The following is a 71,397-nucleotide window of genomic DNA, read 5'->3' as shown; positions in this document are numbered from 1 at the left end:
AATCTAAGGGTCGAAAACTTATGAGTATAAAGGAGCCAATACTTATAAAAGTATAGTAGCCGGACTCTATATATATATATATATATATATAATATTTATAAATATAATGTATTTTAATTATAGATAGGCTTTAATTTAATTTGGGCCATTATTGTTGGCCCATAAAATAAACCCAATAAGTACAACCGTGCAATTAAGCCTAACTCTAAATTTACATAACGCACTCTCTCTTTCAGACTTTCACTATTGCACATAATCCTAAAACATGATAACATTCAAATTACCCTTATCTAGTCAGGAAGTCACCCTAGCTCACATTTCTTATAATTATTTTGTATTTTGAACTATTGGACATGTTGCATCAAATTGTAGGTAATGTTCTATAAAAATTAAACTATTGATTATATAATGTCGAGAATTTCAATCGGCTCGTTTAGAGCTCGAGCTCGGCTCGACTCGAAATTAGGCTCGCTCGAGCTCGCTCGAATTAATTTCAAGCCGAGCTTGAGCCTAGATTTAGGCTCGAAATTAATTTCAAGCTGAATTTGAGCTGACATAAGCTCGCTCGAGCTCGGCTCGTTTCCACCCCTAATCCTATTCCAACTTGGGCTTCACATGAACCCTAAAAAAAGTTGTAGGCCAATACAAAATTTTGTGGGCTTTGAGTAGCAAGGGCTGGGCTTCAAGCCGAACCCAATTCGCCGGAAAGAGTCGCACAATTGTTTAGCACATTTTTTACTTTATCGTCCCGCAGCTGAAAAAGTTATACTCAACTATTCTATAGTTTATTTTTGTTTCACCGTAAGCTTCTACAGTAAAAAAAAAAAAAACAGTAAATTAGAGGGGGACAAATTGAAGTTTATCTTTGTTTAACTATTAATTTTATTGAAGTTCTTCATAAGCCTATCACTTCGATTAGTATACTTTCATCAGCACAAAAGTTCAAACTCCAGACCTCTTAAATAGTATCTATGATATGGAACTTGAATTCGGCCAAAAATCTGAAATGGAATCTGAATCCGTTGGATTTTGAAAATCTATTTCCAAAACTGAACCCAACCAAAAACTTGAAATTCGAACCCCCAAAATAATCATTTATCTTTACCATAATTCAATAATATATTATATTAAAATCTAAAATTTTAAAATATAATTTAAACATAACATCCAATATTCATATATTATATAATACAAAATATACTCAGCTTTCGGCTGGGTTCAAATTCGGATCTGATATTGTCAAAATTCATAGCCAAATTCGAATCCATTCTATTTTCATTTTTTTATACATATATCTGAAACCATATTCATTCACCATCAGATAAACCTACTTAGCTCCGATTTGGATTCAAATAAAATTTCATGTAACCATTTCCATTGACATCCCTAGTTATTAATGAGATGAAGTTTCGTGTTAAAAATAAAAAATATTAATAGAGAAATTTCGGTTTTTTTTTTTTTATTAATGATGCTTCCGAGAACATGAAAGAGAAATGGTCGAGCCCCGGTGATATTAAAATGAACACCTGATTTAATAATAAAAAAGTATTAAATATGATCTGAAGTATTTGAATATTGTAAATCAAATTTTTATAACTTTTAAATTAAAAGTATTTTCTAAATCATCAACTCAACAAAAAAAATTAATGGTCAAAACTAAACAATCTTCTAAGAAGAGAGAATAAGAACTTTAAATTTAAGATTTAGTTAAAAAAAATACTATCCAAAATTCAATCGATTTGAATTATTTTACACCATTAAATAAAAAAATACTTCATATAGACGATTAAAATTGTCACTTTTAAGGCCACATGATTTTCTTAGTGGATAGAATCGAAAAATTATAAAAATTTAATATATAAAAAGTTCAAATATTATAAATCATGCTTAACGATATTGATCGCTAAAAACAAATTTCCAAATATCAAAAATGAGGCTAACATTTAAAGGGCCAATTTTGATATGAAGGATAGATACAATGCATCTTGGAGAAGCTATATTTACTACTACATATTAATTTGTTACCTAAAGTATAGTATTTAATTATTTAATTAATTAGGAAAGGAAAACATATGCATGTAATAGCTATTAATAACATTAAATATAAGATAGGAAAAATATAAACATGTAAAACTGAAGCAATTATTCTTGGGCAATAATTAGACAGTTTTTTTCTCTTTATAATTAATGCCTTAAATATTTCACTATTAAAATGTTTATAGGGGATATAAATGAAATTAAAGAGTAATTAAGAGGTGAGTATTAATAGAGTTGTAACTATTAAGAACATTAAATGTAAGAATAAAGGAGAATGAAATGAAAATAAATGAAATTTAGTGCTATTTCATAAAAAAAAATTTAAAAATAAAATAAAAGAAATCTCATCTTCAACATTAGTTGGTGGCTAAAATGCAGATAAACCCCTTAAAGATATGGTGGTTTACTTCCTCAATATTGAAAACCTAGTCATTGTATTGTATTGTTATTGCTTAATCCTTTTTCTTAATTTTATTATCCATAAAATAAAGCTAAAATATAATTTTAAATATGTATCAATCATATGCATTGTGGTGGAAAAATTGTATCCTCTTTGTCAAACCATAAAATTTTTTTAAAAAACCAATAGCTGGTATTTTTTTTTTATTTTTTAACATTTTATGAATGCGAAATTTATTAAAGAGACTGAGGCAAAAAAGAGCACAAAGATTTAAATTGAAGCAAAATGAGAATATTTTCATTATGGAAATAAAAATTAAGAACTCGATTACGGTTTTGATAATGGCTTTTGCTCGAATATGAACTCCAATAAAATCTGAAACTAAGATCATATAATAATTATATATATAATATATATAGGCTAAATTATAGAAAATTGTTCTGTAAATATCAGCTTTTTTTACTTTCTCTTTCTAACTTTTAAAAATCTATATTTTATTTTCTTAAAATTTCAAAAATATTTTCATAGTGTACAGCGTTAACGGTGACCAAATTACCTTTATTTCTTTTATAAAAAAATAATATTTTAATATATTTTTGTTATTTTGAAGGATATTTTTAGTATAGATAATAAGAAATTGACGGAATAGTGATTGAAAATTAAGAAAGAAAAGTGAAAAAGCAGATATTTATAAGAAAATTTTCTATAATTTAGTCGAATATATATAATATATAATTGTTTAGATATTTATTTATATGACTAATTTAGTTTATATTTAATATATTAGATAGTCAGGTTCGATATTTTTCTCTGGATAAGGGAAATTAGATTTTTTTAAAAAAATTATTTTAGTAGCGCAATTTCGATTTGAGTTTTTATGTGTGGATCTGTTTGGGTACGATTCAAATTTTAATTTTTTATTCAGATACGGTTTTGGATTTTAAAAAAATTATTCGAAAACGATCTACATGTCGTGTATCTGGAATCAAGTTAGATTTACTGTGAGATGTGTGATATTAAAAATTCATAAAATCTGGATTATTAATGCGTGGCATCTAAGTAATTCCAAAAAATATAAAATTGTATGGAGACCCCCACAACTATGGGCCATTTCAAACGAGACCCCTTACCTTTATTTATTTATTTATTTGATTGAGGGCCTCTCAATTTCTAATTTTTTTTTTAAAAAAAAGTTTAAGCTTGTTTACTAAGCCACATTCCAAAATATATATATATATATATACTTTTGAAACTAATATTTCTTTTGCTTAAAATATAAAATTATAAAATTTAATACATAGGTTCTAGATATTATAATTCAGTTGGATTTAAAATAAACAGTCTATAATGGATTGGATTTGTAAAATAGTTTATACGGGAAATAGTTCCGAACTATAGGTGAAATTTTATAAAATAATCATTTTTTTATTTTTAAATTTATTCTTTTTTGTAATTTATTACTACTACTTAATCACAGTATCTAGAAAGTAAAAGTACGAATAAATTTAATTTGTAAAAATTAAATAATTAAAGTTTACGTTTGTCCGTTCAATAAATATATTCCCAAAAGAGCACGAAAATCAAAAGACAATTTATAATGTATTAAATATGTATTGCTGATACGGCGTTTCAACTAATAAAATTGAATTGATGTAATGAAAAAATATTTTTATTATATTTTTCTCATAAAAAAAAATATGATTGATTTCGTGGTGCCTACCGCAGCGTCCGCATGGGACACGCTCTCGCACAAGTGACGCGCTCCACCTCTATCGGATCCGCTACAATTCCCGAACGGGCGTACATACTACAACCGCCAATAGACAAGCGCCACGATATCATCGTTTTTCACAAAGCCTGCCACGTGTCACCTCGTCATCCGACCCAACTGGCACTCTACATCCGACCCAAACGACCAAACCAGCTGGGCAGTTGCCACGTGGCAACCAGTCCGAGGTAACGCTCGTCGCAATGCAACGTGGCACTCAACCGTTGCCATATAAATAGCACCTAGCATTGGTGCAAAAAAAGGGAGAAAAATTAAAGCAAAAAAAAAAGAAAGAAAAACACTTGTGTGATCATAACACTAAACACAAGTAAACATGGGTGTGTTGAACTACTCTGTTTCCTCTGCTTCTTTGTTCCTCTTTTTCGTCTTCGCGACAATTCCGAGCCCTCTCTTCGCTCAGATTTTTAAGGAATTGAGCCATCACCACCACCACCACCGCCACCGCGGAGGTGTGCACGTGGCGCTGCCGGAGTCGGATGTTGAATTGCTCGAATTCCCGTTGAACTTGGAGTACCTGGAGGCGGAGTTCTTCCTCTGGGGCGCCCTCGGCCACGGCCTCGATGTGGTGGCGCCCAACCTCACCGAAGGCGGCCCCTCACCCGTCGGGGCCAGGAAGGCCGCCCTCGACCCCCTCATTCTTGACGTCGTCACTCAGTTTGCGTACCAAGAAGTCGGCCATATCAGGTTAATTTCATTCGTTCTTTTATACTATTCTTTCTTCTGTGTAGAAAATGATTTAGAAATCGCCTTGATATATGTTCTTCTTCATAAACATTATGCCGCATTTGTATCCTAGGCTTAACTTTGCGCACGTACTTTTGTGCAGAGCAATAAAGAAGAGGGTGAAGGGGTTTCCGCGACCGTTGCTGGACCTGAGTGCGACCAACTTCGCCAAGACGGTGAACAATGCGCTCAACCGCGAGCTCAACCCGCCGTTCGATCCCTACGCCAATGGGCTCAACTTCCTGCTCGCCTCCTATCTTATCCCCTATGTCGGGCTCACCGGTTACGTCGGAGCGAACCCGAAGCTCAAGAGTGCTCGCGCCAAGAGGGTAATTTCTTTGCGCTCATCATATTCCAAGTAGAAATACATTTTTTAATTTCATTCCGATCCAAACGAGAAGGGAGGGTGTGAAGCGTCGAATTGAAAGATAGGACTGTTCACACCACTTGCCCTTTTTAAATGAGATGATTCAATGCATCTGTTCAGTAATATTTTTTCATTCTTCTGCATATAAACGTTACTCATTAGTAATCGTATAACCATTTATGGATCTGACAATCGATTAAACTAGTGGTTGAGATGAGCTCTGCCTTTAGATAAATTCACCAGTTGAATCAGTGCATAAAATTTTTCTGTACACAATAGCCACAAAAAATCTAGACCCTTCGATCTTTAGGCATGAACCATGTGACACAAGAACATGAATTCTGTTTCACTCCACAAGGGTTAACTAATAAGCACGAAACTTGCGCGTGTTACCAAAGTCCACTTTCATTAATGAAATAAAATGTTTAGAAGAAAACAATATTTAGTATGGTAAATGCCAAGAGAGTGATGATAACCGTGGCATCTCACACTTTCTGCGTGTGACGCTTCGAAGGGTTTGGATAATTAACTTTATTTCAAGTGAAAGACGCACTGACAAATTATTTTTATATACGCAGCTTGTCGCAGGATTACTGGCGGTAGAGTCGGCCCAAGACGCGGTGATCCGGACGCTGCTGTACGAGCGCTTGCTGACGAAAGTGTATCCGTACGACTTCACCGTTGCGGAGTTCACGAATCGCGCCTCTCATCTACGGAACAAGTTGGGCAAGTCGGGGGTGAAGGACGAGGGGCTCGTCGTGCCGCCCGTCCTGGGGGCGGAGGGCAAGATCCAGGGGAACATCATTGCCGGCGATAGGTACTCGACTGCCTACGACCGGACCCCCGAGGATATTCTCAGGATTGTGTACGCCAGCGGAAACGCCAGCGTGCCGGGCGGATTTTATCCAAACGGCGCGCGCGGCCAGATCGCCGAGTCTTACATAAAAAGAGCTTAGATGCATCTGCAGTTGTATGCTGGGGGGTTTTATATAGTACATGCATACTTGAATTCTGGTAATAATAGTGGAGCCCATGATTTTTTTTTTTCTTTTTTCCTTTTTTGGGTGCAGAGTTATGGAGTCCAAGGTCTTAGGTAGGTGCGTTGGATTTTGTTTTCTTTTTTTTTTTTTTGTTTTCTTTTTTTGATCATGGAGTGTTGAAGTGAAGTGGTAATAATGTATGTGGCCGGGCTCTGTTTGTGAGCTTAGTTGTGAGCTTAGTTGAGGGGTACTTAAATGCAATCTTTTTCCTTTTTTAGCAAAATTTGTGATGTTCATTAATTATCTTGAGCTGGTGAAAAGGATCTGGCTAGAATGGTAGCTTATGCACTAACAAAAGTTTTTATGAAAAACATTTTATAAATGAAAAGCTGAAGATCTGTTTTTCAATTCGGAAAATAAAACATTTTAGTTCTAAATTGAAAATATCAAAAAAAAAAATAAAAAATTTAAAAAAATAGTTCAGAAACTCTAGTTGGCTTAAATAGGGTGAGACAAGGTTTTGGGCTTATGTGGGCCGGATATATATATATAGGCTATGGCTACTATACTATTATGAGTATTAGAGCCCTCGTACTCATAACTTGTTTTCAATAATGGAGTTTCTGAATCGACGATCCACTCCGTTAAATATGATCTAGAGTATTTGAAACTTCTAGAAATTTAAATATGATCTAAAGTATTCGAAACTTCTAGAAAATAAATTTCGTAAATTTTCAAAATCATAATAAAATCCATCAAGTTGGCATAAAATGAACGGTGAAAATCGAACGATATTCTAAAAAAGGATGATCGGATCCTTCAATTCAAGATCGGAGTTATTGATCTTTATCTATGTAGTGAATAGAATTTTCTATCAAAAATTTAACAAATTTCGATTCTTTTACACCATTAAACTAGCAAGTATCCCATATCAGCCGTTAAAAATTGTCAATTTTGTAACTTCTTGATCGTAAGGTAAATGATGTCGAAAAATTATAAAATTTTATTTCTAAAAATTTTAAATGCTGTAAATAATGTTTAATGATATGGATCGTCAATTCAGAAGCTCTATTATTGAAAACGATAACGTTTAATGATATGGATCGTCAATTCAGAAGCTCTATCATCGAAAACGATTTATGAGTACGAGAGCGATTGTACTCATAATAGTATAGTAGCCGGATCCTATATATATATATATATATATATATATAGAGCAGGGCTGCTGTGCTCTCAGGAGTACGGAGGCCTCCGTGCTCCTGAGCCGTTTTCGATGATGGAGTTTTCGAATCGACGATCAGCTCCGTTAAACTTGATCTAGCGTATTTAAAGTTTCTAGAAAATAATTTTTGCGATTTTTCGATATTATTTACCTAGCAATCGAAATGATTCAAAATCAATAATTTTTAACGGCTGAAAATAAAAATCCTATAAAAAGTGGGTGATATAGCACTAAAATTTCGATCAGAAATATAGGTCTTGTTGTGTAGATTAGTATAAGATTTTCTATCAAAATTTCATCTGATTGAATCTTCTACACCGTTAAACTTGAAAACGGCAGATATCAACCTTTAAAAATTATAGATTTTGAATCCTTTCGATCACTAGGTAAATGATATTGAAAAATCGCAAAAATTATTTTCTAGAAACTTCAAATGCGCTAGATCAAGTCTAACGGAGCGATCGTCGATTCGAAATTCATCATCATCGAAAACGGCTCAGGAGCACGGAGGCTCTCGCTCTCTGAGAGCACAGCAGCCCTGCTATATATATTATATATAATATATATATATATATATATATATATATATAATATATATATATATATACTAATATATATATATGGAATAACGAATCATTCAAAAATATTTGATTCATTATTATTGAATGAAAATGGGAATGGCAATTTAAAATTGTTTGAGAGAGAATTTTGATTAAAAGAGAGGAAAGTGACGAAGAAGGAAGAGAAGGTGGATGTTGGTGAAAGAGAATTTTGAATAGTTTATTTTGGAATAAGCTAATCCAGAATTCAAAATCAGATTGGATTATAAATAGATTTGGCCATTTCCATTCCAGAGTGGAATGGGAATAGGAATGCGATTCCCATAAAACAAACGGCAACTATGAATTTCATTTCGATTCCATAGTCTAAAATAGGTGAAACAAATATGCCCTAAATGTTGAGTTTGACTGCTATACTCTTATTAGTATGATCGCCCTTGCACTCATAAGTCGTTTTCAATAATAGAAGTTTCGAATCGATGATCCATACCATTAAACATTATTTAGAGTATTTAAAACTTCTAAAAATAAAATTTTATGATTTTTCGACATCGTTTATCTTACAATCAAAAGGTCACAAAATTAACAATTTTTAATAGCCGGTATGAAATACTTGCTAGTTTAACGGTGTAAAAGAATTGAAATAAGCTGAATTTTTTATGAAAAATTTTATTAACTATCTAGATAAAGATTAGCAACTCCGATCTTAAATTGAAGGATTTGATTATCCATTTTTAGGACGTCGTTCGAATTTAACTGTTTATTTTATGCATGTTTGATAGACGTTATTAAGTTTTTGAAAAATTTTGAAATTTATTTTCTAAAAGTTCCAAATATTTTATATTATATTTAATAGAGTGGATCGTCGATTCAAAAGCTCCATCATCAAAAATAATTTATAACTACGAAGGGCTCTATACTCATAAGAGTATAGTAGCCCTATTATTTAAATGCTTAGATTAGAATTAGTGGAATCTCCAATTTTCCAGAACAAAAAGTTTATATGTTTTTTTTTTTTTTTTTTGAGAGATAGGTAGCATGCTATCCGCTTCGTTTATTTCATTTAGAAATAAACTTAGCTGAAAGTTTGAATCAATTAGGATTCGAACTTGGGTCTCAGGTACCAACCACCAAGCCCTTTGCCACTTACTCTAGAGACAATCGGTAAAAAAATTTATATGTTATTTGAACACTATAAACTTAGCTGAAAAAGTTTATATGTTATTTGAACACTCTAAGCTTAGCTACATTTTCTTACCAATGTGTAGTATCCTTATACTTATATATATATATATATATGATTATATTGTATGGATGTCACGTTGCCTTTGCATGCATGGCATGCTTATCCATTTCCTTAATTAAGAGATGCACCCGCACCTCCTTAATTAATTTTTCCTTCCTCTCTTTTCTCTGGAGCCGTACGCAAGGACGAGGAGAACCCGGTTGAAGCTTGGAGCAACGTTGACGTCGCGTCGCGGAGCCGTTCGAGCACGCGCGTGTTACCGTAGCATCGCGAGGAGGCCGGGCGAGGGTGTGATTCTGTCGTTCTCGACGTCTCGCCGTTGTCGGACCCGCTTTCGAGGTGGGTTTATCATCGAATTTCTACTCCTATAGCCTTGTTAGTCAACATGTATAGTTAGAATATCTGCGTTGGTACTGTTTAGCTCAGATTCATGTTTATGCATTGTTCTAGGCCTATATATTGAATTGGAAGCATGTTACTGTTTGTTATTAATTATACATGTTGGACTTGGATAAAACATAGGAGAAAACCAGTGTTCGGAACCTGTCATATATTAAACTACCTGATTTAGCCTTAGGGGCCGTTGTACTTTTTATACTGTTGCAGTATCCTCATAGTGAGTATTCCAGATAGTTCAGATTTCAGTTACGCTCGTGCTGGGATGCCGAGCCGATTTTTACAGTAGTGTTTACAGTGTTCCGGACTAGTGGGTGCCGTAGTGGTTGACGGCTAGGGGTGGAAACGAGTCGAGCTCGAGCGAGCTTACCTCGGCTCAAATTCGGCTTGAAATTAATTTCGAGCCTAAATTTAAGCTCAAGCTTGGATTGAAATTAATTCGAGCTGAGCTCGAGCGAGCTAATTTCGAGTCAAGCGAGCTCGAGCCCTAAACGAGCCGCTTGAAATTCTCAACATCATACGATCAATAGTTTTAATTTGTTATAGAACATTATCTATAATTTGATACAAAAATATGTCTAATAGTTCAAAGTACAAAATAATATAAAAATATATATTATAATATGAAAAAAAATTATGAGTTGAATATCTAATTCTTTTAAGTCTCACATGTCTTTTCTTCCGCCTTCAATCTCCATATATATTTATTTTCATTTATGCAGTCAAAAATAATAAATTATATAGATAAATATTAGATTAAACTATCCAATCATTATAACTAAAATTAAATTTTATATGAATAATAATTTTTTACTTTAAAAATATTCTGTATATTATTCTCAAGCAATACAATTAATAGCAAAAGATAGGCAACGGCAGGCATATGCTGCTATGGTAACTTGGAGGGCTTCTGGCTTGGCATATAGGATGAGAGACAGAAAAGAGAAAGAGAGAAATATATTGAAAATTTAGAGCTATATGAAAGAAAGAAAGAAAAAAAGAAAAATGTATAAATTTAGTAAAATTTTGCTCTTTTATTTGCCTATCGTTTGTTTTTATGGGCCAACAATATTGGCCAATTTTAACTAAACTCAGATTATTCATTCAACCTATATATAATTAAAATATATTATATTTATATATTTTTTAATCTCTCTCTTCTCTCTCTCTCTTCTCTCTCTCTCTCTCTCTCTCTCTCTCTTCTTCTCTCTATATATATATATATATATATATATATATATATATATATATATATATAAGCACGTATATTCAAATTTAGGTCTTCGGCGGGAAAATTAGCGCCCATTTTTCTCTTCTTTACGAAAAATTTAAATACAAGAATAAAATAGAAATAGAAACAGCAATGAATACGTAAGTTCTCTATAACAGATTACTGATATGAAAATCCTAAAATATAAATTTTTCTATTTAATTTCAAAAGTATAGTTTTCTAAAACAATTACGGTGTGAAAACCTATAATAGAATATTTTCTATTTTATTTTAAATATCTTTTTAGATATTATCTATTTAATTTCAAAATATATTTTTTTTAAGATAACGGATTTTATTTTTTATTTAATTTCAAAATTTTATTTCCTAACAGATTTTATTTTTCTATTTAATTTCAAAAGTAATTTTTGTGTTAGAGATTATTGTTAATTATTTATCATTTAAAGCATATCTTTCTTAATAGCGTGATTTATTATTTTAAATTTTTTAGTTAATATTTGGCAATCATATAAAATATGGCCTAAAATTAAAAAATATTTATAAAAAATTATAACTTTTTCTAATAATTATTACGTGCATTTGAACGTACATTTTACTGTATATATATATATATATATATATTAGAATGTATGGTTGGGATGATTGCGGTCCCCCTACGATTAATAATATCCCTAAGATTGAGTGGTCCCTACAAGTTAATAATAGTATTAATTCAAAGAAATGATTATGTTGATATAAATCAAAAAATCGAAAGCACCAAATCCTCTATACTTTCGATAGCATAATATATATATATTATATATGAATTAGGTAGCAATACTATTAATAGTAAAACGCTTTTTTTGCTATCAAATTTTTAACCCTTGGATGAAAAATTGTAGGGTCAGGATGATATTAGTCGGTTAGAGTTGAGCGGTCCCCCTAGGTTGAGTGGTCCCCACTGGGTTATAGTATTTAATCCAATGGTTAGAAATAATGAAAAGAGTTGATCCAAGGCTAAAAAATAGGTGAGCAACGATGGGATTTTGCTAATAATAGTAGCCCAGTCCAACTTTATATATATATATATATATATATTATATATATAGAGAGAGAGAGAGAGAGAGAGAGAGGAGAGTCCGGCTATGCTATCGGTGGCACGGAGCGCTCCGTGCCACCGATAGCATAGTAGCCGGACTCTCTCTCTCTCTCTCTCTTCTCTCTCTCTCTCTCTCTCTCCTCTCTCTCTCTCTCTCTCTATATATATATATATATATATAATATATATATATATATATATTCGAGCTTTTCGAGCCTAATTCGAACGAGCTGAGTAATACTCAAGCTCGGCTTGAAATGAATTTCGAGCCTTTTTTTTTGTTCAAGCTCGGCTCATTTAATTTCGAGTCGAGCTCGAGCGAGCCAAATATCGAGTCGAACGCGAGTCGAACGCGAGCCGGCTCGCTCATTTGCCAGCCCTATTGACGGCGGACTCGGAATTGATTGTTTCAGTATCAGATTGTGCCGAGAGCATGTGACCAGTGGTTGGTAGTACTGTTAGACCTGTTTTTTGACTTTAGCCTGTGAGAGCCTGATTGAGCTCGATAGAGATGCGCTTGCATACTCGGGTGGGTTGCGCCCACGAGTGCCGCTCCGGAGTCTGGCTCTGTGCTTTCACGTTGATGTCGCTGATTAGTTGCTATCCACGGACTGTTTAGCGTGGAGGTAGCGCGGCTTAGACAGGCGGGACGGGTGCGTACACAGTCCCTATTGAGATTGGGTCAGAATTGATAATAAACACAGTTGAATAGTGTAGTCGCATGTAGCTGTAAATTTCTTTCGAGCTTTACCTACCAGTTTCGTTTCCTACTGTAGTCTTAGTGGGTGAGTCGATGATTTTGAGGGCGGTACCCACTGAGGACTACTTGTTTTTACAGTAGTTCTCACGCCCAGTTGTTACTTTGTGTTTTGCAGAGCCTGCTGTTCCGGCTACTGCGTCTTCCGAGACTGATCGAGGCAAGGGCGTCGTGAGTTAGAGCCCTACCCGACGAGTTGCTGAGATAGAGGATCCACCTCTGCAGGTAGTTCCGGTTTATTTTGTTAAGTTCATATACATACAGTTGTTATAACTCGCTGGAACGAGTACCTTTGTATAGCGTTTTGTTGTATGTATGTGAAACTTATTTTATTCTACCTGTTTGGGTTTCTTTACAGCTCTATACTACTGGTTGTACTATTGTATATTTTCAGTTACCGATACGCTTCGTATACAGGAAAAATTCTTTGTATACGGCGGATTTGTCGACGTGCCCGGAAAATTGTGTAATCCGGGGCGTGACACAATGTCTTATACTATAATTTTGGATAATTTTTATTTACTATATCTTTGTTTTTTCTACTTCTTACTTTATCTTTTTTTAAGCAAAAGCACCACTATATTATTATTGTTCCTCATCAAACTCTATATTATTGTGAAAAAATTTACTGTTTCAAACAAAATCGTAACTCTATCAAGAAACACTTATTAGTTGGTAAGAAAAAAAAATTCAAAATAGCCTCCAAGATTTCCTCTTAGCAACTTATTTTCTCCTCCAACCTGAGAGAACTTGAATATTGATGGCTCTTTTACTAGTGGGGAAGAAGTGGCTGAAAAATTTTAATGAAGAGCTCCTCAACAAAGTCTCGTTGAGAACCCTGTTTTGTCCGTATCTAAAAGTTATAATCCTCTCCTATAGCATTTAATAATTTTTCTTATGGATTTTAAAATACAAAAAAACTAAATAAATTTTTAAACAGAGGCAAAAGTTACACATGACAGCAGATTGGGAGACTCCCTTAAGAGGCATCGTTGAGAAGCTCCCTGCTGAAGTTTTATTTAGAAGCGGTAGAATATCTAGTTCGGGATCTGTCCACTGAAGTTTTATTCGAAAGTGACTAGGGCCGATTTGGCCTAACTTTTGAAAAAGTGATTTCTGAAAAAGTGATTTTAGTTTGGATAAATGATTTTGGTTAAAAGCTGTAGAGCGTTTGACTGATTTTAGATAAAAATAATTTTTCTGAATGATTTTGAAAAACTGTTTGGCAAAATTTTTTTATATTTGCATAAAATAATATTTTTATTAACTTTTATTTTAAAAAATTTAAAATCTAAATTTAAGTTTCAATTAAAATTAAAATTTTTAAAATTCAAAATTATACAAAATTTAAATTTTGATATTTTAATTCAAAAAATAATTTAAAATTTTAAAATTTAGAATAATTATGAAAGAAAAAATATAAAATATAAAATATAAAATTATAAATTATAAATTTAAATTCAAAAATATAAATGTTTATGAATTTAAAATATAAATTTTAATAATTTAAAAATATAAATTTAAATTTTAAATTTCAAACTTTAAATTTAAAATGTAAAATTTAAAAATATAAAAATTATGAAATCTACAATATAAAATTTTAATATTTAAAAATATAAATTTAAATTTTATAGATAAAATTTAAAATTTTGATATTTTGAAATTTTAAATTTTAAATTTTAAATTTGAATTTTAAACTTTGAAATTTGAAATTTAAAATGTGAAATGTTAAATTGAAATTTGAAATAATTGTTAAATACAAATTTCAAAATACCAAAAATTATTAAATTGAAATTTCAAAATTCAAAATTAAAATTATTATTAAGTACAAAATATAAATTTTTAAAATTTGAATGTTTAAAATTTAAAATTTAAAACTAAAAATTTAAAATTTAAAATTTAAATTTGAAAAATTTATAAGTTGAAGATTAAAACTTGTAATTTAAAATTTAAAAATTTCAAATTTCAAATTTAAATTTTAAAATCTAAAATGTCAAATTTTAAACTTTATCTTAAATTTAAAATTTGAAATTTTTAAATTTGAAATTTTAAAATCTAAAATTTGAGATTTGAAATTTAAAATTAAAATTTAATATTTAAAGTTTAAAATCTCTTTTTCAAATTTTAAATTTTAAAAGTTAAAATTTAAAAATTCAAAAATTAATCTAAAAATTAAAAATTAAAAATTAAATTTAAATTTAAACATTGAATTTAAAATTAAAATAAAAATTTGAAGTTTGAGTTTAAAATCAGAATTAGATTTCAAGAAGTAGCTTTTTTCTGTTTATGAATCTGGGGCCTTCAAAATCAGTTTTCTAATTCTAAAAAGCTGAAGCAGATTTTAAAACTGAGGTTGCCAAACGTTCTATTGGGCCGAAAATCACTTTTTAACCCAAAAACGCTTTTTAAAAATTAGGCCAAACACCCCCTAGGATAGATTACGTCGCTTGCGCTGGCTATGGATACTTATTAATTGTCTTAGGTGTTTCTGTGAACGCTCGTACTTCCCTTGAAGTAGGGGTGTAAAACGGGTCGGGCGGCACGTGGGCCGCCTAGCCCAGCATGGCCTCAGGCCGTGCTACAGCACGGCATGGGTACTGTAGCACTCGTGTCGGGCCGGCCCGGCCCGAATTTTCGGGCCGTGCTGGGCCGGTTCTCTGTGGCTCGATTGCCCGGCCTGGCACGGCACGATCCGTTTGGGCTGTGCTAGTCAGGCCAGCCTGGAGCTCCTTGGGAGGAGCAAATCTCCTCCTCAGGAGCTCTCCTCACAAGGTTAGACCTTGGGAGGAGAGGCACCTATGGCGCCTCCCACAGCGACGTCGCCCGCAGTCCCGGCGCTAGTCACCTAGTTCCCCACGCCGCCCCACGTAGCCCTCGTATCGCCCTCTGTGGCCTTCGCGCTGCCCCCCGTGGCCCCCGCACCTACACCCAAGGCCCCGACCCAGGACCCCACCCCGATCTCCTCCCCTGGTGTCCCCTACTTTCTCCTTGGGCCCCTCCTCCGAGACCCCTCCTCCGTGGAAACCCCCATCTCCTCCGAAAAACTTCGCGCCTTTGAAATTTATTTTTTTTCAAAAAAATAATACAAATTTATTTATTTTTTTAAAAAAATTAAATATTTACTATATTATAATTATTTTTATAAATTTTTAAATGATTTAATCAAATTTAAACTAAATTTTTTAAAAAAATTAAAAATAAATATTTTAGGAGGCGGTCCCGAAGCACGGCCTGGCCCGGCTCGGCTCGTGTCTTCCCGGCCAGAACGGCCGTGCCGGGCCTGAAGCTACGCAGCTCGGGCCCGGCCCGGCATGGCATGAAATTGAATCAGGCCGGGCCGGGCCAGCCACTAGCCCATTTCGGAAGAAAAAATGTGGACCGGGCCGGCCCGGAATGGCCAACATTACACCCCCTATCTTGAGAAGCTTGAGATTAAAAGCCACATTGACTGCTCTCAATGCAGTGAAACTCAAAAGCATTTGTACGGTGGGTGTTTGGCTTAGATTTTGAGAAGTGATTTTAGCATCAAAAAGTTTTTTTTTTTAAATAGAAGATTTATTAGTAACTTTTTTAAAAAAAAGTTTGATTTTGATTTTTAGAATGATTTTTAATTTTCGAGTCCCAAAATCAAAAGCAAGTAAAGCTCGTTTTCTTAAAATCTGATTATTGATTTTAGACTCAAATTTTAATTTTAATTTTAATTTTAATTTCAATTTTAGATTTAAATTTTAAATTTAAATCTCAAATTTTAAATTTTAAATTTCAATTCTTAAATTGTAAATTCTAAAATTAAATTATTTTAAAATAAAATATACCAAAAAATTATTATTTGAAAATAGTAAAATTATTTTGCTAAACAACTTTAAAAATTAATTCGGGAGAATCACTTTACACCAAGGCTCAGCAAAACACTCTCAATTTTTAATCAAAATCAACTCTTCAAATTAAAATTAATTTCGTTGGAATAATAATCCAAACTTAATTTATAAATTAGTTAGAGACAAGTTTAAGTCTTTATTTGATTATGGTTAAGATTTGTAATTATCCAAAGTAAAGTTGGATTTATCATCTGTTATGATTTGATGGCTATATCTAGTTAGGTATGAATTAATTAGAGAAGAAGATATAGTAGACATTACAGCATAGGTTAGGTGTTGCCCATAATGTAATTAATTGTCTTTTATTAATAAAGTATTAGTTTAGTTATCTGTTTCCTCCTCCAATATTTCTTCTCTATATTATTTTGTTCTATTTTAGATCTTGAGTTATATAATTGGTATCAGCATAAATACCACTTCCAACAATTGATATCAGAGAAAATCATGCTTCAAGAAGTGGTATCAGAGCAAATCACGTTTCCAACAAATTTTATAAAATTTATATATTTTTTTTTAAAATTTAGGCAAAACAGGCTGTGATATATGGTTGGAATTAGCAGGCAGCTAGTGGAGATGAGCTGCGAAGGCTTGGAACTGCTGTGGACCCTCTAAAATTTTATTCAAAATAAATATAGGCCGCCCGCTTTGAAATTTCTCATGCACCTAGAACTGTAAATTTTTGTCTCTGAGCCACCGTTTGGTTGGGGATTAAGAGGTGGAATAACCCCTTAACTCCCAATTTATACCCAAACACCACTCTTTTGGGGTGGGGTTTACTAACCCCACCCCAAACTGGGTTAGTGAGGTTTACTAATCCCACTCCCCCTCCCAACTTTAACCCTGCACGCATCCCGAGCCCTCACATTTTTCTTCTTTATCAATCATTAACCCCACTCCCCCTCCCAACTTTAACCCCGCACGCATCCCGAGCTCTCACCTTTTTCTTCTTTATCAATCATTATCTTCTTATCCCACCTACTCCAACCAAACACTTTTTTTCACTATCCTAGACTAACTCCAACCTCCAACCAAACACAAAAAAATTTTAACACAATTTTAACCCTGAACTTAACCCTATCCCTGAAATAGCTACTTTTTCTTAACCCCGAACCAAACGGTGGCTGATTGGTTGGCCTCGAAAGAATTACATTTAATAACATTTATCTCTAATTTATCGAGACATGCATATGTTTCAAAAAAATCGACTTGTGCAAGCAGCCATCCAAAACTGTATATATATCATTCATCACGTGTCCAAACAAAATAAATATATTGCTATTCTTGATCATCACTTATATGCATCTCATAAATAACAAGCATAATAATAACGAGTCGAAAAATAGCAGGTGGATCAAATCATAAAGATGGACCGATCTTATCGATCGTTTATATTAACAGATCAATTAATTCAAATTATTTTGATAAAAAATTTAATCTATAAAAATATATACCGGATCTCATCGATAGCGTTTGGTTCAGGAACAGGGGGATAATAATTTGGTTTTCGGGGAGCAGTGGTTTCCGGATTTTTAGAATAAGCTGTTATAAGGCTGGAATTACTTTTCCACCATTTTTCTGGAATAAGCTTGTTGACGAGAACAAGGTTAATTAAAGTTTAAATTTAATTTTAATGGAAGTAAATTATTAAGTAATCTAATTACTATATTTAAATTATTATTTATTACTTTAATAATTAAATAATTAAATAATTTATTATTTATAATTAATTACTAATACTAACAATAATTATTATTTATTAATAATTATTATTTTAATAATTAGATAATCGATATTATTATTTATTTATTATTTATAATTAATTAATAATAATTATTAATTAGACAATCGATATTATTATTAATATATTATTTATAATTAATTACTAATAATTAGATAATAATAATTATTAATTTATGTAGTATCTCTGGAATACAACATCTGAGACTTGTCGACACGTCGGGAGAGTGTCGGGACAAGTCCGAGTCGCGTNTCAACACGTCGGGAGAGTGTCGGGACAAGTTAGAGTCGCGTTGGCGCGAAATAGACGCAAAACGGACTTAGTGGGGACGCGAGAGTAGGAAATAGTATTAGAATCAGCAAATTGCAGATTTTTCTGCTTGTGTACCGGTACAACATTAGAGGTGTACCGATACCTGTACGTGTATCGGTACAACATCAGCAGTGTACCGGTACACTTCGGTTGATTCTGCGCAGCTGCTCTCGAGTTGCCATTTGTACCGGTACAACATGTATGTATACAGGTACACCTGGGTAGGTGAGAAGTTGTATGGTCTTTTGGCTATCTCGTTGTCTTCACCCTTACCCTTTCTCTTTATATATGTGTAGAGGAGCTGAGGGGGAGGGGGAGTGGGAGGGGGGGAGTGGGGTTTGCATGCTGTGCTCTCTCTCTCTCTCTCTTATATCTGGCCGTACGCAAGGAGGAGGAGGAGGAGAACCCAGTTGGAGCTCGGATCGTCGTCGACGTCGCGCCGCGGTGCCGTTCGAGCGTGCGTTCGTCGTCATAGCGTCGCAGGAAGGCCAGGCGAGGTTGTGATTTCGCCGTTCTCGACGTCGCCCCGGATTGGGAGTAGCGTTTGAGGTGGGTTATTCATCGGTTTATCTTTTAAGCGCCTATAGAGTCGACATGTGTTGTGATATTGCTTCGTGTATAGAACTTACTCGATTCTTGAATTTGGCATATTTACTTCTTAAAACCTGAATTGGAACTTGTACGGTGAATAGATATTTACATATTTTGGACTTGGATATAACTTAGGAGAAAACTCGCGAATATGACCTGTCATATACTTAAACTATCAAATTTAGCTCTAGGAGCCGTTATTATTTTATATCATCGCAGTTTCAGAGCGACGGATATCTTAGATAGTTTGGAGTGCAGTTATGCTCGTGCCGGGATACTGAGCCTATTTTTATAGTAGTGTTCAGACTGTTCCGGACTGTTGGGTGCCGTTGGGATTGACCGTGGAACCGGATTAGTGATATAGCATTAGATTGTGCCGAGGGCACGTGCGTTTTGGTTGTTAAACTGGTTCGATCCTGTTTACTTGACTTTAGCTCGTGAGAGATTGGTTGAGCTTGACAGAGATACGCTTGCATACTTGGTTGGGTCGCGCCTACGAGTGTCACTCCGGAGTTAGACTTAGTGCTTCTGTTTTGATGTCGAGGTGTCCTGTTTGTACTTACTATTCACGGACTGGTTAGTGTGAAGGTAGATTCAGCTTTGACAGGCGGGACGGGTGTGTTCACAGTCCCTGAGACGGGTATACTTACAGTCCCTAATGAGATTGGGTCAGGATTGACATTTTTTTCTACAGATGGTTGGTGTTAGAGCATGATAGAATAGTAGCATTTAGCTGTAGATTTTTCCAACTTTCTTACTATCCCAGCTCCTTTCTGTAGACTTGGTGAGTGAACCGATGATTTTGAGGACGGTACCCATTGAGAACTACTAATTTTTACACTAGTTCTCACGCCCAGTTGTTATCCTTTTTTTGTAGAGCTTTCGGTTCTGACTGTTGCTTCTTCTGAGATAGACCGTGACAAGGGCGTTGTGAGTAGAGCCCTACCATACGAGTCGCCGAGATAGAGGATCACCTTCTGTAGGTAGTTATACTTTTATTTTTGAGTTCATGTACATACATATGTATAACTCGCTAGGCGAGTACTTTTGTACCTTGAAGCTATGTATGTATATGGAACTTGCTTTTCGTTTTACCTGTTCATTCTAGCAGCTCTATACTACAAGTTGTAGTGTATATGTTTACAGTTACAGTTACAGCTTTGCTTCGTATACAGAAAAAATTTCTATGTATGCGGCGGGTCTGTTAACGTGCCCGGAAAAACGAGAATTCGGGACGTGTCAATTTATTACTTATAATTAATTATTAATAATTATTATTCTTAATAATTAGATAATCAATATTATTATTAATTTATTATTTATAATTAATTATTATTAATATTTATAAATAAATATTAATAATTATTATTATTAATAATTAAATAATCGATATTATTATTAATTTATTATTTATAATTAATTAATAATAATAATTAATAATNATTATTATTAATATTTATAAATAAATATTAATAATTATTATTATTAATAATTAAATAATCGATATTATTATTAATTTATTATTTATAATTAATTAATAATAATAATTAGTACTTATTATTATTTATTAATAATTATTATTATTAATAATTAGATAATTAATTATTTATAATTTATTATTAATAATTATTAATAATTATTAATAATTAATTTATTATTTATTTTTAAGTAATATTTTAATGTTAATTAATTACATAATATAATTTTAATTTCAAATTATAACTCTTATTCCTCTTGTTCTAATCTAATCATCAAAACACTATTTACCTTATTTCTAAAAACAACGTAATTTTCATCAAAATGCAAAATTAGTCTAGATCCTCTTTATACCTGAACTTGGACCTATCTCTGGAACAAACGATTCTTATTTATATTGGAACCAAAGGCAGCCTATAAATTTTTATCCTGACACATCAAAATTATAAAGAATTACTGTTTAAAAAAATTAAAAGAAAAGGTAAAAAAAACCAAGACACCAAACGAGTCCTAAATTCTCAAGTGTGAAATTAGTGTATTTTATTAAGGAGCAAAAATGGTCACATCCTTTAGACAAGGGGAATCTCCTTATTTATTACGCGTTAAGACTATTTTCGATCTATCCCTATCAAATTGTACAATGACCCAAAAAAATCAAACAATCCAGCACATGATGCTGTGTTTAAGCTGGCCTTGTAACTTTGATTGGTTTGTTTGCTTTCAAATTTTCAACCAAAAAAAACAAAAAAAAGAAGGTGCAATACAAATTCACTCTTTGACGACCAAAGAAAAGTGAAGATGCAACCACATCACTGATGAAGTATTTGTTTCACGAAAAGTGCAGATGAATTAAGCAATTTTCGATGATATAATATTCACTTTTGCTGTTTGGCTCATGATAATTCTACCTTCCATCGAAATTAAAATTTCTCGGCCCATCCTAGATCGAAGTCAATTACGAAAATAAATAGTGAGAGAAAAGAACAAAAACATGCCTTAAGCTTCTAATATGAACTTTGTCTTCGGAGAAACAAACAGGCCCTAAATATGAGTATTTGGGTATAAATCCCTATGGCTCTAAACTAATAATTTCAATGCATTTTGCATGGAAGTCCCCAAAAAAGATTAGAATTATATAAACTATGTGAAATTATGATGTAAAACATATATATTGCTAAGATTACTGATTTGATGGAAATACTCACTTAGGTGCTAATTCTACTAATGGATCTTATTATAATTAACTCTACTTGAGGAGAGAACAATGGAGAGGAGTGGCAGCTAGAATTTTTTTAAAAAAAGGGTACGTCCGAGAAATAATCCAATTTACAACTAATAGTAGCTAATTAAGAATAAGAATAATACTAGAATTAAAATTTTCTTATCACTAATCAATTCGATCTATTAAATTTTAATTTAATTCGGCTTGAGCTCAATACTAATTTAATTAATAAAATTAAATTAGTAATATAATATTTACACATAAGTTAATTATGTCATAACTCACTGACTATTAGTAAGTCCTCTGTTAAATATAAAAATATTTAAACACCATTTTCTAACAGCTTAAGCTTTTAGAGTACAACGGTTGTTTCACATAGTATCAGAGCAGGAGGTCCAGAGTTCGAGTCACGCCAGGCTCCTAACATATTAATTTCCTCCCATTTAATTCAAGTCCACGTCATGGGCCGATTAAAAAGTCTCGAGCTCAGACGTGAGGGGGAGTGTTCACTACAGGAAATTAGTTAAAAGGCGACATTTATTTAGCGGCTTTTTGATATGGGCCGGCCCAAAATATTAGTCCAAACTATATATTTCCCTTTTCTCTTCCTGGGCCTAGCCCATAATTAATTACCCATCTCTTTCTCTTTCTCTTTCTCTCTCTCCCTCTCTTCCTCCCCTTCGCACAGACCCAAATGGCTACCTACCCCATCGCCCTCTTTCCCACTCCGTTTCCTCCAACCCCATTGCCCACTCTCCCACTCCGTCTCCTCCTGACTCACCCGCGTCCTCTCGACCTCGCACGCGATCGCCGCATTGGGAGGGATCATTCGTCGACCTTCGTGATCCCTCTTTGCTACTTCTTTTTTGGTAAGTTGAGCCGTAATTGTCCCATAGGTTTTTTGGTAAAGAATTTGGTTGTGATTCGAGTGCTTAGTGCCATGAATTGTTGTGTGATTATATTCTTCTTTGTTTTTGTGTTGAAAGTTGGTGGATTGTAATGTTGTTGGATCGTGTGGATTTTATGAAGATTTTTTTTAAATTTTTTTGGTCCTTTGATTAAGCCAATGCTCCTGTTAGGTGTAATTGAAGGCGTCCATAAATTTTTTCTCAATTTTGGTGTTTTGGTGCTTTTTTGGTGTAGTTCGGGGTTCCTTCTCGTAATCGCTTTGAATTGGTTCTTCATTATGTAGTTTAGGATCTTCTTTGTTTGTTAGAGTTTTTAATTTGAGGAATTTGGTTTGATTTGGTTGCTAAATGATATATTGATGTTTTTTTGAGTTTGTAACTTAGACTTCTAAATTGAATCATTATGTGACTCTGTTCCTTTGTGTTGTCATGGCGAAAGACTTGCTGGATCACGAATTATTATGTTGTTGCTTTGTTTGGTGGATCACAAATTATTATGTAATTGTGGTGCATTCTCAAATTTCTGCTTGAATTATGCTATTTTTGGTGCTTTTTTTGATGTAGTTTGTGATGATGTCGGAATCAATATATGAACATATGTAAAGCATTATAATTAGTACTTTGTCTAATTTTCTAAGAATATAGTTTCAGATACCCATTCCAATTAGGGAAGTATGGTATTCTTGCATTAGGGCCGATGAGAGAATGCTTCGAGCGTTGGTTTTGTCTTATGCCTTCTCAGATTTGAGTTTGAAACAAGATTGTCTTTATAATAGCAGTTGTTTCTTTGATGCAAAATCTGAGGCCTCCTTTAAGTACTATTATTTTTTTTTAAAAAAAATAAAAATTAACATGATTTGTGTGCCTTTGGATGGGCTCCTATGCTGCCATTATCATTGTCGGCTGTTAGCATTCTCAATATACCAAAAATGGAAAAGAAAAAAAAGAGGAAAGACCAAAAATGCTTGGTTCATACAGTTGTAGCCAATTGCTGTTAACCAAGCCACTGCAAATGTATGTATTCATCTTTTATCCTCGAACTACATAACTTGCACGGTTATAAAGCAAGACGCCTGCTTCTGTGCACACAGCCTGCGAACAAATATTTAAATTTAATTTGTTCCCCAACAATACAACACATAAGAAATTTTGATTTGAGCTTAATATGATTAAATAATAAAAATGAAAAGAGTATATATATATATATATATATATATATATATATATATATATATATATATATATATATATATATAGGTGTGTGTGTGGGGTGTGTGTGTGTGTGTGTGTGTGTGTGTGTGAAGTATATGTAATGATTTTTTTTTCATAAAAGTATATGCATGTTTTCATAGAAGGATTATCTACTATGAAATCCTGCTAAAACCATTTCAGCCAAAATGTCTAATGTTTTATCTTCAAAAAATGGGAAAGGATGTCTTCTTGACAAATAAAAATCGGTTGTATTTGACACACAAAGTTGCTGATTTGGTGCTTTGTCCCAGTCGTTTCTGGATTTGCAGTTTCCAAATGGGCAGCTCACATATGTGGCTGGTGAGGTGTTGACTAGTAGTGCATTTCTTCCTCTTTTTGGTGGGTTGCTTCAAGCTCAAGGCCGATATCCGGGAGAAACAAGAATTAGCTTTTCTTGCAAGGTTAGCATCAATTCAGACTAATGTCTTTCAACGGAATGTAGAAATATCATATGGTTATGTATATCTCTCTCATTTTTTTTATATTACTTAATATGACGTCTCGTTTAATTCTTTTAAGCTTTATTTTCCTCTATACTTTCTTAATAATGCTTATTAGACTAACGGCTCTAAAAGTTTGTTATTCTTTTTACGTAGAATAAGCGAGGTACTCGAATAACCCCAATGCTGCAGTTGCCCGAAAAATCTTTTTCCCTTAGGATTACATGGGCCATAGCTTGGTAGAGATCCGGCATCGTGGTTCGACCCAGTGTCCAACTTAGGTCAATTATTTGCCTCTTCCAAAAAACTTCAGGTTTCTTCTTTTAAATTGTTTCCATGCTATTCATTCATGGTCTAAATATAATGAACTATATTGCATTTTGAAATTTTTTATCTAAACTTAAATAATGTCGTATATTAAATAATGTAGCTTTTGTTTGTGTGTGGAGTGAAGATTTTTTTAATTTCTCTTGAGTTTGATACTATGTTAAAAAACACATGCCAAGTTGGAGAGCTTAAATTGATAGATAAAGAAATTTCTCATAATATATATACATCAGAATTTTAATTTGTGTCCAATATGGGAGTAACCTTCTATGTAATCTCTCAACTGAATGCATCGGAATAGCATTGACTCCTTAGGCTAATTCTGTAGAGAAAAACAAGCAAAGAGAAAAGTTTCTTGTTAAATGAGAGATTTGTAGCTCTGATAAATCATATAGGAAAGGTGATTTGTAGCTCTAATCTACTACTCCTAGGGTGACAGATGCACAGCGAGAGATTGGAAAGCTATCACAAAATTTAATTTGTCATATCATCTTAATATTTGGATGCATGGCACTTGGCACCTAATAAATAAGCTTTGCTGGTTTGTTATGTTCTTTTCTTCATAAAGAATGAAAAGGAAATCTCTCCTAATAATGAGAAAGTGATCTATATATTATATACAATTCTTCGTGGAATTTGTATCTAGATAATTTTATCGATTTTATCATTATGTTTTAATTGTTAACTATATTCTTATTTTATTAAAGAAATTTTCGTTTTTGTTACAGAATCTTGAGTCTTCGGGAACTTGCTATACGTCAGCATCATCAAATCCTTCCAGTGATAGTTGATTATTTCTTTTGTTTTTGGACCTACTATGTCCTTTAGCATCATTTTATGTTTTGAGCTACTGTGTCATTTCTAAAAAACTATTTTTGAATATTAGAGTTTTTTATCATTTTATTGATGTTGAGAATGTGAGGAACAATTAGTATTTTGGTTTCATTCAATACTCTTGGCTTATATATGAATGAAACAACTTTTTTTGCTATGAATGTGTCATTTTTGTATTGTATCTTTCATACAACTACTATTCCTAGTTAATATACATATTAAAAAGTCTCTATATTTCAATCAATTGTAGCTTTATAAAAAGTCATTGTATATGCAAATTAACAGCTTTCAAAAAGCCACAATATAATTTTATTAACAGCATCAAAAAGCCGCAAAAACTATAACATTGTGGCACACCAAATACCGCTATACTAATTAAAGGCGGCTTTTTAATTGCCATAACTTTTAAAAACGGTAGAAATTACAGTATTGTGGCAAAAAGCCGCTATAGATAATCAAAGGCGGCTATAGTAGTGCCACAATTTAAATGCTGATAGTGGCTTTCAAAAAGCCGCTATAGGCACTAAAATGCGGCTTTTGCAAGATGCCGTTATATTGACATAGACCTATACCGACTCAGTTTTCACCGGCTTTTTTTGTGGCTTTTTCAGAAAAGCCGGTACTTTTTATTGCGGCTTTTCAAAAAGCCGCTATAGGTACCCATAAAAGCCACCTTTAATACAAAATGTTGTAGTGGTTAAATATAAAAATGTTTAAACACTGTTCTTTAACAATTTAAGTTTTTAGAATACACCGGTTGTTTCACATGATATCAGAGCAGGAGGTTCTGAGTTCGAGTCATCCAGACATGAGGGGAAGTGTTAAATATAAAAATATTTAAAATACTATTCTTTTTTAGAGTACAACGGTTGTTTCAGACTCTTCTTGTCGTGAAATCTCATCAATGTTGACTTCATTTGCCATCTCCAAAGCTCGATTTCCTGTGCCTTTGGAAACTTGTTTCTTGTACTTAGCTTGCTTTTACAGGTAGAGCTCATTTAGCTTCTAAATATATGAATATTTATAACCTAGGCCGCGAATGGTGGAGGCGCAACATGTACATATTTTTTACAAATAATTTTAGATTCATAATATATTAATTTATTTGTTGACTTGCAAAGGGTGATTAATTCTTATGGTACGTACTTCAAGTACAACTTTTGATAAATTGTGCAAAATTTTAACTTACCCACACATACATACGTAACGCTTGTGGAAAATTTGAAGAAATAAGTTGTGTGTGCTTGTGCAAAATTTGAAGAAATAAGTTATGTGTGTGTTGAATATAAAATTATATAAACACTTTTATATTTAACACTCCCCCTCACGTCTGGGCTCGAGACTTTTTAATCGGTTCATGACGTGGGCTTGAATTAAATAGAAGGAAATTAATATGCTAGAAGCCTGGCGTGACTCGAACTCAGGACCTCCTGCTCTGATACCATGTGAAACAACCGTTGTACTCTAAAAACTTAAGCTATTAGAGAACGGTGTTTAAACATTTTTATATTTAACACTCCCCCTCACGTCTGGACTCGAAACTTTTTAGTCGGCCCATGACGTGGGCTTAAATTAAATAGGAGGAAATTAATATGCTAGGAGCCTGACGTGACTCGAACTCAGGACCTCCTGCTCTGATACCATGTGAAACAACCGTCAACATGTATGTATAGATATTATCTTGCTACATATAGCTTTGAGTTATAATTAATTATGGTGCAGTAATGGGCACCGAAGAGGAGCAGCAGCAATGGGTGGTGGATATGTGCAACCGGATCGCGGACACGGACATATCGCCGGAGACGGAGAAGCGGTACTGGAGCAAGCATTCCATATACAGAGTGCCTTCCCACATCAAAAATCTCAACCGCGACGCATACTCGCCACAGGTCGTGTCCTTCGGCCCGTTCCACCACGGTGAGCCACATCTGCGGCCCATGGAGGAGCACAAGCAGCGGGCGCTGATGCACTTTGTCAAGCGCGTCAAAGTGCGGTTCGATGACCTCGCGGCGGCCATGTACGAGGAGGTGCAGCAGCTGCAGGACGCGTATCAGAAACTGGATGAGGTGTTCATTAACGAGGATCGATTCGTGAAGCTTATGATCGTGGACGGGTGCTTCATGTTGGAGGTGATGCGGGAGACCGCATACCTGGCCGGCAACTACGCGTCCAACGACCCGATATTCAGCAGGCATGGGCTGCTCTACATCTTTCCGTGCATACGGAGCGACATGCTAATTATCGAGAACCAGCTGCCTCTGCTGCTCCTGAAGAAGCTCGTTGCTGTCGAAACCGGACAACCGCCGGTACGTACCTCCGTATTTTCCGTTTCAAAAGCAATCCATATATTTATTCCCGAAACGCTAGCTCTTCGGATTAATTTGCTAATAAGTTGTGCGTGCATGGGACCAGTATGAAAACTAACTATTATATATATATATGGGCAATTTGAAAGATTTACATTGTATGTATGTCAAATGATTTCACTGACTAATATATATATGCACAAAACAATAGAAAAAAAAAAAAAAATAAAACCTTCATTAATTAATGAATTCTTGGGAGCCTCTTAATTCTATAGTTTGATTTGCCGCTGATCGAGATTCGAGACTGGCCAATCTGTAGCTTTTGGTTTCTTTCAAGAGTAGTGTTGAGTAACTTTCTGTTTTTCTGCAATGTCGATTAATTGGATCAGAATGGGGACCGGATCAACAGGCTGGTGCTCGAATTCCTGGCAACAGCTTCGCAGCCCCTGGCGGCAGGCGTGGGCATGGGCCTGCACCCTCTGGACGTGTTCCGGAAGAGCATGCTCCTCCAAAGCCCACCCCGTTGCTCGCGTCCCCTGACCGATGCCGAGCTGGCCTCAAGCCACATCATCCGGCCAGCCGTGGAGCTTTACGAGGCCGGCCTCCGTTTCAAGAAGAGCGAGACCCAGAGCCTGCGCGACATCCAATTCAGTCACGGCGTGCTCAGCCTGCCGGTCATCATGGTGGATGACGGGACCGAGTACATGTTCCTCAACCTCATGGCCTTCGAGAGCCTCCACATCGACGCCGGCGCCGAGGTCACCTGCTACATGTACCTCATGACCGGCATCATCAATTCCGCCAAGGACGTGAGCCTGCTGAATTCCCAAGGGATCATACGGCATCTCATCGAAAGCGACAAGGCGGTGGCCGAGATGTTCAACAGGCTGTCCAAGGACCTGGTGCTCGACCCGGAGAGCTCGCTCGACGACGTGCACCGCATGGTCAGCAGCTACCGTCAGAAGCCGTGGAGAAGGTTGCGCGCCAACCTTGTCCGTACCTACGCCTACTTCAGGAGCCCCTTGGCAGCTGTTCCCCTCGCCGCTGCCAGCATTCTTCTCTTCCTGACTATCATGCAGACTGTTTACACCGTGCTGTCGTACTACCAACAGAACAACTTTTCTTCTGGGCCGCCGCCGCCTTCTCCGCCGTCGCTACATTGAATCGAGTTTGATGCATGGTTCTTAATTTCTTATAATAGTTGGTGTGTGAGCTTTTCCTTTTATTTTGTTTGATTGAAACACTGAATGATTTTTTTTTTTTTCCTGCAGTTTCTCTTATGTTCTTGATGAGATTGGTTTCGAGTTTCGACATGATAAATGGTTCTGTTGTGTGGTTGCTTTGTGAAGAAGATGATTTTTCTTGTTGATGCCATGCAGAATAAACAGCATTAAGTACAAAATTATTGTTGACTATTTTGATGCCATATCAATGAGCACTTTTTAATAACGCCGCTTTGTTTCCGTCTAAAATAATAATTTTATTCACAGCAGTGAAAAAAACTTTTGGAAAGCATGTACATCTAATTGATTTAGTTGGTGCTTTCAAAACATAGTAACTCTACTCTTTTGTTCTCTCTCTATCAATATATATATATATATATATATATATATATATATATATATAGAGAGAGAGAGAGAGAGAGAGAGAGAGAGAGAGAGAGAGAGAGAGAGAGAGAGAGAGAAATAGTTAGGCTGAAATATTATTAATACTATCAAACTATTCATACTATTAGATTTTCGATTTTTGGATGAAAAAATATACGATTAAGATGATGTGGACCCCCTAAAATTGATTGAGTTATTGGTTGAATAATATAATCTAACAAGTGAAAATAATAAAATGGTTAAATCTAATGGCGGAAAACTCGATAGCACCAAATGTTTGGTGCTATCGATGGTATCACAGCCAGACTCTACATACATACGCACATATATGCTCTCTCTCTCTCTCTCTCTCTCTCTCTCTCTTTCTCTCTCTCTCTCTCTCTCTCTCTATATATATATATATAATTGAGCTCTTATGCTTTTAAAAGTACCAAGTTTTTGGTGCTTGTAGATTTTTAGCCATTGAATTAAGAGATATGCGGTTAGGATGATGTGGGCCATCTAGGATTGAGTGGGTGGTTGGTTGAATAGTATAATCTAATGGTTGAAAATGATCCGAGAAGTAGATCTAACGGTAAAAAACTTACAAGCACCAAGTGTTTAGTGCTTTTACAAGCACCATAGCTGGACTCTATATATATATATATAGAGAGAGAGAGAGAGAGAGAGAGAGAAAGAGATAGAGAGAGAGAGAGAGAGAGCGAGAGATAGAGAGAGAGAGAGAGAGAGAGAGAGAATTAGCTAGGCTGAAATATTATTAATACTGATGAAAACTTTAGTATTATATCATAATTTTTTGTGAGATTTTTATTTCCACCGTTGATTTTAAAACCCTTTCGATCACTAGGTAAATGATATCGAAAAATTACTAGGTAAATAATATCGGTCGTGGTCGGGGGCGTATAGATGGACATGGTCGAGAAAGAAGGACTAAGAGGAGGATATGATATTATATTTTATAAATTTTAAACCGTACGAAATTTTTTATATTATCGAACAAACTTGCTCTATTTTTGGATATGTAGTTGTGATGATATGATATTGATGTTCTGTTAATATTGTATTGTTGTGTTGATGTTGTGTTGGATTTATTGTTCTAAATATAATAAAACACTGCTGGGGTGGGGGTTGCATTAAATACAATGAATGATTTATCGTGTTTACACACGGTGAATCATTCATCATGTTTAAACATGGTAAATCATTTACCGTGTTTAGCTCATCTATACCGCACTAGATAGACCCCGCAAAATGTATAAGTACGTAAACATAGGAACGGTACAAATTTAGCTTAAACACAGAGAATTATTCGTCATGTCTAAATACGGTGAATAATACATTATATTTGACTTACCACATGTGCCAGGAATTATGCTTACGTGGCGTAGATAGGATAAATTTATAAATATAAATTTTATAAAACTGTTTATAAAAGAATAAAATTATTAGGAGGCTAAATGCAAAAAAAAAAGCCCTCACTCATATGACTATATCTAGGCAATCACATATTTTTTTCAAAAAATTATAATAAAAGTAATTTATTTAAACATTATGATTGGATGGATGAAATTTAAAAATATAATTTAATTGGTTGGATATGACTATCACACGCTAGAATTTTTACCGACAAAAATTGTACGGGGAATGGTTTATAGTTTGGGCCACCCCCCGATGGGGACCGCAGAGTACAGGCGCCACGCATCGACCACTACTCTTCTCCGAGTATAGGTAGAGCAGCAGGACTTCGGAGGGCACCTGGTGCACCTATACAGGGTGCACAATAAAATTAATTTTTAATTTTATTTTTTTAAAATTACAACTCATATAATAATTATATATTTTTTATTATTTAAAATTTAAAATTTTAAACTCCGTTTGGTTTTGAAAAAAAATTAAGAATATTAAAAATTTTCTACACTATTTCAGAAAATCAGGAATAAATTAATATTTAAAATTTAATTTTTTAAATCAAAACTGTAAATTTTAGACCACGTAAATCTTAAATCATACCTGATATACTATCATATTAAGTTATAATTTAAAAAAATTAAAAGATTTAATTTTTAAGATGCACTTGCGGGTGTAATGTGGGCCGTGCTGGGCCAACACGGCCCACATTAGCCAGGCCGAAACCGGCCACGAGCCGGCCCGACCTGGCTTCAATTTCGGGCCGGGCTGTGCCGTGCTGCTCCTGAGTTTCCTAGCCTCTGGCCGGCATGGCCTTCGGCGCGGAAGGCACGGGCCGTGCTTCGGGCCGCCTCTTAGAGTATTTATTTTTAATTTTTTTTAAAAAAATAGTATAAAATTTAAAATATAAATAATAAAATATTTATTAATTTAATATTTTGGTTAAATTATTAAATTTATAAAAATAATTATAATAAAGTAAATATTTAATTTTCAAATAAATAAATTTATATTATTTTTTTGAAAAAAATATGAGATGGGTTTTTGGTCCAATGGACCAAAGAATTTTGGTCCATTGGACCAAAACAAGGGTGGCACGGCCCAAGCGGGCTGTGCCGTGCGCGCTGCGCCGCCGCTCTCCCTGGGCCGGCAAGCACAAGCCTGTCTCTGGCTGTACCGTGCCGAACGTTAGGCCCAAAGGAGAGGCCTAGCAGACCAGAGGCTCGCGGCCGGGCCGGTCCGGTACGGTTCTACACTATCCGTTAGGTGCTATAGCCCGGCCTGATACCGTTCCGGACCGGGCGGCCGATGGGCCGCCCGGCCCGTTTTACACCCTTGATATACCCTGCGTAGAGCAGTGGTCGATGCGGCGCCCATCGGGGCAGTGGCCCCAAACTAACTAATTTGGGGCGTTTCCCCATACAATTTGTTTACCCGTCACTCTCCCTGCAAACTTGATTTCTAACCTTGCGGGAGCAAATTGAAAACAAGGGCGGGTGAGAGAGAGAGAGAGAGAGAGAGAGAGAGAGAGAGGGGAAGCATATAGCATACGCATATGCCGGGGGAGGAGAAGACGAAGGAGAAGAAGGAGGGGGGCTTCTCCGTGATGCTCCTCCGCGTAGGCGCGGCGGGGGCCGTGGGCGGCGCCGGCGTACGTGGCGGCGCACACGGCGTGCCTGGCGCTGTGCCTCCCCAACGCCGTGCTCTTCGAGGCCGCCGCCCCCCTCCTCTTCGGCTTCCTCCCCGGCGTCCTCTGCGTCTTCGCCGCCAAGGTCCTCGCCGCCTCCCTCTCCTTCTCCATCGGACGGTCCGTATCCCCCCTCCTCCTCCTCTTCATCGCGCGACTCGCCGATCTCGTCCCCTCGTAAATGTGTCGGGGACGGCGCCCCAGTGCGAGAACACCGAATCCCCCGTTCGTCTCGAGCGATTCGCACGAATCTCTAAGCTGGATGGACGGTGGATTTGACGGTCTCGCGTTGGGGGGGTCTCGTCCCTTTCCCACCGTTCGTCATCGTTGTTGCTCCGCTCTGTGCGCTCTTAGGGTTTTGATTTCGATCGATCTAGGGCAATTTTTGGTTACTCTGTGATAATTGGGATCGAGATCGTGCGATTTTCGTGCTACTGTCTCTAGGGTTTCAAATCTCGAACAAAAATGATTGGGGACGCAAAGCGAGATGAACGGTGGAGTTGATGATCTCGAGATGAGGAATGTCCCTTGCTGGTCGATCTCGTGCGTTTCCCGCTGTTCATCTTGACTACTCTTGCGCTTATGTCTTTTTTTTAATATCGATCTAATGGTAACTTTGTGCTTTAGAAAACTGTGATCGATATTATATGATTTTATTATATGTTACTTCTATGTCTTGTATCTAGGGTTTGATTTAGGTTTTTATTATTTTATTTTTTTGCCTTTTTCATCATCACCACTGTGCTTAGGGCTTTGATTGATCTAGGGCATTTTTAGTTACTCTGATTTGGGGAAATGGGGTCGAAATTGTATAGTTTTCGTACTACTGTCTTTAGGGTTCTATTAAGGAAATTTTATTTTATTTTTGGTTATCTTTAAACAAAAATTAGATGATTTTATCATATAGCACTGTCTAGGGTCTAATTTTAGGAAAATTTCTTTTTTTTTTTTCTATGTTTGTGTTTCTAGCTGATTATTGGAGATTGAGCTATATTTTTCTAGATCGCCAAGGTTAGGTTTTTTGTTGAGGTTGAGGGAAACAAAATGGACACACGGAAGGTGTTTGTCATGAGTTCTAACTTCAGTTGTTGCTCGAGAGGGTATTAATCACAATAAAATAATTACTTGTGAAACAAGGTGTGTCGAATACTCAATGGTTATTGAGATCATGTTTTTTAGTGATTTGAGGAAAGTATTTAGCGGAATTTGTTATCGTAAACATCACTAGTTTTGTTGGTGGGAAGATACATTCCTACTTGGTAATTTACAAGCGAAATTTTGATCACGTAAACGATTGGGTGTATGTGATGATGGAATGACTATTTTTTACATTATCTGAAGCATATAAAATAATCCGTTAGTAGTTGATGACTCAAATAAGTTTTTTTTCCTCCCTTCTGTTTTCAGAGAATGGATTTAGACAACATGAATTCTACCTAAAGTTCAAACTAGAGTCAATTGATTCCTAGGAGTGCATTAACTTAATGCTAAAATGTTTCAAATTGCACATTGATCCTCAATGCTGCCCCATATTACCAAAAAACTCTGGCTAGTCATTCTATCTGATTAGTAAATAGTAAATCATTTTGCTCTACGTAACTACATGGTTTCTGCGATCTCTAAGTCCTGTTCTGAATAGTATGATTCAGCAAAAGCTTAATTGCGTAGGTATCAATTGGCAAAAGTTTTTCTGAGTTTGGAGAATTGAGAGGTTATAATATGTTGGTTTTGAGAAGTCAACAGTTTCTTCCCCTGAATATTTTGAAACCACTATGTTTCTAATATCTGCTCTTTTTAACAGCATGAGCAAGTTTACCTATTAATACCAAAGTGCTTCCAAAGATAGATCTATTAAGTGTGAAAGTACATCTTTTTCCCGCTTTGTTGATAGGGACTTGTAGTCAAAGTTTCTGTATTTTAATTTTAATTTGATGATGGATTATTGCTGCATTGTTTGCTTGAAGGTGGATAAATTGATTTACTTTGTTTGTTTTGGAGTTATTCTAATTTTATGGCTACATCTGTTATACAAGTTTGGCCGTTATTATCCTGTTCCAATATTTATTCTGTTTCTATCTCAATTATACTGGTAAATGGCAATTTATTCAATTAATACTCCCTTATTATATTGCAGTAAGACTGTTAAGGTTATTAACTGAGTAGACAAGGAGTCATTAGTTGTTTGCAACGATTTTCTGCGTTTAATATCATTTTTGCATATATATATTTGTATACTCTTATGTTTTTATTTCTTATGCTATATGGATGTCACACTGATCATGGCCTGATGGTTGGATTGGTGGCCCTTAAGCCTGCCAATTTTTGAAAATTAGTGAACCGCCCAGGATTTAGAACTTTGGAAAGTCATATTTTCCTAATGTGACAGCTGTATGGCGAGTCAACTTGTCAACATTTCTCAATTTCGGAAAATTTGGGTTCAACAGATTACTTCAGGAACCTCTTTGTATTAGTAAACTCTAGTTACTGACTTGTATTGCTACACCATCAAAGACAACTGAAATGGTTTTAACCACAAAGCTTTCCTTATGCTATATGTTGACAGGAAACACTCTTGTATTACAAAAGGGAAAAAGGAAGAGTGGGTATTGCTCTAGAATTTTTGGGTGGCGATCGGAGGATATAGGAAGAGTACTGCTGCTTTGCTTATGAAATGACAACTGGCTTCGGGGTTGTTTAGCTGAGCAGTAACCATATGTTGCGTTGCAGCGTGCATGTACGCAACACCTGTTCGCAAAAGCATCTAGGTGGTAGATGCTTTCATGAATGTAGGGTGGAATTCAAAAGTTTGTGCATAACTACCATCTTGCTTTTTGCGGACTGCTAATCATGGGAGTTGCCAAACAATCGTCACATGGATTCGCTATGAGTTGATTGGAGAAGCTGGTGAATAGATGCATAACCAAATGGGGCCTTAGTATTATTTGCTGGTGATTCGAGGAATAGGAGACCAATATACTTCTGCTATCTATGAGAAGAGCAATATATTTTGAAAATTTAGGATGCTATACATAGGGGATTCCTCGCCGAGAAACCTAGAGGCCACTTATTCCCTCTTTTTCATTTGAAAGAAGAAAGTACCCGCCCATTAGCTCCATACCTGGTTGGGCCCCATACTAGTGGTTTTGTCGAAGTCTGCTTTGTTGTTATAGAGATCTGTCCTGCTGTTAATTTGGTACTTGTACAGTTGTGTTAGATTCACTGATCTGCATTACTCATTGAATGAATTATTAAGAGCTGAATTGTAGTATAATGTTGTGGAATGTAGTTATTGCATTCGAAGAATATTTGGCCCTTGAGAAGAATTTTGATACTTTTCATGCTTGCTGTAATACGGGCCTGTTAGGCCTGGAGAGAAATTTTGGCGTAGTGTTGTTTCGTAGAGCTGTTCAAAAAAGCCCTAATGGCTTTTTCATTAAATTCTACTCAACAGCTTCATGCGGCAGATAAAAGCTGAAGCTTCAAATTGGAGATCTGTTTTGCAGGGATCAGAAAACACATTTCACTCTCATCCCTTAACCAAAAACTCTAGTCTCCTTATCTCATATATACCAACTTCCTCTTTCTTTCCACTTCAACCATGATTTTTATATTCTCTCTCTTTTGTGTTTCTTCAGGGCACTTTTCAGGAGCTCTAAATCCGCAATGGAGTGGGTGCAAAGAAATAAGTACTTCAACCTTCTCGTTAGAGGGGTCGAACAAGACGGGTGGAGATTCGTTCTTCTTGCTCGGTTCTCTCCTTTGCCCTCCTATGTCATCAACTACGCCCTAGCCGCGACTAATGTCAATTTTCTTGTCGATTTCCTTTTCCCAACAATTATCGGGTGCCTTCCGATGATCCTACAGAATACATCCATCGGCAGCCTCGCAGGTGCCGCTGTAGCCTCCTCCACTGGCTCTAAGAAATCTAATATCTACTCTTATTTTTTCCCTCTACTGGGAATTGCCTCGAGTGTTTTAATATCCTTGAGGATCAAAAAGTACTCCTCTAAGTTCGCCATTGCTGAAGAGCTCAAACGCTCTTCGTCCGATAAGAGGAAAGATGAAGACAGCAAAGTTATAGAGTTGCCTGAAGACGCCAAGAGAAAGTAAAACTATATATTCAGTAGTTTTTCTCTTTTCTATTTATACACCTTATCAAGGATTAGTTAACATTTATAAGGCTTAAAATTTAAGTTCCCATTGCCTTTAGACCAGCATATCTTTTATTTTTCTTTTAACTCCTTAATCTGTTTGGTGCCCTAGTTTTGATTTTTTTGGGTGGCAATATACAGATACAAAATCCGCCTTCCCTCTATTTGTCTTGCCAGCCAGTGGTATCTTCTTTTTTAAGCTGGCACTTGTAATGTCAGGGAAAGTGCATTTTCTTTTCACAGTTGTGTTAACTTAAAAAGTATCACTCAGTGTTTACCCCTATTGTTCTCATTGAGTAGCACATATCTTGTTGTATTATTTGAAAACCTAATGATTTTTTGCTTACCCAATTATGTTCCTTGTTTTTACATTCGGTAAATTGTATTTTCATTCTCCGAATTCTAGTCATGTTTTGTTTAGATCCTCAAACTTTTAAGTTCAAACATCGAAGAGCTCAAACTTGCGAAATTGTTTCACTTTGTTATAAACTTAAAGATCATTGCAAGCACCAGGTTCATCTGTGCATTTATGCTATGAACCCCAGTAATTTGATTTTTGCTAAGTATAAAGCTGCAATTCAATGGATAGTAAGATTAAAATGTGAGATAGAAGATAAAAGGGTTGATAGATGCAGAGTGCATGAATACAGTGATGCATGGAATGTAGACGATAACTTTTACCCTTGTAGTAAAATAGGGATATGTACATTAGTGAAACATTTTAAAGAGCTCAGGTGTTCAAAACGATTATTTAATTGCCCAGTAGTTTAGGAACTAGTAGTACAATTCACACTATTGTAATTGTTATCTAAATTAAGCTTTGCACATGTACTTTGGGCAACAACTTGTGTTTGAAGCATTGGTTGGTGTTGAATTAGATAAAAACTTACTATCTTATCTTTAAGCTACAATCATCTCCCAACACAATCTAAAGCAAATTTTGCAGTGAACTCAAAGCATCCAATACTTATCAACATTATCTATCTACTCTTTTCCAACCACTATTTAACCAGCACACCTGACCACAAAACCCTAGAATCCAAGAGAAACACAATATGAACCTCCACACTATCATGAGCTCCTCTTTTCTTGTTATTGTCCTTCACCTCACCTTCTCCATTTCGACATGCTTTGCCGACGACGGTCCTCTTCAAGACGTGTGCCCGACTGCACTGCAAGGCGATCGGTCGCAGAAGCTCTTCATCAACGGCTTCCCCTGTAAAAACCATAACAACATCTCCGCGCCTGATTTCAAAACTTCTCTACTAAATCATGCTGGAGACGTTGACAACTTTTTCCGGTCGTCTGTAACTGTCGTAACCGCAGCAGAATTTCCAGGCTTAAACACACAAAGCCTATCGATGGCTCGGACAGACCTGGCCATGGACGGGATGGTACTGCCGCACTCGCACCCGAGAGCATCGGAAATGATGTACGTGGCTCATGGAACGGTGGTTGCGGGGTTCATAGATTCGAACGGTTGGCTTTTCCAGAGGACCATTGGCGAGGGCGACGTGTTTATGTTCCCACGGGGGTTGCTGCACTTTTGTGTGAATGCAGGGTTCGGACTTGCGACCGCCTACTCGGTGTTCAATAGTCAGAACCCCGGCGTGGCCAGCATCGCAGGGTCGATGTTTACGCCGGAGTCCGAGGTTGTTCAGAGGATGGTGGAGAGGATGCTGAGACTTAGAGTGATGGGAATGGGTGATGATGCAGTGGAAATGTCATTGTTCGAGTAGTGAGCAGGTTGGGATTCATTAAAGCTGGGGATTTGTACAATCTTATGTCTATTTTACCTGTTTAAACTACTTAACCTCACTGATCATCTATAGAGAACAAAGTATAGAACAATGGTCAATTTTTTCTCTCTTGTTGAAATGTGAGGAATATTTGTACTTTGTTGCAACTACACTACAATTATAATTGCATGTAGATATAAATACAGTAGTATTTAGTTTGATATATTTAGATCTAACTATTATATTTCGAAGTTCACAGGAGACTCAATCATAATTGTTAAAACTATATCCAATATCATAGTTATAAATAATAATTTTAACTAAGACATAAGCTTATCTAGCTAACCACCTTTTAAACCAAAAAAATTATTCTTTTCCTCTACATGAGAATAATTTTACCACTTTATATAAGTGATAAAATTTATAAATACATTCTTAGTTGCATGCAACTGGATAAATTATTTATAGCTATATGTCACGGAAGAAATGTTTTCCGTTGACTTCTCCTTGACAGTGGCCCATTCTCCGAAGGAACGTTCTGTCGGAGGTTTTGCTGGGGCGTTTTAGAAGCTTCTATGCGGATCTCAAGACTGATGGTGCGGATACCGAAGGGTCAAGAGTCCCTTAGAGTTTCTAGATGGGCAATAAATTATAGTCTTTTGGGAATATGTAGCTTCCCTCTTTGTCTTGGAGTTACGTGCCATTTGGTGTCTTTTTATTCGTAGCTTGGGTGGCGAGTGGTCTATATAAGGATGTGGCCTCCACTCTCTCTCATTAGGAAGGAAGAATTCTCATTTGTAATCTCTACTTCAAAGTAATAGAAGAATTTTTTCATCTCTCTCTTGTTCTTAGTTTAGGACGAGTAGATCCTAACTTAGCGAGTAGAGAGGAGTAGAGAGGTAGGCTTGCCCATCTTTAAGTAGAAAGGCGGGCGCCGTGCGGGCTAATGAGCGATTTTGCTTAAGTCCGTGACATATAGCTCTATTTACTGCAATCAACAAAATAAGATGTGCTAATATTATGTTATCTATAAAGAATTTATAATTATCTCTCACCAAACAATCTTTTGTGTAAGACAACTTTTCTATTTTCTTTATTTTGGCAAAAATATACAAAGCTAATCAGACATATGGGTCATTTTGAGTCGATTATCTAGTTTTCTAAAATTTTGATCTTACTTGCCAATATTTTAATTTGTTTGATTTTAGTTAGTTAATAATATTTTAACTTTAAAATTTGAATAACTTATGTACATATTTAATTAGTATACTTTATTAAATTCTCACAGCTATAAATAAGTAATCTATTGGTTAAATTTTGAAGTCAGAATGCTGTTAATTGACTCAAATTTAATTTAAAAATTTAAATATTAGATTTTAAAATTAAAATTTTAAAAGGTTGAATAATAAACTCAAAATTATCTTTTTTGGAAATGGATATTTAAATTGGCACAGAGCACCCGCGAGAATTTGAGTCGTACGCTGCAGGCCACTTCGCCTCCTACAAATATCTGATCCTCCATGTTCGGACGGTTTAGGAGCATCCGCTTCCACTTCCGCAGTTCCACTGCCACGAGAGAAACGCGGAGGAGGAGAGCGAGAGGGACGAAGAGGCGAACAATGGCGCTCCTATGCTTCATGCTCGATCTCCGCAACATCCCCCCTCCCCTCCTCCGCGATCTCAAACAGGTGATCGATCCCTCTCCCTCTCGCTCTCCCTCTCTCCATCGATCGATCTCTCGATCGTGAAGTGCTCCTCTTGCTCCGATCCTCATCGATCTCGTTCGATCTCGTCGAGTTCATCATCTACGGAATCCTCTCGTTTAAGCTTGTCGCTGTTGTATGTTGTTGTTGTAGCCAGTGTTTGCTGCAGCTCGCGAATCTCTACGTGATGTCGCGGGGGAGAGGGGAGAGGGAGGGGGAGGCGGGTACGAAGGAGATCCTCGCCCTACGAGATCGGATAGGTTTGTGCTACATCGACCGGAGCAGGGCCCCTTCGTCCTCCGCCGAGGTCAGAGATCATCTTGCGTTCTGTTTTTCAATTTCGGCTTATTCCGCAGTTGGAAGTGAGATTTAGGATTTTAGGTAGTAGAAGATCGGAAAAAGGAGAAGAGCAAATTGACTTTATTCTCCTCTATTTCTTATACATCCAAGCAATCATGGAATGATAGGGTTTAAAACGGCCATTATTTGATTCAGTACATTCCTGCTCAATTTCTAGAGATGTTATTGTTAATGGAGTAAGGCAATCCTTAGGTCATTCCGAAGAGTCATTAAAAATGAGTCATGATACATTTTTCCTAGGGCCCTTGCCGCAATCGGAAAAAAAAAACATTTTCCTAGAAAATTAGCAATGATGCTCTTCATGTATGTCAATCTTTAATTAACTGCACACTGAAGTAACTCGAAGCAACATTTTGCCCTAGTTTTGGTTTGGTCTCTGCTAAACCTCGTCTGAAAGAGGTCTGGTTTTGGCTATTTTGATTTGAAACCTTTAACCATGTCATCTAACTGATCGTGCATTTATCGCCAGAGGGTCTTGAAGAAATAAATTTTATCAGTGAAATATGTTGTATGCTAGTTTCATTTACTTTGGAATTCTACAGTAGCAATGTTGTGAATATTTACTCCTTCTGTATTTTACTTATCTTTTTTGGTGGTTTAATATTAGCTATGTTAGTACATCCATTGTTAGCTAATCTACACTAATTTGGGAGGTTGATTATACCCTTTCTGACTTAAAAAAGGGGTCTCAAGTAGCCATATATTCCACTTTGCTTTTTAGTTGATAAGAACTTACGAGAAATTGAAATACTCATATTGTCATTTTACTGTTCATGCAATTATTTACCACAGCTGAAGATTGCATATCGACCTGGAGAAAGATTCAGTCTCCGAGATTTTCATCATGCTGTAAACAGCTTACCCGTAGATAGCTTTCTGCCTGAACTGAGAGACTCTATGCATGCCAAAAGTGACGATCGAGGTAACCTTGTGACCAAAAACATAAGTTTATAATTAGCCAAGAAGAGAATCTTGTTGTTGCGAACTGAAAGATTGTAGAGCGATTAATAGTGTTTGTTTACATCTAAATTTTTCAGTCCTATGGATGTTTTTCTGTAGACGTATCACTGGCAACACTTTTCAGTAATAAGGCGCTGTATGCATGGGGTGGTGATGAAGTATCAAAAAAGGTGATTGCTATTTGTATGTCTTCATGCATGAAAACTGAAGCTATTCGTAAATCTCTTCTGGTATGAATTTGATTATTAATTATTTTATTTTGTAGCTTATATGATTTTCTCTATGGTTGCCTGACTGCTATGCTTCTGCCATGGACTAAACAACAATAGGATGCAGCAGAACAATGTGTTACGGTGGAGTTTCTACTACTGGATCCCGAAGAGGAAAACACACTGAATGATGCTTCTAAGGCACTTTGTGGATTTGTAAACCAACTGTGTGATCTTGAAAACTGTGTGATCCGGAGGTACATACCTGGTAAGGAAATATCAATTTAGGTAATTGACTTATTTGGCATGACCTTCTGCTGAACGTGTATTTGATTAGTAACTTAGTTTTCAACTCAATAGGTGTTAATGTGTTATTTTTGTCAAGAAGATACGGATCTCTAAGATTTTTCTTTGCTCTGAAGATTCTGTACTTTATCTAACTGTGTCAAGCTTGGTGGATAGCAGAAAAATGGTTTAACGTTCTACTATACTCATACTGACTATTCATAAAATTTCGAGTTTGGTACATCATAGATTCTTTTTCTAATTCATTTAGGCTTCATTTGGTTCGGGGTTAAGTAAGAACTAGTTATATCAGGAATAGGTATAAGTTAAGGTATAAGTCTGGAATAGACTAATTTTGCGTTTGGATGAAAATTGAGTTGTTCCCGGAAATAAGAAAAATAACGTTTGGATAGATAACATAGAATAAAAAGAATAGTGGGTAGTTATAAATAAAAAATAACGATATTGCTTCAATTATTATATTTGAATTTAAATTTTTTTATTTTATATTTAAAATTTCAAATTTAAATAGATAACTTTTAAAATAAAAAAATTTCAAATTTAAAAATTTAAAGTTATAAATTATAAATTTTAAATCAAATCTAAATTTACAAATATAAAATGCTCAGCATTTTTGTTCCGATAACCCCTTATCCCCCCTTCACCCCGAACCAAACGCTCAGGATTTTTGTTCTGATAACGGGGCATGCGGCAATTCTCTTTCTTTTTCTTAGGTTTGATATAGAAAATATATGCAACTGCAGATTCTTCAGTATTGAACAGCCTAGTTAAGAGATGGTTAGAAGAGCTAAAGAATGATGCAGAAGAGCCACTTCAAGCTGTCTTTCTCTTCAAAAATGCAAGTCTGGGTTCTTCTGATCGAATATCTTGCAATTTGTTTGCTTCCTTCTGTCAGATTATTGATGGTTTCGTATCATGTCAGGTAATTTAGTCACAAGGACATCTTATAGTTGGGTATATTTAATCTGGTCAGATACCACAACAGGTCTACGAATCAGAACACGAAAATCATACATATTGTGTTGAATATTTCGATGACTTCTGAACTTAGTAGCAGTAGACTGAGCTTGATTCGTGTCACATTATTATGAAGCAAATGATGTCAGATGAAGCAGATTATATTGTTCCCATGTGTATCGACCAGCTTGCTTCTTCAAAAAAAAATTCTTTTATTTGTATGTACTTATGAATTAAACGAGTATACACAACTTTCAAGGGCTTTGTTAGCCATGATATTTAATTTCCTATAGCCAAGGTTCCTTTATTAGGCTTGGTTAAGAATGAGATGATACACTGGTAATTTCACTGATATGCACAACATGCATGAAGTCATAGGTGTCTTCTTTATGCTTTATACACATATAAATACATAGATGCAAATCAAAAGTGTGGAATATCTGAAACATTTTTTATGCTTTATACACATATAAATACATAGATGCACAACATGCATGAAATCATAGGTGTCTTCTTTGTTCTTTCTATCAACTGTGTGGAATAATGGTATTCTTTCATAAAAAATGTGAATAGTCTAACGGTATGAATTGTAAATTCAAATGCTTGGACACTGATGTTGGGAACAAAGTATCAAGGCATGCATACTTCTGTAAGTATTCCACCCAGATCTGACATGAAACTTTGCAAATATACCATCTTGACAAATATCAAAATATTTTTTGCTGTGTATGCATGCATAATTTAACCTACTCTCCAAGACACATACTCTTGAAACATCATACAAAATTTGAAGGTTGTCACATGTCTTTTTATGTAAGTTACATGGGAAGTTTGGAATGTAACAACCTACATTAAAAATATATGACTCTAGGGAGTGCACCGAATAGACATGCAGGTGCCACGGCCATCCAATTGATAGCAGAGTCGCTGATAAAATGAGGAAATCATGTCCTCTTACCTTCCAAGAACTAGAGGCGTCAGATCTCATTGATAATGCAGTAAAGGTTGGAGAACAAACTATCTTGTTTCTTAGCTCTTTTGAAGGGGATTCAGACCTCCGACGAGTTTCTGCACCGATAACTTTCAATGTAATGGAGCGAACAAACTTGGCATCCCTAGATGAAGGTAATAAACTTGCATCCCTAGATGAAGGTAAACCTTACTAATGGTGAAAGGGAGATTGAGCATCTGAATTATCGATTATGTAAGACATTGAGTTTTAGAAGGGGTAGATATGTGAAATACTAGATGTTGCAACAATAGATTAATGGAAATGAAGGGGGCTTTATACTTTGATATAAGTTTTGAAGTTATTTCATTAGTCAATGCATTAATTTTGGAGTATTGTCATTGGTGAATTGTCCAAAATGATTATAAAGTTCTGTGTGAACAATTATGGCATCTTCACCTTTGTCCTTATTTTTACTTACGACGTAAAACTTTCTACTTCTAAGATTTGATGGCAATAGCTAATGATGCTTCTGTAGTCTCTGTAAGTATCAAAATACAGTTAAATGTTGGGGGAGTGTAGTGTCTCCAAGTGTGACATTTTGAGGGATGGCGAAAAAGAATTATGACTGAGTGAATTATTTTTTTTCACTATTCACTTCAAAGGAAAAGTAGAAATTATTTTCCTCCACTGGCTGCCTTTCATGATATTTTGAATCATCTGCTGTTTCCAAGTTATCTAAAATCTCAATCATTGTTAATAGGTGTGATAGTGGGGACATCCTATATGGTTTCTCCCAGTTCTCATGACATTGAAGCTACCCTGGATGAATGTGATAAGTCGAATCTGAATACTCAACGTGAGTCAACTACATTCTCAACTTTGATTCAACTTATGCAACTTGCTATCATATCTTTCCTCCTTTAATGTAATGCAGTTTTTTATGGTCTATGTGGAGCTCTTTACCGTCTAGATCAGGGACTTGTATGCTATTCAACATGTAATATGGAAACCATGAGAGATGGCTCCTTCCTATGTTTTTATATTCTTCAACCTTCAGAGAAGGGGCTAATGCTTCTAAGGGTATTCAACTTTATATCTTATCAATCTTTCATTATTTCTTACTATTTTCTCGTGCAAATAAGAAAGCACTGTTGGAGACCTGATGAAATTTCTAAATTTAAGATGGATCTAATTGCTTTATCTAAAGCTTCTTGGCTCAAAAAAATGGAATATAACATTGTAGGCCTGGTTTGTTTTATGTAGTGCTGAAGAATCAATCATAAATGACAATAACTTCAACAAAGCCTTTCTTCCACCTGATTGGGTCTGCACTACAGATCTTACACATTCATTTAGCTCCATTTCTGGTAAAATGAGTTGTCAGGCCAAGCATTATCGTATTTTTTAGCACTAGTTGTTCTGTATGTTAGGCATTTCTCGTTTGATAATAGCAACTGTCACGGACTTAACGGTTTGGTTTGTAAAATCCGTGCGGCGCTCGCCTTCCTTCGCGAAGTGAGCAAGCCTGCCTCTCTGCTTGTCAAGTTAGGACCTCACTCGCTCTAGACTAAGTACAAGAGAGATATGAAGAAAGCTCTTCTATTACTTTGAATTGGAGAATACAAATGAGGATTCTGAAATGAGAGGGGCGGAGGCCACAACTATTTAAAGGCTACTCACCACCCATAAAGCAAATGATAAGATGCCAAGTGGCATAAAGCTATAAGCCAAAAAGGGAGGCCACGCGGTCTCCCAAGAGTCCTAATAAATAAGCATAGAAACTCTAAGTGACTCTTCGGTTCCTACGTCATCAGTCTCGAGGAACGAAGAGAAGCTTCTAGAAGATTCCAGGCAAAACCTTCGACAGATATCCACTTTGGAGTTTGGGTGATTGCAAAGGGAAAATGGTGTACTAGGTGGTATTTATTGCATACGTTAAACTTGGTTTTGTTTGTTTTCATGAAACTCATTCTTTCTCTTGGGGTTGGATGCTATTGTTTATTGTTTTCTGTTCCCCTTTTATACCATAAAGTTCTATCTTTTCTACTGATTCCATTCATCTCTTCAACCTTCTTTTATTGGCTTCCCGAAAATTTGCTCCTGTTGCTTTCTAGCTGCTCAGTAGTTGGACATACACAATGTTTTGCCTTACATAGTTGTTCCCAATAATCGTTCCCGGTTTCAAGGTAACCATGATGATCACTCCATACAATGGAGGCATTTCTTTATCCATTTTGATCATCTTGCCATTTCAATGTGATAAACATTTTTCTTTTGGAAGTTAGAACTCTGTCAAAACATGGTTTCTTTTTCTGTGTTGATTTGGGTTTAGACAATGCATTATATTGTTCACCATTCTCGAGCCTAATCATCAGAGTTAAATCAAGTTGTAGAGGCTTGCTGGATCTGAAGAAATCTTGCCCATTCCTAATGTTAGCAAAGCATGCGATGTCACTATATCAGAAGAGATTAAGAGCTCCATCCATGCCTCTTTATCCAAGGTAAAATGATTCCCTTTCGAGTTTCATAGAATTTTGAATGTTTTATTACTCAAACTAAAGAATAGTTCTGTATACGACCACAAAAACTATGTTGCACATCAGCTATAGAAAAAGAATAATACTTGATATTTGATACTATTTCTAGCTCAATGACTTAAGGCTGATTATTAATTCTTAGTTAGAGTATGTGATGGTATACTTCTTTTTTAGATCGAACTAAAAGATTACAACCCTCTCCATCACGAAAGAGGTTACCACCCAAAAGTAAACTGGCTGGTGAGACAGAGTCTACAATTTGGGTAACTGCTTCCTTATACTTTACTTCCTAACCTTTCCAAGTTACATTTATAAACTTCAGAGTTTGAGTGTTTGTGATGATGACTTGCAAGCTAGACCTCAAGTTCTCAAATATGTACTCTCACATACATTTTATTTCAATGTGAAATTGAATTTATGAAAGATGAAAAATGCATTAGGCTATTGGCCGGTCCTCATTAAAACTTTACTTTGCAGATCGGCTGCTCCAAATTGCCCTGAAATAAGTCTGAAACCAAGCAATCCTGAATCCCTTAAAGAAGAAAAGAAGAAGACCTGTTCTAGTGTTACGGATGAGTGGGAGAAACTTCTCATTGTTGATGATGGAATGAATGATAGCTATGGAGAAACCTCCTCCTCCAGTTCAAAACCTAAGATTCCGAGTCTGAAAATATCAGCTCAGCCTAAACTGTTGGATGAGAAAACCTCAAGAATTCTCGAGAGACTTGAAATCCCGAAGCCTCAGAAAAGAAAGAATTCTTCACCCTCAGTTCCCATTAATAATGTTGTTAGTGAGGAGACGAAGAAGCCGTTGATACCTTTTGAGCCAAGCTCAAGTCAGCCGCTAAAGCCCAACTTCCAGAGGCTGAAAAAGAAGCTGAAATAGACACACAAGAATTAGAGGTGCTACTTTGATTTGTCTAGTTCGAAATAAGTTTGCTTATTGCTAGAAGTTTAGTTTTACTTGGTAATAAGATTTGTGATACTTCATAAATGGAACGTTTTGTCAGTAGTAAGTCCTTTTCAAACCTGTCTTTGTCAGTGAAAGAGCTAATCCAAGGTTAGGTATATAAGCAGGACAGTAACATTCCTAGAGCCCAGGCTTTATCTAGTAGGCCACACATTGTATTGCATTTCCTTTTCAGATTGTCTCCCATCATTGGCTGTCTGAAAATTGTGTTAGTAGTGATGATTTTGGTTTCCCTTGGTAATTTCATATCATGGTCAAGTCATATAATAGTGCCGTGTTAGAAATAGCCACTCCTAACGGGATTACATCCGCATCCGTCGGCAGCTTGATTGCTCGCCATGAGCAATCTTATTACGTGTGGAAGTTGTGTCATGAGGTGAACTGGTAGAAACTTCCATGTTGAAAACCAAAGGTGGGAGCATGTCGTTTTTAAGATATGCTAAATATGTCTTTGTCACTTTTCCAAACATTCTGCATTTTTTCCGTACTTGTTATCTTTTTTTTTTTTAGTTTGCAGAACTCTAAATTCTTCTCGAACGTCAAGTCAAGGTAGTAAAGTAACCCGATCATGGCTTCATTTGCAGTTAGGGATCGTGAACCACTTATGAAGTTTTTGGCATTCAGGTACATAGTTCTTTCTGTTTCGTTTACTAGGATATTGAAACTGATGTACAATGATATAGAATTGTAATGGCGTTACTGCATCGTTTTGAACTCGTGAATTTGGTGTTGCAAATGCGGAATAGGGTGATTGGAATTGGTAAGAGGGGAATCAGAAGTTGCCCTGAGAAATAGGGTGGTTGGAATTGATAAGAGTTGAATCAGAAGTTGCCCTCACAAGTGGTCCCCCTCTGCCTATACTTTGGAGTTAATTACAAAAATTACTCTCCATTTGCATCAATTTTCGATCCTATCACCTCACTACCATCTTAAGTAGGCTCAAAAGTTTGGGATGATTGTTGCACTTGGGCTCAAAACTTAACTGAAATGGTTTGGCATATCATGTTTGTTTTTCATTTAAACATCTAAGTTACAGCTTGTCTAGTATATCTAAAACTAAACGATATTTCCTTGCTCAGTAGTGCTACCAAAATTGACAGCTTATCATATAATTCAGTTGTGTGTTTTACTGCATTGGATATAATCACGAGTTTATGAATTTTGTAAATACAAATTGAATAACCAGAGGCCTTTATTTGCAGTTGGAGACCGCGAATCTGCCGATCGTGATCCACCCTGTGCAGTTTTTTCGCCTTAAGGTACACATCTCCTTTTCTCCTGACAAATATTTTTTAACTGAAGTGCTATGATTTAGGTATGTAAATGACTTTACCGCATAGACTTGAGCTAGTTGGGTTAGTATTACTATTGGAAGGGTAGATAGGGTGATTGCAATTGACGTGCTCTCCTCATCAATGGTCCCCCTTAGTATATATATATTTGTCTAATATCGTGCCATTATCGTCCACTCTTTGTACGCTGATGCATCGGTCGGTTGGACTGTACTGTACACCACTTTCAAACTGGTGGCTAGTGGAGATTAATTGCATACTAGAGTTTTCTGTTTGTTTCATCATGTTTCATCAGATAGTGATGGGCCATATGTGGAGTTTGTGTTTTCATTCACTTGGGATATTCTTTGCATTCGATGATGATGCTCATGACGGAATATTGGTGACCTCCTCTAGGTAATTATTGGACTAAGGTCATGGGTGTTCTCATGCATATCTCATCCTTATGTTCCACTTAGTAGTTGCTCTTGTTTAAATTAGGTAGATTCGATATGTTGTAATGCGTAATGATGCATTGCTCAATGAACCTGGAAAAGAAGTAGAAAATAGTGCATCATGATGGATACTTCTCTTTTTTGTTTTTTAACCTTCTTTTCGTTTTTTTAGTCTTTTGTGGTTGCGGGTCGGGGAGGGTTTTAGAAATGTGAGAGGGAATTGAGGGGCTGATCAGTATTAGGTGCTAAATTGCAAGCAATAGTTTATTTTTCTTTTTTTGGCTGGTAAATAATGACGAAAACTAAATTAAATTAGTCGGTTGTCGTCGAATGTCTAAGTTCTAGAACTTGTGGCGCAATTTAGTTTATTTTTATTAGGCGCCAATATTAATAGTTTTATAAGGAGTAAAAATTGTTATTCTAACACTTGGATTGATTTAAAAGATAACAAAAAAGGACACATAACTAATAGATAAAAATATTTGTCATAAGAAGACGGAACACCATCCTCTTTCTTTTACACTGCTTTCCAATTCTACCATAAATAGAAGCCTTGTTCATTATTTATTGGGAGAAAAACAGGAAAACAGTGTGGAAGAATCATAAAAATAAAAAATGAGAGCTTGCTATGTCCCTAGTAGCAACATATCTGTCAATTTCCCCCCCCTGTAGTTGATTAGGGCCTATTTGAATGCTATTTTATCTTGCAGCGTTATAGTATTTTTTTTGTTTTGGTAGTTTTTTAGAAAACATATCTATTCACGTTTACAAAAGGGTGTTTGGATGTTTCTTGGGAGTGTGGAAGCACAACAAAAGCACCTCCAAAAGTCTTGTAGTCTTGTTGTAGAAAGAGTTATTAAAATCTCTGGACCTGTGGAATCGCTTTTTGTAGTTGTACTGGAAAACACTAGACTACATACTGAAATTTTATGCAGTAAAAACATAAGGTGTCCAAACACCTTATTACAAAAATACTGGCCCAGATAGGAATTAAGCTAGGAAATAGAGCTTTATCGTTACTCAGTCAGTTGCAATCTTAACATCGTCGCAGTATCTCGAGAACCTGTATCCCCAAAAATTCTAAACCCTAAATGGGTAGCATGCGGAGATTGATCAATGCTGCTATCCATGGAAAAGAGAGGGGAAGAAAAAAAAAAAACGAAAGAAAAATACTGTAGGAAAGTAACTTATTAACGCATAAGTGAAGCAGTGGTGAACCTTGCAAACATTTGCACATTTATTGGCGGCGTATAGGTACCCATATTTGCCGCATACATATATATATATATGTCACACAATCACCACTACAAGGATAACATAGCCCACACGAAAAAGAAAAAAGAAAAAAAGAAAACAAAAAAGGGAGAGTATATAAACCCTAGCCTGGGTCGTAGGAGCTCAATCATGACCTTCTAATCCTATAGTTAGCCTCCGGATGGTGTAGAGTGCTCTAAGCTATAAGCTATTTAACCCACCCTTTCCCATGATTTTTTTTCTCTTTTTTTTTTTTTCATACTTAAGAAGGGAATATCAAGGGACGTAAATAGAAAATTCTAGTCTAGTATATTCCTATAGTGTGTCTACATAGACTTATAGCAGGGTACGTGGGGCTCTGTACAAAGGGGATTAATCTGAATACTGATCCAACGGTTGCGATGGATTCATGCCTGCTTTTTGCTAATTTGTTTTTTTTTAATCTAATAAAGGACGTGCTCTATATATATATATATATATATATATATATGTAGGTGGTACAGATAAATAAAGAAAAAGGCTGGGGGAGTGTTGATTTATAAAATTTTTAAAAGTTCTCCTTGTGGAATTCGAACTTTGTTGTGGTCCTCCTTGAGAAATCATGCGCGAGTTGCCTCAGCTCGTTCGTTAGCATCGGTGCCCCACAATAAAATACTCCTGCAATTTTACAAAAAAAAAAAAAAAAAATTATATAAGATAATTATCAGTGCATTGTATTTGGTCCAATAACATCAACTACTATTTTGACAATATTAAATTTTCTAGTAATTATTATAGTGGTTAGAGAGTATAACTTGTGAAAAAGCGCGACACGTCACTATCTGTAAAAAGTTATAATAAAATTCGTACAGAAGCAAAGCATTTTTCACCACACAAAAAAATAAAAAATCTTTCGAAATTGGGCAGCTCCTAAAACGTCGTCCTCCAGTATTTATGAACCACAGTTTTGGTCAATCCATAAATGAGAAACAGTTCATATCATAATTTGACGACGACGACTCATTTTGTACACCTATTATTATTGTTAGCACATGCACACGCTTACGCACATGACTACAACTAGGAAATATCAGTTATATCATATATACTTTATATATATAAAAAACATGAAAGAAGAGTGTTCTATCAATTGTTCAAAAAGGTTTATTTGGATTAGATGATCCTTTTTGAAAAGATTAGGATGAACATAATATGATATATAATAATCTCAGGTTTCCACTTATATTAGGCTATATCTTAAGCTCTGTGTTGAGATTATTTTGTAACATATTTAACCAAGCTAATCCTTCTACTACCATTGGTGAAAACCCACTACTTAGTTAACTTTAGTCTAATTTAATGCCCTATCTGGTCCCTCCCTGGCCTAGTTGCTAATTTATCAGGAGCTATACATATGCATCATCAAAGTGAAACTTTAACCAACCCATCTCACTCACGGAGAATGGGAACTTGGGAGTAATATATATCAATTGTATCTTTTATGACAGGGAATGGGTACGCCACTATTTTTATTTCCTTTTCTGAAGTTAGGTCCATTCCACCCGTAGTAGAGAATTGGTCACATGGTCCCCGGTCCCAATTAGAGGTGGTGGGCGCGCAGGGAAAACTATCAAGATCTTTCCCTTACATAAGAAAGATTGATGAGTCATCATTTCTATGTATCAATACATTAATTAGTTCATGACTTAGCCTGCTACATTTCAACTTAGTTTGAAAGAAATGGTCATATAAACCACAGTTGCCACACTATATATGTCATCTAGTATGAAGCGCATTATATATCATCTCCTGATCCATTTATTCCATCTTATACTTTAATCTCCCTGACTCAATAAGTACAAATCTTTTATTAATTACTTTGAAAATCAGAGTTAAGAGTGTAATATCAATTGGGTACTACCGTAGATCACTAACATAATGAGACTGGGATGAATGGTTTTGGCAAAATGCATTATATGTAATGGAGCGTAACTTAGAATGCAATGTTAATTAATTATATGTGAGAAATTAAGTCAGGAAAGCGAGAGAAAAACAAGGAGCAAGCAGCTAGCTAGCTAGCTAGCATGAATGTGAGATGAGGACGTACCGATGCGTTGGTCGCGGTGGTTGAGGGCGATGCGCTTGTAGACGTTGCGCCAGTTGGGGCGGGCGAAGTGGGACTTGACGCGGGTGCCGGAGACGACGTCGACGCCGTGCTTGGCGTGGTTGAGCTGCTGCAGCATGGCGATGAGCGCCGACCGGGCGTCCCCCTCCTCGTACACGCTCGTGCAGTAGTTGTGCAGCTCGATCACCCCCTTCTTGTCGTTCTCCGCCACCTCGTTCATCACCCCGCGGAACCACTCGAACGACCCCTGCTCTCGCGTCACCCAGTAAAAGTACGCCCGCCGCGTCCTGAACGACGACGCTGCCGCCGCTGCCGCCCTCCTCCCCCCGCTCTCCAAGTCGTCGTTACCATCATTGTCATTGCTGTTGGTATTGTTACTATTACTACTACCATCGTCGTGATCATCGCCGCCGCCGCCGACATTGTTGTTGCTGCTGCTCTGAGATTCGAGCTGCCTGAGGTTGTTTATGATGTCCTTGAGGATCGAGATGGAGGGCGTCGCGCCGATCCCGAGGCCGACGAGCAGCACCACCTCGTACTGCTTGTAGTCCTGCGCCGGCGCCCCGTACGGCCCGTCGATCAGCACCCGCGGCATCCTGCACACACACACACACACACATGCACACGTCCCGCTCTCGTCAGCATAATAATAATAATAATAATAATAATTACCATAAAGAGTTACCATGCATGGAGTAATATTATATGTGGTCAAAACAAAAACAAAAACAAAAACAAAAAAAGAAGGATAAATAATTCTCTCAAAGTTATTCCAAAGATAATGACAAATATCTAATAATGTGTCCTACGTGTTCACATAACAATAATAATTTCCAATTACCATATATTGATCTATATATAAAGTAAAAAGCAAGTTATAGTAAAAAAAACATATATACAAAAGTTATCCGAATTATGTATTATTTTAAATTAGCTAACATTTTTAAAGTTTTAAAGAGTAATTAAAAAGAAACAGGGAATGGTAAAAAGGCAAACAGGGCAAAGGCCATTGGGCCGTATTATTATTATCATTATTATTATTCAGAATAAAGCCCAGTTTCGTCAGAGAAGGTGGCGAAAAGCAGTTTTGACATGTGAACACTGCATATCTTATAATAATATGCCATCAATAAGCGACAAATCCGCTGGGATTTGGAATCGCACGGACACGTCCCTCTCTTTCGTGTATGAATATGAATGCTACACACTCCAACGACCAAAGCATGTGGTGGGGGTAGGAATTGGAGAGAGACGGGCCAAATTTTCAAACTTTTTTATATATATATCCCTATATCTTTTCTATATCAAGTAGTTAGGAACAAATCTTTTTAATTCAATCCTCTACCATAACATAGTTTAATCCAACTATATTTAATTTATTCTTTAATTGATTTGATTTTGGATTAATTTGGTAATTTGTTTAAGATTTGAATGGACTGCTTGTTTAATTTATTAGAAATCTTTTAGTCGCGCGCATCCAAATTCTAAGGTGAAAAAATTGTTAAAATAATTTAGATTAAACTACAAAAGCAGCTTAGAAAAAATTTTAATTTTTACAAAAATTATATTCTAGTTCAGATATAAGCCTCCATGTTAATTCTCCTTTAAAAAAAAAAAAAAAAAAAAAAAAAAAAAAAAAAAAAAAAAAACTTAGCAGAAATAAATATCTGGTAGCAGTAGAAAGAGGAGGACTACTTTTCACATGCATGCTTAATTATGGCTTTCACTTACCCTGCTGGGTTTGGTCCATTTCCGATGCTGTCGTAGTCCGCCCTCAGGAGCCCGCTTTTCCCTCCGGTTGGTGGCTGGCACACCTAACCACAAACAAACAAAAGAAGAAGACGAAATTAGAAACAACCTCAATAAATCAAACTACTAGACATTTCAGTCCCCGCACGATTTCTAAAGCAGGAAAATTACTCATTTATAATTAAATAAGTTCCTATATATATATATATATATATATATATATATATCAAAAATAATATACAAATAATAATTGTTTTTCAAATTACTTACCTCGGAGAAAACGGCTTTAAGTTGGCGGGTCCAGTCGCCCAGAGTGCGTATGTGCACGCTCAAATAATCGTCCTGTGGGGCCGTAATAACAACATAAGAGTTAACGAACAAAAATAGATTAAATTAAATTAAAATGTTCCTATCTTCATATTTTGTAATAACAACAATTAAAATAAAATTTTAAATAAATTAGTATTCTGGTTTAACATATACCATTGGAAGGGGGAGACCGCCGCGCAATTCACGAACATGTATTGCCCACTCCGGTATCTGAACCCCTGAGGTTTCGACATGTGGAGGGCCAGCACGTTCCCCGGATACACGGCCACCTTTAGTATCTTCACGGGTCGGACGCTCGACCGCAGCGCGCGCGTCAGCCGCTCGCACGCGTACAGGATCATCGGGATCGCCAGATACATCCACGTCTACAAATGGTACGAGCATTTTTATTTAATTTAATTTTATAGATGCATTGAAACTGATCAAATTAATATGATATAGTACGGTATTGCAGGCAGCTTACCGATTTCTTGTACCACTCGTGGGTGAGGTAGAGGAAGGTGCCGTGGATGATGAGGAGGATGTAGACGATGACGAAGAGGTGGTGGGAGTACCAGAAGGCGTTGAAGCCGGTGAGGCGGTTCAAGGGCTTGGGGAGGTTGAGGCGGCCGCGGCGGAACCAGGGCGTGGCCAGCGTGAACGCGATGGTCATCAGCACCACCATCACGATCCCTGTCCACCCCTCCGTGCCCTTCACGAACCACCAGTAGTTGTTCGGCCGCGTGTCCCCGAAGAAGGGCCGCATCGGCACGTACGCCTGGTCGCTCGCGTGCAGCAGCCGCGGGAAGTCGCACGTCAGGTGCGTTATCGCGTGCAGCCCGATCCCGACCGCAATCCCCACCGCAATCACCTATTACAAACACAGCATTTAAAAAAAAAAAAAAAATTACACTTTAATTTAAAATGCTATTTCAATAGAACTATACTTATTTACTGTAGTAAGTAAAGGACTATAATCATTTTAATAAGAAGCTTTCTAGTAGTCAAAGTAGCTAATCATTTAGCCTTCTGATCTTTTTTTTTTTTTTCTCTCAGAAGGAGAAAACTAACCAACTAATTATCATTTGACTAAGACTACTAGTTAGGATTAGCCTATAACAACACAAACAAACAATAAAGAGTCCAATTCTATACGTGTATATATATAGATGTACATTTAATTTGAAAGGTAATTGACCCTTTCTTAATGAGGAACAGAAGAGTCAAACCTAATTAAGTTGGGTACAATTATTTAACATGTATGGATGGATGGATGGATGGATAGTTGTATTATATATATATACCTTGTGGAAATTGAGGTTGTCGTCGAAGGGGACGGCGTAGCCGAGCTTGGTCTTGTTGCGGATCCAGGTGATGGTGTTGCGGCAGACGGGGAGGAGAATGAGGGCCATGTTGAACTTGAGGGTCTCGGCGGCGCCCTTGGCGGTGCAGACGCAGTAGCCCATGATGTGGTAGACGGCGCGGTGGCGGTACTGGATGAACTTCCAGGCGAAGAGGCCCGCGCAGATGCTGAGCCAGAGGGCCATGACCCACACCCTCTTCCAGTTGTCCTCCAAAAAGTACTTGGCCTTCTGCCACCACCGCCGGATCGGGTTCGGCTCCTGCGTCGGCCGCAGGTTCTGGCTCAGCATCTGGCTCAGGTTCCGGCTGTTCGTCGTCCCGCCCCGCACCGACTGGCTCGGCCCTTGCAGCAGAAGCAGCTCCAGATTGTATATCTGAACCAATTATACATACATATATGTATTCAGATCCAAATTCATGATGAGAACAAACGCAAATCAAAATTCACAACAATTTCCTTTCTTTTTTAACCACGACGATAATGTTATTATTTATTATTGCTATGATTATTCAATTCATTAAATTCACCTCGATGTAGCCGAGATTGTTGGGGTCTAACTCTTCCATGATGAGTCGGGAGTACTCTTCTGCTTGTTCCTGAATCTTGGACAATTTGTTCGCCGACGCACTCAGAGAGATGATCTATATATACGATTATTCGTCATCAAAAATTAAGTTTGTAAAATTCAATTTGCATAGCTGAGCGAACAAAAATTCAATAGGCAGGCATAATAATAATAACTACTGTTTTACAGTAATCACGATACAAATGAATCAGCCGCGCGAATTTAAAGCAACGTGATGTAAAATTACCTCTTTAACCTCCTGTTCCGTTATCCTCCCGTCAGCGTTCTTGTCCACCCTGTAATTTCCCATGCAATAATTAACTAATTAGTTAATTAGTTAATTAATTATCCTTAAAAATAACCGAATTAGTGTTACTAAATAAAAGAGCTAAGGTAACGCGAGAACTAGAAACACAACTACTAATTAAACTAAAAAATTAAATGCAATGAAACAAAATTAGATTAGATTAGATTAGATTACATGTCGAAAAACGTCTGAAGCCGAGAGTCGAAGCTTTGGTCGGAGATCTGGTCCCAGAACTCCCGCAGCTCCGCTTTCGTGATCGAGTCGCCGGTTATGTTCCTCCGCCGCGCGAGCGCGTCGAAGAGCTCCCCCGCAAACTCCTTCGACTCCTTCATCCCTATAATCAGTATCATCATCATCATCATCATCTTTATAATATTCGTCGATTCAGATGTCTCATCATAATAATAATACTAACAATAAAAAAAAAAAAAAAAACTGTATGTGCGCCAGTAATAATGATAATAATAATAATAATAATAATAATAATAATAGTAGGGATAAAATTGAGTACCGATGCATTGGCCGAAGCGGGAGCGGTGGAGGGCGCCGTCGACGGCGAGGTCGTCGAAGCGCTTCTCGACGGCGGCCCAGCCGGCGGCGCCGTCGGTCTTGGAGATGAACTTGAGGCTCTTGAGAGCGTGCGCCGCCGCGGATTTGGATCGGTCGATGGGGCCGGTCTCGACGTAGGCCTCGTCGTCGTCGTCCCCGGCCCCGGCGGCCGAGGAGGAGGAGGGGGCGGGGGAGGAGATGCTGAAGCGCGCGCTCTTGCGGNAAATTGAGTACCGATGCATTGGCCGAAGCGGGAGCGGTGGAGGGCGCCGTCGACGGCGAGGTCGTCGAAGCGCTTCTCGACGGCGGCCCAGCCGGCGGCGCCGTCGGTCTTGGAGATGAACTTGAGGCTCTTCACGCTGTGCACCGCCACCGAGTCGTCGCGCACGTCGAGGGTGATCTCGACGTAGGCCTCGTCGTCGTCGTCCCCGGCCCCGGCGGCCGAGGAGGAGGAGGGGGCGGGGGAGGAGATGCTGAAGCGCGCGCTCTTGCGGCTGCTGCTGCCGCTCCCGCCGCGCTTGCTGAGGGGGCCGCTGAAGGGCACGCGGTGGTCGCCGCCGACGCCGACGATCTCCGCCTCCCCAGCGCCGCCGCCGCCGCCGCCGATTCGCCCGTCGTCGGTGCCCATCCTCTGCATCGGTTGCTCGATCGATCGCCTAATCGGATCTAGGGCTTGGAAATGGAAACCGACGGGAATTAAATGGTGGGAATTAATTTGGGGATTCGCGCGTTAGGGTTTAATTTGGGGATGGAGAGGTATATAGTGGAAGGAAATGGAGAAGAGAGATGTGAAAGCGCTTCTTAAAACTCCCTCTCTCTCTCTCTCTCTAAATGAGTTTGGGTATAATGAATGAAAATGAATGAATGGATGCGTTGGTGTGGATAGGGAGTTTATATACAGGGAGCCACACTAGCTAATGCTACTGTAATGATACCGCATTACTATTCTTATTCCGCGTGGTAACCCTTCTTCTCCCTAGACCAGGAGCATTAATATCTCTATGCACCACCAAAACTCTTTTTTTTTTTTTTTTGAGAGAGAGACACAATGGTACATAGCATACTATCCACTCATTTATATTTTTTATAGGAACGGACTTAGTTGAAAATATAAAGTAACTAAATTTCGAACTTGAGACTCCTGTTGATTAAAAGGGGTCTATTAAATTTTACATGATTTATTTTGTTTCGAAAAATAATTTGAATTGGAATTCATTCACAAATTTTGAGTAGTGCACTCTCTTACTTAGTATCTTTGAATAAATCAAGTATTTTTAGATAATTAATACCGGATAAGACATTCAAGTGTTCGATTCATGTGTCTTTGCTCGTACTAGCTTCTGCAGTGTTCAGTCATGATCAGTACATAGCAATAATAATGATCTAAAAAATAAATTATGAGATTTGTAGTCATGACAGCGTAAGATCTAACTCAGAAAGAAACAGTACTTCAGCAAACAGCACTGCATGTTAGAAGAGCTAGCAGAGGCGACTATCAATCACGCACCGGGTGCGGGGAATAGTTTGTCCAAGTAAAATACAGCTGGGGAAAATGGGGAGCTAGGAAAGTGGCGGGGGTTGGTGTTCCGAGTCAAAACGCCGAATTGTCTTTACGTTAGTTTAACTACGACTATTAGCCAATAAATGCTTTGCTAATAATAATAATAACACTAGTAACATATTAATAATAATAACAAAATACTACTACTAATAATAATAATAATAATAATAAGCCGTAAAATATTGACCGGGGAATTGGAGTGTGGAGCAACCGTGTGGCATTTTGGCGCTCGGAGGAAAAGATCGACCAGTTTTTGACTCAAGATTTTTTCGGATCGAGTCCAATCAGAGTCGTTGGCGGCACTTCGGTGCGAGCCACCTGTGAGCCGGCGATTCGGGCCGAGCCCGAATCGACTTTTCTTTATTTGCTCTCTCCAAATTTCAAGTTATAGAAAGAGGCGCTCCTATACACCGTTGAAAAATTCCTCACCTTTTGAAATATACCTATATAATTAAATTTTGTTAATGAATTATTAGTACTAGTTGTTATTTTTATAAAATTATTATTTTACCCTTTCAAATATATTTTTTTATTATTACTAATTTTTTTAATCTGCTCTTAAGTTAGGGACCAAAAAAGTATTTTAATTTTTTATCTTTTTTAATATACTTTTCTATCATTATCAACTTTTTTTTTATTTGTTCTTAAGTTTAGACAGAAAAGCTATTTTGATTTTTTTTAACTCTGATAGATATTTAACTCACCGTTTAATCCAAAATAACTTAACGGGTGGTAACTGAAGAATTTTTTTTAAATAACGGGGGAAAATATAAGGAGTATATTGGAAACTAAAAAAAAAAAAGTTAGATATTTTTGAATAACGGAGAAAAATATAAGGAGTATATTAGCTTCGTTTGGTTCGGAAATTAGTAGGAACTAGTTATTCCAGGAATAGTTACAAGTATGGATTTTTGTAAGAATAAGGGTATTTTTTTTGTTTGGATAAAAATATGAGTATAAGCTGGAACTAGAAAAATTGTATTTGAATGGTTATTGGAAATGAGAGAAATAGTTGATGATTATAAATAGAAAATAATAATATTATCCCTATAATTGAATTTAAATTTTTAAATTTTAAACTTATATTTTTAAATTTTAAAATTTAAAATTAAAATTTAAATATTTAAATTTATAAATTTTAAATTTTAAATTTAAGACCAAATTTAAATTTAAAATATATAAGATATCAAATTTAAAATTTAGAAATTTATAATATCAATTTTAAATTTTAAACTTTCAATTTTAGAATTTACAATTTTAAATTTTAATTTTAAAATTATAAATTTTAAATTCTAAAAATTTAAATTCTATTTTAAAACAAAACTCTCTCTCTCTCTCTCTCTCTCTACCCAAGTGGGTTCCCAAGCTTATTCCCGCTCGAGGTGGGAACTATTGTTCCCACCCTTAACGGGTTATTCCTGAAATAATCCGTATAGTTCCTACCTCAACAAAATAGCGTTTGGGTACAAGATGGGGTATAAGGCCTTTATACCTCATCCTGTACCCAATCCAAACGGGATGTTATAGAAATTAGAAAATACTATCCATAGTGTGTATCATACATTCCAATTATTTTATAACTAAAATTTTTTATGATAATATCTAATGACCTTTTTAAACTATAAAAATAATTTTTTTTTCATGGATGACTAAAATATTTTTATTAATTTTAGAATGATAGTGCAAGAAGTGGAGGCTAAAAAATAGAAAAAAAAATAATCTGCCTTAACTTCGCCCTGATCAGTTAAGAAAATAGAACAAAAGGCAGAAGATCCCTTCTTTTTTTTGGATTCGTTCAGAATTTGCCAAAAATTTTTTTTGATTCTGCTACGTTTCAATCAAAGCTGCAAATGGGGATAAAATAAGTTAAAAAAAAATCAACTCGCACCGATCTCACCCTGACCAACAAAAAAAATAGTCCGACTGGAACCCTACCAACCTCGAATCTACCAAGTTTGCATCTCTATCTACCGCTTGGGTGGAGCGCATTATAAGCTAATAATTATGACATAAAATTTTTTTTTTTGCCGATATATCAAATTATATAGAATTAATATTTAAAAAAATTGAGAAACGGCGACAATGTCAATCGTGGCTTTCACAAGTAATTTGCAAAAATGGTTAGGTTGAGGGGTGTTTCTACAATTATACCCAGGGGTAAATGGAAAATTGGGAACATGGGTGGTCCCCAGCATAAAATGGTCCCCACACGACAATCGTCCAATCCGTGTTTGGCGTTACCACACCATATCCACTGTTTTGTGCTATTCCGACACAACACACAGCGGTTATTAAATAAAGTATTTAAAAATAAAACCATTCCAATATTTGAGTAATTCAAAATTATTTCTTACAGTGAACTAAATAAACTTTGGATTTATAAAAATATTATACATTTAAAAAGTGGGTGTAAATCTTGTGCTCCTGCATCAAAAGATTAATATTTTATATTTTTTTTGTCAATTGTTTTTTAAAATTAAAAATTTAAGAGAAATATTTAAATTTTTGAATTTAAAAATATAAGATGTATATTTATTTTTAAATGTACAGATAATATTTCTCAAAAAATAATAATAACAATATGAGTTTAGGCTAAGGAACCAACATAAAATTTAGGATTAATTTGATATAGGTCCCTATAAATACAGTAAATTGCAAATATATCCTATAAAGTTCAACTTTTATATGTTGTCCATGTAAAAATTCTGATATTTTCAAATATCTCTCCGCCGTTAGAATCCATTAGAAAAAAATAGTTAAACATTGATAAAATACCTAACCCTAATTAGTTAATGAGATGAATTTATCTTTTTACCTCTCTTTAATTAATAGTTTGAGATTTTTGGAGGGATATATTTATGATGGCAAAAAGGTTATTTCACTTATAAAATAAATAATATTTTAACGGTAACAAACAAGAGAGACATATTTGAAAATATTAGAATTTTTGTAGAAACAACATACGAAAATTAAATTTTATAAAAAAAATATTTGCAATTCACTATATTTGCGGTGATCTATGAAATTAACCCTAAATTTTATCAGGTATTAAGCACATTGTGCTCCAAGGACCATCTAATGTTAAAAAAAAATGATGGATAATAACTAAAACTCTCTCTCTCTCTCTCTGTTAAAAAAAAGGCCTTTTTGCATAAAAAATTCACTTATTTTGGGCTTTTGCAAATCGGGTCACCTTTTTCGTTTTTGCAGATTCGGTCCGCTTTTTCAGCAAACTGACCAAAATACCCTTATTATTTTTTCTCTTTCCTCTTTCTCTCTCCTCTTCGTTTCTGTCGTTTTTTTTTTCTCGCCGAAAAAAAAAGGCAGACCGGACCTTCGCCTTCTTCTTCACCGTCGCCTCCCTCCTCACCCTCCTTCTTCACCGTCGCCTCCCTCCTCACCCTCCTCTCCACTGCCCGCGACCCCCTCCTCCTCTCCCCCGCCGCCGCCGCCGAGCCCACCCCCACCGTTGTCTCCGTCGCCGTCGCCGAGCCCACGGCCATGGCGGCGGCTGCGAAGGCGGAGGAGAGCGGGGGGGAGGGGAGGGGGTCGCGTGACTTCATGGCCACCACCAGGCTCTCCTTGAACGGCACCGCCTCGCCGTCGCTATTGATGCTGTCGTCGTCGTCGTCTTCCGCCATCTTCGGCGCTGCGTCGCCGAGTATGGAGCCCGTGTCGGCGCCGGGGGGCTCAAAGAAGAGGCGGTCGACGTGCGCCGACGACTTGATGCCGCGTATCATGCTCTCCGACGACTCGCCGTCGTACTACTCGTCGTCGAACGGCGCCGTCGACAGGCTGGTCATGTCCCGATCGTGTCCCTCGTTCGACGAGTTGGTGAAGCGCGACTCCAGCTAGTCCGGCCGGTACACCGAGTTGGCCGTCTTGTACATGCAGCCTGACGACGGCGAGGCGGAGAAGAAGACGACGGCAAAGAAGAAGGCCTAAACTGGACGCGGAGGCCGAGGCGGAGAAGAAGACGACGGCGAAGAAGAGGAAGGGGAGGCCGAGCGNAACTGGACGCGGAGGCCGAGGCGGAGAAGAAAACGACGGCGAAGAAGAAGAAGAGGAGGCCGAGCAGCAGGGCGCAGGAGGGGGAGGCGTAGGCGCAGCCGGCGCCGCGCGTGTTCTTCTCTGTCGACGCCGCCCCTCCTCCCGCCAATGAGCAGAAGCTGCCAACCAGCGAATGGTGTAATTGTGCAAATGGTGTAATGGTGTAATGGTGCAAAATTGTAATGGTGTAATGGTGCAAATGGTGTAATGGTGTAATGGTGCAAATGGTGTAATAGTGTAATGGTGTAAAATGGTGTAATGGTGTAATGGTCCCCACTCCTCGCCGGCGCTGGCTGCGCCTCCGCCTCTCCCTCCTGCGCCCTACCGCTCGGCCTCCCCTTCTTCTTCTTCGCCGTCGTCTTCTTCTCCGCCTCGGCCTCCGCATCCAGCCCGACCCCGTTCGCCGCGGCCACTGCCGCTGCCACTGCCGCTGCGGCGACGGGATCGGGCTGGGGGTCCGCGGCGCCGGTGCCGGCTGTGCTTCCACCTCCCCCACCTGTGCCCTGCCGCTCGGCCTCCCCTCCTTCTTCTTCGCCGTCGTCTTCTTCTCCGCATCCAACCCAACCCCGTTCACCGCGACCGCGACCGCCGAGAGGAGGGTGAGGAGGGAGGCAACGGTGAAGAAGAAAGCGACGGTCCGCCTCTTTTTTTTTCAACGAGAAAAAAAAAGAACAATAGAAACGAAGAGGAGAGAGAAAGAGGAAAGAGAAAAAGTAATAAGGGTATTTTGATCAGTTTGCTGAAAAAGCGGACCGAATCTGCAAAAACGAANGGGGACCACTCAACCCTAGGGGGACCACTCAACTCTAACTGACTAATATCATCCTGATCCTACAATTTTTCATCCAAGGGTTAAAAACTTAATAGCAAAAAGAGCGTTTTACTATTAATAGTATTCCAGCCAAATTCTATATATATATATATAATGTAAACCGCTCGGTTTACTAAACTACTCGGTTTACTACTGATTTGTTTTTGATGATAGAACTTCTAAATCAACGATCGGCACCGTTGAACATGATCTAGACTATTTAAATTATCTAGAAATCAAATTTCATGATTTTTTGGCATCACTAACTGAACGATCAAAGGGTCACAAAGTCTATAATTTTAATGGCCGATATAGTGCGTTTGCTCGTTTAACGGTATAGAAGAGTTCAAATCAACTAAATTTTTGTTAGAAAATTCTTTAAACTATTTAAAATAAGATCTAGACTCTAGATCTCAAATATAAAAATTGTAGCATCACTTTTTGAAGGATATTCATTTCCAGCGATTCATTTTTCTGTTCACTTGATGGACAAGAGGACAATATCGAAAATGTGTGAAATTTGATTTTTAGATAGTTTAAATAGTTTAGATCATATTTAACGATGCCGATCATCAATTTGGAAGCTCTATCATTGAAAACAAATCGGTAGTAAAACCGAGCCGTTTACTACCGATAGTATTCTAGCAAAACTCTATATATATATATATATATATATATATATATATATATATATATATATATGCTGGAATGCTATCGGTAGCAAACGGGCTCCGTTACCACACATTTGTTTTCGATGATTGAGCCTCTAAATCGACGATCAGTACTATTGAACATGATCTATAGCACTTAAAGTGTCTAGAAACCAAATTTCAAATCTTTTCGACACCATTAGCTGAATGATCAAAGGGTTTTAAAATTTATAATTTTAATGGTCGATATAAAACGTTTTCTCGTTTAACGGCGTAAAGATACCCAAATCAATTGAATTTTGGTTAGAAAATTCTTTAAACTATTTAGAACAAGATCTATACTCTTGATCTTGATTACAAGACTCTTATCATCACTTTTTAAAGAATTTTCATTTTCAACCGTTTATTTTTGCGTCCACTTGATGAACAAGTGAAAAATATCAAAAAAGACATAAAATTTGATTTCTAGATACTTCAAATGGTATAGATCATGCTCAACGGTGCCGATCGTCGATTTGAAAGCTCTACCATCGAAAACAAATGAGTAGCAACGGAGCCCGTTTGCTATCGATAGTATTCTAATTCAACTCTCTCTCTCTCTCTCTCTCTCTCTCTATATATTTATATATATATATATATATATATATATATATATAGAGTTGAGCTATGATACTTTTACAAGTATCACCATCATGGTGCTATTAGGTTTTAAGTATATGGATTACTACTTTTTATTATTAATAGCCCTTGGATTAAACACTATTCCACCTACCACCACCTACCACCATCATTCAACCTCACATCTCTCCTCTAAAGGCTAAAACACAAAGTATCACCCCCATGATACTTTTACAAGTATTCTAGCCCTACTACTATTATATAATATTAATATATATATATATATATATATATATATATATATATCGTACACGTTATGTTTGGCATAATATAATATATAGAGGAATAGGTCTTAGGAAAAAGACAATCAAAGGAGGAATTGATGACCTCCTTAGTTTATTTTCAATTTGTACGAAATATTTATTTAATTTATTCCTTGATGAGGGACCTCTAGATGATGATTCATGCAGCGGTGTCTCATAATTAAGAAGAGTATATAAAACAATAAGAAGGATAAGTGACTAATCACAAAATCTAAAAACAATTTATTTACCAAAATTCTCCTCTAGTGATAGGTCTTTGACACTATTTATTTATAATATAAAAGCCCTAATTCTAATTGAATCTCAAGATTTTAGAAAAATTTCTAATACAAATAAATAAAATTTTAATTGAAAACTTTCAAAATTATATTTCTGATTTTTTGAAACTTATTACATATAAAAAATTCTAAAGATATACAAAAAGTACTCTCTCAAAAAAATTAATAAAAATAATAACTTTAAGAATTAGAAAATTTAAATATTGAATTATAGATTTATTTCTTGGCTGCATTACTTTTATCCTAACCCCAGTTTCGTTTTGAATCGAAATCAAATTGTGATTATTTCGATAAAACATTATTTGTGTACAAATAGTTAAAATTTACGTTTTAAATTTTTTATTCGATTTTGGTACTTTTCTTAATTGTAACAGTCGAATTGAACATTGAATAGTAATATTCGCACACTTTATATCATAACCATATATTCCAAATCCTGTGTTTAATTAATTATGATCAAATATTATTATATGTAACAAATTTTATCTCTATCATTAATTTGCTTCTTTAATTTTTCTTTTTTCCTTCTCTCTTCCACTTGCTTTTTGACTATTTGAATTGTTGAATCATTGATGAAGAAAAATACATTAACATATCCGCTAAAATGGTTAGAGAATTCAAAAACAAACATTTAATTTGGACTTTCAACAAAGAAGTGGAGAAATACCTAACCATTTTTTCACATCAAGACCTTGGAAATTTCCATGTATTTGTTGCTTAGTTTGAAGTTTCAACCATATATTTTTTCTGGTCTTCATGTTGTCGTTTGTTTTCCTGTATTCACATAATAGTTAATGCTGTGTGACTCATCAAAATATTTGGGGTTTTTCGTTCAATTTAATATAGTTGTAAATACAGTATAATTAAACATATATATATATATATATATATATATATATATATATATATATATATATATATATATATAAAAAAACTCTTTTAATGTTTCAAGTTTTTTCAAATATATGCTTAGAGTTAGATTCGGTTAGTGAATAGTTAGGAACAACTTGTTATCTATGTGAAATTACCATTTTACCCTTTCGAACGTATTCTTCTACCGTCANAAAAAAATATATATATATATATATATATATATATATATATATATATATATATATATATATATATATATAATAAAACTCGTTTTAACCCATTCGGACCGGAGGTTCAACTAGTGATAATTGACTATTTTCTTTTTATTTAATATTTTAATAATTAATCAACAATATCTAATAGCCCATATGGGCTCTCCCACTACAGGACAGAATGCTGACTTATTTAAACCAACAATCTCTCCTCCCGCACTTGCACACATTTGCAGCATGCGGGAATTGAATCTGTAGCATGCGGGAATTGAATCTGTGATCTTTGGTTTCGATACCATTTGTCGGATCGTTGGCGCTAATCATTAATTCCAAAAATTCGAGCTGTTAGAAATGCACAACCTAACGTCCACGGGTCTCGATTATGATTATTTACGTACAGATATAGCGTTTACGGATCTCGATTGTGATTCGATCCAACCAGCCTCATACGACTTCAAATATGACTCGGCCCAACCTAACCTCACGCCATTTCGAATATGACTCGACCTACATGACCTCCCGTCACAAGGCAAGATGCTAGTCTATTTAAGCCAACATAACCAATGATCCGTGACCCGATAATGCTTTCGGGTCAGTAACGATTACCCGTTTTAAACATTCGGTATTTGCGCAAGCAAAATGGTTTGAGCGAAAAAAAAAAAAAAAAAAAACTAGGAATCTCATACTGAGCCACTGAGGTCACACAAAATGTGACTTAAATAATAAATAATTAAAGAGATAGAAGTTTGGTGAATAAAATATAATGTTTACAAATGGTAGTAAGTGATTAAATATAGTACATCTAACTAATGAGGCTAAATTACACCTTTGGACCTCAAACTATAAAGCGGATGACGCTTTGGTACTCAGTCTTTTTTTTTTTTTTTTGCAATATTTGGCTTGAAATTTTATAGTTTATTGCAATTAAATCCCACAAATCTAATTTAGTTGAGTCGATGTTGATATTTTATTAATGTGATATAATGTAGCGTCTAAATGATTATCTACGTACGTCATCAGTTTAAATATTCTCGCATTTTTGTCCCAATGATTGTAATAATTTATAAAGTTCGGATTATGAATAGCAAAAAGAGTAATTTAGCGAAATAGTTATGTAGTTAATTAAATTGTTCTTGGCATAAGAGACCAGGATTAGGCTTCTTCTACTTGCTTAAGAATTAATTAATTCCGTACCATTTGTGTCTTTATATATCTCTTGTTGACAACAGAGAATTTTACGCGCTCACTTGGTGTATTAATTAATTAATTAATAATTAATAATCAATGATCCGTACCATAAAATATATTTTATAATTGGACTTATATCTGAAATAAAGATTAATGAATTAAACTAATATAGTTTTGAGGCTTATAAATAACAAAAATATATTGGATAGCTTTTACCATGCGCTTTCACACATAAGAATTAATAAAAATAATTAACTTCTAGAGATCACTGTAGTTCACACATGGGGTTCAAACAAAATCCATGGTAGGTAGAATGTTTCTTTATATATATATATAGAGAGAGAGAGAGAGAGTAGGGCTACTATACTATTATGAGTATAGAGCCATTCGTACTCATAAGTTGTTTTCGATGTTATGATTTTCGAATCGACGATCAACACTGTTAAATATGATCTAGAGTATTTGAGACTTCTAAAAAAAAAATTTCGTAATTTTTCGAAATTATTATAAAGTCCATCAAGTGGGTATAAAATGAACGGTCAAAATCGAATGACATCCCAAAAATGGATGATCGGATCCTTCAATTTAAGGTCGGAGTTATTGATCTTTATTTAGGTAGTGAATAGAATTTTCTATCAAAAATTCAACCTATTCCGATTCTTTTACACCGTTAAACTAGCAAATATTTCATACCGGTCGTTAAAAATTGTCAATTTTGTGAGCTTTTGATCGTAGGGTAAATGATATCGAAAAATTATAAAATTTAATTCTAAAAGTTTTAAATGCTCTAGATAATGTTTCACAGTATGGATCGTCGATTCGGAAGTTCTATCATCGAAAACAACTTATGAGTACGAACTCGATCGTACTCATAAGAGTATAGTAGCCGGACTCTCTCTCTCTCTCTCTCTCTATATATATATATATATATAGTTGCGCTAAAATACTTCCAAAAACACCAAAGAGGTGGTGCTTTTGAGTTTTTAGCTTTTGGATGAAGAAATGTAGAGTTGGAATGATGGTGGTAGGTGGTGGTAGGTGGAATAGTGTTTGATCTAAAGGCTATTAATAATCAAGGAGTAGATCCAAGGGCTAAAAACTTAGAAACACCAAGGAGATGGTGCTTCTAAAAGTATTCTAGCTTAATTATATATATATATAGAGAGAGAGAGAGCAGGGCTGCTGTGCTCTCAGGAGTACGGAGGCATCCGTGCTCCTAAGCCGTTTTCGATGATGGAGTTTTCGAATCGACGATCGGCTCCGTTAAACTTGATCTAACGTATTTGAAGTTTCTAGAAAATAATTTTTACAAATTTTTGCTATCATTACCTAGCAATCGAAAGTGTTAGGATTCGTCCATATTGGGACTTATCTAAAATATTTCTAATCCATATAGGATAAGAAATAAATATTTGTAATTATCTGTTATATTTCTAGTCCACATGGGATAAGAAATAAATCTAACAGATAAATCCTAATCTATTTAAATCTCTATCTATGTGAGATTTAGTTAGAATATGATTAGGATTAATGTCTCCCTTATGGCCTATAAATACATGAGATATTGACTACATATGACACACGAAAGAACACAAAAAAAAAAAGAATCATCTCTCCACAAAATTCTCTCTCTTAGGTTCGCTCTAGGGCACCATCATAAACCCTGGAGATTTGGGCAGTGTGCGGCGATCGACTCTAATAGCCGGATTGCAACGAGTAAGAACAACGTATAACAAATTGAAGTCATTCGCGATCGTAATACATTCCGCAACAAAAGAGGTATATAAAAATCTATGAGATTTTTGCGACTTATATTTTTGGATATTTAAATATTTTATCCAATAGAAAGAATTCAAAATCAATAATTTTTAACGGCTGAAAATAAAAATCCTATAAAAAGTGGTAATATAGCATTAAAATTTTCGATCAGAAATATTGATCTTGTTGTAGATAGTATAAAGAATTTTGTATCAAAATTTCATCTGATTTGAATACTCTTATACTGTTAAACTTGAAAACGACAGATATCAACCCCTATAAATTGTGGTGATATAGCATTAAAATTTTCGATCAGAAATATTGATCTTGTTGTAGATAGTATAAAGAATTTTATATCAAAATTTCATCTGATTTAAATACTCCTACACCGTTAAACTTGAAATGGCAGATATCAACCATTAAAAATTATGGATTTTGAATTCTTTCGATCACTAGGTAAATGATATCGAAAAATCGCAAAAGTTATTTTCTAGAAACGTCAAATGCGCTAGATCAAGTCTAACGGAGCGGATTGTCGATTCGAAAATTCTATAATCGAAAACGGCTCAGGAGTACGGAGGCCGTGCTTGTGAGAGCATAGCAGCCCTGCTATATATATATATATATATAGAGTGCGGCTAGGATGCTTATGGAAGCATGGAGGGCTCCGTGCTTCTACTTTGTTTTCGATGTTCGGACTTTCGAATTGATGATCGGCTCCGTTAGACTTGATCTAGAGTATTTGAACTATCTAGAAAATAAATTTTGCTATTTTTCGATATCATTGGTCTAGTGATCGAAGTGGCTCAAAATCAACGGCTGAAAATAAAAATCTTACAAAATATGATGATACGACATTAAAATTTTAAATCAAAATTATTGATTTTGTTTTATATGGTATAAAGAATTTTCTATCAAAATTTTATGTGATTTGGGTATTTCTACACCGTTAAACTAGCAACTGGCTCACCACGGCCATTAAAATTATTGATTTTGAGCCCCTTCGATCACTAGGCAAATGATATCGAAAAATCATAAAATTTATTTTCTAGGTACTTCAAATACTCTAGATCAACTCTAACGGAGCCGATCGTCGATCTGAAAGTCCAAACATGAAAAACAACTTGGAAGCACGGAGGGCTCCGTGCTTCCATAAGCATACCAGCCCACTATATATATATATATATATATTATTTTGATTAATAATGGTTTTTTTTTTTTTGCTTATTGATTAATTGTGAATGTGTACTTGTGCAAGCCTTGGTGTAGTTTAGCTCAAATATGGAGATTCTTACAGAAGAAAGGAGGATTAATTTCATACATCTCCGTATAAGTATATCGAATAGCCAATATATTCTTACAAAGTTTAACTTTTTATATTTATTCCTATAAAAGTTCAGTGATATTCATATTTGCTTATCTGGTTTGTTACCATTAGAACATTGTTTATTTTTTAATGGAAAAGAATATTTTTGTCATCACAAATATGTCTCTCTAAAAGTTCTAACTGTTGAACTATGATGAAATATTCTCCC

The 71,397-nt window shown here is 36.0% G+C and overlaps 6 protein-coding genes and 1 long non-coding RNA gene across 17 annotated transcripts; 6 read left to right on the top strand and 1 right to left on the bottom strand.

The window, feature by feature from the left end:
* Positions 4,479 to 6,535, top strand: LOC109723429 (desiccation-related protein PCC13-62-like). The gene is made up of 3 exons (XM_020251783.1): positions 4,479 to 4,910; positions 5,053 to 5,278; positions 5,895 to 6,535. Exons 1-3 carry the CDS (start codon positions 4,540 to 4,542, stop codon positions 6,270 to 6,272), a joined length of 975 nt encoding a protein of 324 aa, XP_020107372.1. The 5' UTR covers positions 4,479 to 4,539; the 3' UTR covers positions 6,273 to 6,535.
* On the top strand, positions 22,647 to 25,920 carry LOC109722875. Of its 2 annotated transcripts, none has more exons than XR_002219566.1 (4): positions 22,647 to 22,872; positions 24,414 to 24,563; positions 24,759 to 24,915; positions 25,658 to 25,920. It is a non-coding gene; the product is annotated as an uncharacterized LOC109722875 (long non-coding RNA). The 2 variants fall into 2 exon arrangements; XR_002219567.1 differs by having other exon boundaries at positions 22,648 to 22,872; positions 24,759 to 24,883.
* On the top strand, positions 27,526 to 29,425 carry LOC109723442 (UPF0481 protein At3g47200-like). Its single transcript, XM_020251798.1, has 2 exons — positions 27,526 to 28,069; positions 28,459 to 29,425. Exons 1-2 carry the CDS (start codon positions 27,527 to 27,529, stop codon positions 29,230 to 29,232), a joined length of 1,317 nt encoding a protein of 438 aa, XP_020107387.1. The 5' UTR covers position 27,526; the 3' UTR covers positions 29,233 to 29,425.
* Positions 31,321 to 37,248, top strand: LOC109722923. The gene is made up of 3 exons (XM_020251098.1): positions 31,321 to 31,398; positions 32,706 to 32,890; positions 36,406 to 37,248. The coding sequence occupies exons 1-3, from the start codon at positions 31,321 to 31,323 to the stop codon at positions 36,878 to 36,880; spliced, it is 738 nt and encodes a 245-aa protein (XP_020106687.1). The 3' UTR covers positions 36,881 to 37,248.
* On the top strand, positions 37,394 to 38,853 carry LOC109722975 (germin-like protein 11-1). 2 transcript variants are annotated; one of them, XM_020251149.1, is made up of 2 exons: positions 37,394 to 38,139; positions 38,248 to 38,853. In XM_020251149.1, exons 1-2 carry the CDS (start codon positions 37,977 to 37,979, stop codon positions 38,658 to 38,660), a joined length of 576 nt encoding a protein of 191 aa, XP_020106738.1. In that variant the 5' UTR covers positions 37,394 to 37,976; the 3' UTR covers positions 38,661 to 38,853. The 2 variants fall into 2 exon arrangements, with proteins under 2 accessions (XP_020106738.1, XP_020106737.1); XM_020251148.1 differs by having other exon boundaries at positions 37,394 to 38,853.
* LOC109722973 lies at positions 40,142 to 49,240 on the top strand. Of its 9 annotated transcripts, none has more exons than XR_002219586.1 (14): positions 40,142 to 40,348; positions 40,517 to 40,670; positions 41,516 to 41,645; positions 41,783 to 41,913; positions 42,013 to 42,160; positions 42,942 to 43,120; positions 44,043 to 44,280; positions 44,868 to 44,963; positions 45,042 to 45,187; positions 46,501 to 46,608; positions 46,819 to 46,907; positions 47,122 to 47,547; positions 48,125 to 48,238; positions 48,817 to 49,240. XR_002219586.1 is itself a non-coding variant. In XM_020251147.1 (13 exons), the coding sequence occupies exons 1-12, from the start codon at positions 40,181 to 40,183 to the stop codon at positions 47,528 to 47,530; spliced, it is 1,992 nt and encodes a 663-aa protein (XP_020106736.1). In that variant the 5' UTR covers positions 40,152 to 40,180; the 3' UTR covers positions 47,531 to 47,547; positions 48,817 to 49,240. The 9 variants fall into 9 exon arrangements, 1 of the variants encoding a protein (XP_020106736.1); XR_002219585.1 differs by having other exon boundaries at positions 40,151 to 40,348; positions 40,521 to 40,670; positions 42,942 to 43,036; XR_002219584.1 differs by having other exon boundaries at positions 40,152 to 40,348; positions 40,521 to 40,670; positions 41,783 to 41,853.
* LOC109722976 (respiratory burst oxidase homolog protein C-like) lies at positions 50,531 to 57,659 on the bottom strand. The gene is made up of 11 exons (XM_020251150.1): positions 57,503 to 57,659; positions 57,166 to 57,325; positions 56,932 to 56,980; positions 56,647 to 56,760; positions 56,061 to 56,492; positions 55,241 to 55,627; positions 54,927 to 55,142; positions 54,718 to 54,816; positions 54,430 to 54,512; positions 52,681 to 53,294; positions 50,531 to 51,251 (listed from the first exon to the last, which is right to left on the bottom strand). The coding sequence occupies exons 2-11, from the start codon at positions 57,321 to 57,323 to the stop codon at positions 51,142 to 51,144; spliced, it is 2,262 nt and encodes a 753-aa protein (XP_020106739.1). The 5' UTR covers positions 57,324 to 57,325; positions 57,503 to 57,659; the 3' UTR covers positions 50,531 to 51,141.

Source organism: Ananas comosus, linkage group 17 (genome assembly GCF_001540865.1).
Source record: "Ananas comosus cultivar F153 linkage group 17, ASM154086v1, whole genome shotgun sequence".
NCBI lineage: Eukaryota > Viridiplantae > Streptophyta > Magnoliopsida > Poales > Bromeliaceae > Ananas > Ananas comosus.
Note: the sequence above shows the minus strand (reverse complement) of the source record. Positions and strands in the feature narration are given on the sequence as shown.

Bases quoted from the DNA above. Each gene is read 5' to 3' on its own strand.
- LOC109723429 (XM_020251783.1), top strand. From the start codon at position 4,540: ATGGGTGTGTTGAACTACTCTGTTTCCTCTGCTTCTTTGTTCCTCTTT. The intron at 4,911-5,052 runs GTTAATTTCATT...ACTTTTGTGCAG, and splicing joins CAAGAAGTCGGCCATATCAG to AGCAATAAAGAAGAGGGTGA. The intron at 5,279-5,894 runs GTAATTTCTTTG...TTATATACGCAG, and splicing joins AGAGTGCTCGCGCCAAGAGG to CTTGTCGCAGGATTACTGGC.
- LOC109722923 (XM_020251098.1), top strand. From the start codon at position 31,321: ATGGTTTATAGTTTGGGCCACCCCCCGATGGGGACCGCAGAGTACAGG. The intron at 31,399-32,705 runs GTATAGGTAGAG...TCCTCCGCGTAG, and splicing joins CGACCACTACTCTTCTCCGA to GCGCGGCGGGGGCCGTGGGC. The intron at 32,891-36,405 runs GTCCGTATCCCC...GTGTTTCTTCAG, and splicing joins CTCTCCTTCTCCATCGGACG to GGCACTTTTCAGGAGCTCTA.
- LOC109722975 (XM_020251148.1), top strand. From the start codon at position 37,977: ATGAACCTCCACACTATCATGAGCTCCTCTTTTCTTGTTATTGTCCTT.
- LOC109722973 (XM_020251147.1), top strand. From the start codon at position 40,181: ATGTTCGGACGGTTTAGGAGCATCCGCTTCCACTTCCGCAGTTCCACT. The intron at 44,281-44,867 runs GTAATAAACTTG...CATTGTTAATAG, and splicing joins CTTGGCATCCCTAGATGAAG to GTGTGATAGTGGGGACATCC. The intron at 46,908-47,121 runs GTAACTGCTTCC...TTTACTTTGCAG, and splicing joins AGACAGAGTCTACAATTTGG to ATCGGCTGCTCCAAATTGCC.
- LOC109722976 (XM_020251150.1), bottom strand. From the start codon at position 57,323: ATGAAGGAGTCGAAGGAGTTTGCGGGGGAGCTCTTCGACGCGCTCGCG. The intron at 54,817-54,926 runs ATGTTAAACCAG...TTGTTCGTTAAC, and splicing joins TCTCCCCCTTCCAATGGTAT to TCTTATGTTGTTATTACGGC. The intron at 54,513-54,717 runs GTAAGTAATTTG...GTTTGTGGTTAG, and splicing joins TTAAAGCCGTTTTCTCCGAG to GTGTGCCAGCCACCAACCGG.
- LOC109723442 (XM_020251798.1), top strand. From the start codon at position 27,527: ATGTGCAACCGGATCGCGGACACGGACATATCGCCGGAGACGGAGAAG. The intron at 28,070-28,458 runs GTACGTACCTCC...TAATTGGATCAG, and splicing joins TCGAAACCGGACAACCGCCG to AATGGGGACCGGATCAACAG.